Below are 69,700 nucleotides of genomic sequence, written 5' to 3'. Positions count from 1 at the left end.
GCTTCACATCACCAGAATCCTCGGACAACACCGCGGCATAGGACCGATTCGAATTAGCATTCGGTATACCCCCTAAACCCTTCGTCTTCGCTGCGAGAGACACCAAAAATTTCCGTAGTTCATCCACAAAGCAGCGCCAACCCCAACCTTCACGGCCCTCAGGGAGCCAAATCACCCCTTTCCGAACACCATCAGCAAAGACCCCAGCCACTAAGAACCGACCGGCCTTATTGCAGCCCTTATGGATCTTCAAAATCATCTCATCCTCCCGAAATGATTTGGCGAAGAACTCCGACCCTTGAGATTTTAGCGCCTCCGCCACCATGTCCGCCAGCCAATCGGAACATCGGAGGCTCAGAGAAAAAGAGCCAGAGAACCCTTTTCTCTTTTCTTCCAAGCGCAACTCAGGCTTGCCCGCTTTCGCCAAAAAAGAGAACGATTTAGCTTCCACAACAAATCTTCGCTCCATCCTGTCCATTGCAAACGCATCCCACGATCCCGAACCTAGGTCTAGCGGAAACGCGCCTGCACGCGCCTCCGCTAGAGAGGAAATAGAGAAAACTAGGAGAATTCTAGAGTGAGAGTCTCTCGTCTAGAGAGACTAGAGCAGCGAATTTTATTGAAGCCTATTGTCATTTTCTTTTTAATGTAATTTGAACTATTTGTGAAGGCCTCTGATAGAGAGAATACAAAAACAGAGTTATTGTGGCTTATCTTTCTAGTTGGGAGTAAATTATATGTTGAATTTATTTCACACCTATACTGTATATTATCTATACCATAGTGTGATTATCCTTTAAGATAGTGCATGTCATCAGTTGGTTGCTTTTTGTTCTGCACCAATTTTATCCTATTTCTAGCCCTTGTATATTCAGCTTTATGTGGAATGGTGTAAAAGCGTGAAAATGTGGGTCTTAATTTGTGAGGAATATAGGTTACAAATTCTATTACATCATTTTTATTGTGTTGAGAGAGCTTCTGTTCTAGTAATAATTGAAGAAACCTGATGACTTCCATTATTAATCATATCTGTGTTTATGGTACATCTTTCCCCATCAATTACCAGGTGATGATTGGGAGCATGAAGAAATTTTCACTGATGATGATGAAGCCGTTGGTAATAATCCTGAGGAAAGGGAAGAATTGGCCCCAGAAGTTCCTGCTCCTCCAGAAATTAAGCAGGTTTATTTGTGTGTCTTTTTATTTACAGGCCAATTTGGAACAACCCTGCTGGAAAATTATTATAATATTGAATATGTGCTTTGCTAAACATTTACTGGGCCTGAAGCTGATATACCTAATATTCTCAATTTCTGACCTTAGCTATATGCATGTTGGTTGCCATTTACTCTTATAATAATAGGAAGGGAAGAATATATTTTCTTGATAGATAGAGTTTCCAGAAGGCATGTAGCATGGAGACTAGTAAACAAGCTATCAACTAAGGATGGATTTACAACTGAACTAAACTAAGCCTAGATTTTTAACCAAGGATGGATCTCATTCTAAAATATTTTCTGATTTTAGTGCTGCCTATTTATTTGTGGGTGTAGTAAGCAAGGTATAATCTTTGAAGGTTTACTTATCTTTTCTGGTATGTTGGGCTTCTTCACTGAAAGCAATACATGTACTCTTCCACCAACATGTACACTTCTTTTCTGATATATTTTTTTATTGCTATAATATCCAGTTACAATTTGTAGAATAAGTAGAAACTAACTCCCATCGGAATTTTCTTCAAAAAATTATAGGATTATTGCTAACTATCAGCTAATAAATTGGTTGGTGGTATTTTTGAAAATTGATTTGTGAAATTTACATACAGCAACCCAATTAGTAATTTGATGTTAAGCAGCCTATCATTATGCTGCATAGTCAATATGGTCTTGGGTCTAGCATGGCTTTCCTCGTGTAATTTGTGCCTCTAGTACTGCTATACATTCTCAGCCATGATTCATTTGTTCAGGTTTGGCTAATTTATATTTGGTCTTTATAAATGCCATTTCACTGCTTCAATGTTGTGTTTCTGGTGCTAGAGGTAGTACTTGAATCTCATTCTTTGCCCTGTGCGTGTTGATTACTAAAGTTGTGGCTTCTTCATTTTGGACAACAAACAAATTTCCAGAACAACAATGTTTTTACATGTTCTTGCAGGATGAAGATGACGAGGATGAAGATAATGAAGAGGAGGGCGGACTGAGCAAATCTGGAAAAGAGTTGAAGAAGCTGCTTGGGCGAGCCGGTGGCCTTAATGATTCAGATGTTGAGGATGATGACGACGACGACGATGTAAGTTTAGTTTGATGCTTAATTGCAGTACCTTTCTATGTTAACAACTCAACTACATTATTAACGATTTGGTGATAGATGTTGTGGGACTGTAGCAATGAACCATTTAGTGCATTTTTGAACAATGATGAGGCATTTTCTTTCCTTTTTAGTCAAGTGTGAAGTGGTTTTGTACTTGGACATTCATAAGACTTGAGTTTTCCTCTCCACTAATGGAGCTTTTTGTATTGCTTTATCCAGATGGAAGATGAGATTGGCCTTTCTCCTGTGCTAGCTCCAAAGCAGAAGGATGCACCCAAAGAGGAACCTGCTGAAATCAGTCCTGTCAAAACGGTGCCTTCTGGATCCGCTCGGGGAACCCCATCAACCTCTAAGTCTGCAAAGGCAAAGAGAAAATTAAATGGCGAAGATGCAAAAGCATCTAATGGTGCACCTTCAAAGAAGGTGAAGACAGAAAATGTAAGACTCTTTTATGAACGTGCTTTATTTTGCATCAAGTTTTTATTCAAATCATTAATCCCCTATGGTATTCTAGGGCTCCTCTATTTTAGTGGAATTGTCTTTCATTGTAATTTTAATGTGTTTTTTGGAACCAGGAATTAAAACCTTCTTTGAAAGAAGAAACTGTGCCTGCTTCTAAGAGTAGTGTGCCTTCAAAAGGCATACCACCATCATCATCATCATCAGCAAAAACTGTATCAACATCATCTGCTGGGCCTGTCACTGAAGAAGAAATCAGGGCTGTTTTAATGCAAAAGACACCAGTGACGACGCAGGATCTTGTTGCTAATTTTAAGGCTAGACTAAGATCCCCAGAGGTATGCTCTTTCACAGTGTCTTAAAACTTGTACCAAATGGGGTGGTTGAACTGATCAAAGTGGTAACTTCCGCTTTTTCTGGTCTGGGGAACACCCGTAGACCATAACTCGTAGAGCCTGTCTTGGGCCATGTCGATCACTGACTTACGAGTCCATGGACATGTTTTTTATAATAACCCAGTGCCCCAGTCCAACTTAGTTACATCTTTATTTGAAAAATAAAAATAAAAAGAAGTGGTACCAGTTTCAGGTAGTCGAAGTCGAAGCCACTGCACTTTTTATGCAATTTTTTTTTTTTTTTTCTAGAAGTATTGTTTTTGCTATGTTTACTGTGTTTTACCTCTTTTGTCCTGAATTCAACACACTTGGTGTTGGTGGAATATATATGGAGTTCCACTACATTTTGACATAAATATACATTTTGGCATGCCTATTTATTAATATAATTATTTTGCAATCTATTTTTATATCATCACATCTATTTATGTTATCTTGTTTAGTTTTCAAATTAATAATTAAGGTATTCGTGACATTACTCTTTGATCATGATCGACAACCCATTGACCTCTCGCTTTTTCCGGTCTCTAAATGGTACAGTTTTTTTAAAACATTTCTCTTTTATCTTTTACGTCTTTTTGATTCCTTGTTGATGTGACCAGACATCAATATGTGTGTGTCAACGTTCTTATTGAAATGTATTCCCATTTTTTGATCAAATGTCTACTTGCTTATGCGTATTATGCAGAACAAGAAAATGTTTTTCTTGTATACTTCTTGTAAACTTAGGTACCTTTTTTTGTGTTCTAGTGAAATTCACTTATAAAAATATTTATGTATTGTGCAGGACAAGAAAGCCTTTGCAGACATCCTTAGGAAAATTTCTAAGATACAGAGGACGAATGGGTCAAACTATGTTGTTTTGAGGGACAGATGATTGGATCCCAGTACATCTGCTTTTCATTGCAGCTGGTGTCCAACCTCGTAAATTTTTTATTCAAAAAAAAAAAAAAAAAAAAGTACAAAAAAAAAATAGACTTATAGAGTTTGTTTTGTATAACATCTATATTTTCGACTCAGACACTGGATGATTAAGATGGGTTACTTTGTACTGGTTCATGAATTCTCTCAACCATTTTATTGTTTGCAGCTGATAAATGATATATAAAAGGATGTGAAAAGTGCGTTTAAAAAATGTGAAAAAAATTACACTTACAAATTGCAGGTAAGGGAGTGCGCCTTTAAAAAAATGTATAATTTTAAATATTAAACTATAATTTTGCAAAACATTTAATTACATTTTTAAAAGTTGCGTATTTTTAACTTGTTATTTTTTCAAATTGCAAACCTTGAAATTACTAAAGCCAAACGACTTGAAGGCTGTCAAGTGATTCAAGTGAAAGGTAGTAAGAGCGTGTTTGGTCCAGCATTTGCTTTTAAATAAAATTGCAAAAAATATCTTGTTAATGTATTTGAAAAAAAAAAAAAAAGACACATAAAAAGTTTTATGTTTTCAAACTGTAAAAACAAGGGAGTGAGCAGTTTTAAAAGTCAATTTTAACTTAATTTTAATATCTTGTCAAGCGTGACACGTACAAAAACTCTCCCGACTAGAAATTATGGCTTACTAACGTTTTGCAGAATTAATACACCTTATCATTCATAAATTGAAAACAAATCCATGCTACAAAGGCTAATATTTTCATCATTTGTCATCGATAATAAGCAAATCCCACCCAAACTGATAAAAAAGTAGTAACTTTTCAAATTACTGCTAATTTGAAATTACTACATGAGGAATCCACATAACTCCCGAGTCTTGTCATTTTCCCTTCGTCATTTACTACTACCGATCAAACACGTAACACAAAAGGCAAACAGAGACTGCATCTAGACACCTACAATATAGCAAAGGAATCCAATGGCTAACAAGATAAAGCTCCCAATGAGATGGGCCGAACCAGAAGTGGGCCCAGCGGCCACGGCCGAAACGGTGCTCCCTGACCTGGAAACTTTTGGGATTTCAGGTGTACCCTCCGGCTGCACCTCCACGTGTAACTTCAGGCCGTTCTTGCAGCTTTCAAGGTTGCTGCTAGCGAAGTACCGGATCCCTTCCTCGTCCAGCGAAATGGTATCCAAGCCGTCCGTGTACATTTTGATAGGGTTGCTTACATCGCACGACTCGTATTCGTCCTTGCTTTTCAGCTCAGCGATGCTTTCCTGCGCTGCAGAGTACGTGAACCCTGCCAATCGACATAATAAATAAATAAAAGTAGAATAGGGACCAAACTCCAAAGGCCCAAAGCAAAAAGAAAGGAAATACAATAAAATCAATTGAAAAGAAAACCGCCTCACAGAACCTACCGGAACCATATTTGTAGTTCGAAAGCTTAGAGAGAGAGAGAGAAGGGGCTTACAGATTTTGTCTCCGATCCGGAAGATTCTGTCGGAGGGCCAGGAAGAGACGTCGGAAGAACGGTCCCAGCCACGGTCGCCTCCGACCACATGGTGCACTTGGGCTCCAACTCCAACCCATTTACCTCCGAGGCTCACCGAGATGATAACCAGAGCAACGATGGCCATCTTCAATCCCGCCATCATGACTGCAATCCAATAACGGGTCTCGCTCACTCGAGATTTGAAAATGCTCGATCGAGAGAGAAAAAAGAGCGGGGGTTAAGTATAGGCGAAGCGTAAGGGCAACCTCTTTTGGCAGAGCAAGGGAACGCTTTCCAGGCAGCTTCCTTTTCTAACCCCTATATGAAGTAAAATGGGTGGTGAGTGTGAGCCCACACCCCTATATTACTACTCACTCTTTTTGCATTCCTTGGCTTTATGATCGTACGGCTCCAGGTATTCGGTAAAAGTAAATCTATTACTTTAAATAATATTTTGATAATTTCATAGAAACATGACAATTACTGGCATGCCCTCATGAGTCATGAGTCATGAGTATGGTACGGACTAAAATGCGATGAGAATGCAAAGAGAACCCAACCAGTCAACAACCACATAATGAGAGACACCCTCTTGGCTCTTGAACCTACTGACGGATGGTAGTTGTGCACCGCCATACTTTTTTGTACACTAGCTATTGTTTGGCCGATCGAGAACAAGAGCAGTTGGCTCCATTGTGTGGCTTGATCTTTTTTATTTTGTTTATTCAATATGATAGTGATATCTTTTTGCATACCAGCCAGACTGCGCTGTATATATGTATTTAAAAAAAAAAGAAAAAAAAAGGATACAATTAATTGCATGCATAATCAACCTAACTCTCAAGCATTGAATGAAGAATGAATAAGATTGAAAGCTTGTTGGAAATCTCAACAGGGATAACTTCAATGCTTAACTCTTAACTCCCGACGGTGGTTGTAAACTTAATTGTATCCATTATATATATATTGGGTAGCATCTTTTTTTGGATGCATTCTCACTGATTTCCACCTACTTAGACTTTCTTTTGGTGCAGTGAGTCGCAAGTTGTTTATCTAGTTTGGGTGTGCTTGTATTTGATTTTTTTTTTTCTTCTTTTAAGTTAAGAAACGATTGATCAATTTCTATGAATGAGAGCTAGGAGAACTGTAATGGGAATAATAGTATGGGTGTCTCTAGTTATGTATCTGAACAGGTTGTATATATATATATGCTTCCTTTTTATGTGAAGAGCTTGCGAACGATGTACGGTCTTGGCTAAATGTCGTTCTTATAATAGATCATGGTTCTGGGCATGTGTGGCGTCAAATTCGGGTCTCCTAGTGAGGTGTGCTCTTGGCCGGTGTCACCCGCCGAAGGTATATGATCTTGGCCAATTGTGGCGTCGAATTTCTTGCATGTTATCTAATTGCGACTATCATCAGGAGGAGCAGGGGCGGAACTAGAACGTATGTTTGGAGGGGCAAAATTTTTTTAAAAAAATTATTGGGAGGACAAAAATTAATTTTTAAAAGTATATTTAAAAATAAAAAAATTGGGGACCACTCTATGGCTTGGGGGGCTGGCCCCCAAGCCAAGAGGTGGTTCCGCCTTCAATTCACTCATAGGCTATAAGGACAATATTGTTTAGTTTTTGTTGAGAATAATAGAACAAGTAGAAGAAGCAATGATGAGCTATTCTCTGCAAACTAGGGTTGGGTATCGGTCATGTCAGTTCAGTTAATGGGCTTATCGGTCGGTAACCGATAAGCTATCGGTTAACCAAATCCTAACCGATTACCGACCAATAAAAAATGTTACTGAAAATTATTGGTCATATTAGTAATCGGTTAACCGGTCGGTTAAATCGGTTTTTTGTGGGTTTTTTATTGAGCTTGTAACTGGTTGCTAATTGAGCCAAAAATTAATTGTTTTTTAGGCCTAAATACGTTTTGTTGGGCTAAAGCCTAAAATAGCTTATTAAAAATTAGTTATTTTGGGGTATATTTTTGGCTAAAATAGCTTATTGAAGCTTTTTTTTTTTTTTTTAATATTGATCTACTACAATATAAAATAAAAACCAAAACGACGTCGTTTTGGTTTCAATAATAAATATAAAATTAAAAAAAATTAAAAATTAAAAAAACTTATTGGTTATATTCATCATATTGGTTTTTCGATAACAAATTATTAACCAACCGATAAACTTATCGGTATAAAATTTTTAACTGATTACCGACCGATAACTATCGGTTACGGTTACTATCGCTTTGGTTAAATTCGGTAATCGGTAAGCGGTTAATCTGCCTACCCCTACTGCAAACTCATGCTTGTATTTTGAACCTATATTGATCAGGCAGATGATCGATATATCAATATCTATCCACAATATTCATCATACAAGCCAATTAAGAAATGGGAAATTTGTTTCCACCTAATCCATGAAACTTCTCTAATTACAATTAAACCATATGTGGCTTAACCCATGTTACAGATAGACAGAAGTCCGGTAATTAATAATCCAATCTTGATAGTTTTGGCAGATAGAACTGCGAGTAAGAGCAAATTTTAGATGAAGTTATAGCCCGCTCCTTCCCTAGTCAATTTTAGATGAAGCTGCTCTGTCACATGCTTTTCACGTCATCTCCTTCTTTTGTCATCTTTGGGCTGTCTTTATCTTGGAGATCTTTACCCTGCTTACTTAACTATGAAGACTATGACCCCCCAATAAAAAGAAAGAAAAAAAAACTACCAAGGATATGATGTGCTTGTAACCTCGCAGTTTCTAGATATGATCCATTGGTCAGGGTGAGCTAACTAGTAGTAAGATAAAAATGTAGTTTTTAGCATTACTCTTCTAACACTGGTTAAAAGGCACGAATCTTTCATCAAAACCCTATTTTTTAAAGTGTCCAAAAGCCCATTTAACAGTTTTCTGAGTCCCCTTCAAATTTACAACCCCAATTTTCATGAGATGAAACTGAACTATATACACTATAAAAAAATGATTTTTTTCCTGACAGGTAGTTTTTGACGTGTTAGGTGGTCTGACACGTCAGTAAAATTTACTGATGTGTCATTATTGACGTGTGTCAGGCGTTAAATTTTGGGTGTCAAAAACGGAAATTTTTTGACGTGTCACTTTTAACACTTCAATAAGTTTTGAGTGTCAAAAAGTGGCACGTCAAAAAAATTTCCTGACATGTCATTTTCTGACACGTCAAAAAATTTATGACGTATCAGAAAATGACACATCAGAATTTTTTTTTGAAATTTTTGATGTTTCAGATTTAACACGTCAAAAAATTTTCTGACATGTCACTCCTACCACGTTAGAAAATGACACGTCAGGAAATTTTTTTGTCAATGTGCTTTTGTAGTTCAGCAGTAATAGTTGTTAAATAGATAACCATTAATACCATCAATTATTAACTTAATTGCAATCCATCACAAGAATTATCCATTTTCTCTTCTGGATTTAAAGCTATAAGATCCCCGGGAGTTTTGCATGCATGATGCATGAACAATATTTCTTTCTGCTTATTAATTCAGCTTAATTTCTCTTCATGCATGCATGAATTTAAGCGAAGAAAGATACTAAAAATAGAACATGCAGAATCCAAGAAACCCCATTAATTAAAATGAAAGCAAATTAATTAAAGAACTTGATCATGACTTTCCGGCCGCCGGTGAATAAAATATGACGATGTCAGCCTCTTCCGGCAATCTAAACCTCACCTTCTTTTTCGAATAATTCCCAATTTCGCTTCTGCTTATTATTGAAGAAACCACCGGTTCTTCTTCAGCACCTACCCTTTTCTCCAGGGAGAAGCTGTCTCTTGCTTTACAGGATAAAGCTGTATGATTTACACTTTTGTCCATGGAGAAGCTCTGTGAAGCTGTACGGACTCTACTTGAAGATGGGTGCACCCTTTTATATGAAAAGCTCCTGCTTGGAGAAGCCATGAACAGCTGCTCCAGAGTTATAATCTCTCTCACCTTTGCAATCTGCTTGTCTTCTGGTGAGTGAGAGTATTGTTTCTTCTTCATCATCTTCTTTGTCTTCAACCGCTCTGGTTTCATCAACTCAATGATTGATGATCCTGCGCTTCTAATATTACTATCATAAGGCTTTCCCTTTGAGCTAGAACGCCTGAAACTGCTCAACTTGGCGCCCATTGAATCCTCCAAAGGCAAATAATTAATGAAAATTTTAAAAAACCAAGATGAGAAATGGATTGGATGAGAGCTTTGGAGGGGATTATAAATAGGCTTGTAGACGGAGTAGCCTATGGGATCACTATTGTTCACATGAGCACAATGATACCTTTGTTATTATCATGCCTTTTTCTTTTTCTTTTTTTCCTTTTTTTTAAAATAATTTCTTCTACATTTTCCATGCCCTCATGTATTGGAGCAAACTCAATTAAGTAGCTATTTATTTTTCAGATAAACTAAAAAGTAATTAGGCTTGCGTTTTAATTATGTCCCGTGCGCACAAGACGCAATCTATTAATTAGTACCACATAATTAATAATTAAAATTGTGTGTCACTCTCAACTTAATGTGTCTTGTAAAGCCTAATGTATATATATATATATCCAGATAGAAAACGACACAGATTTCTTAATTGGCTCATCCAAAGGGCAAGCCATGCAATATTGCTTATTGCTTAATCAGAAGGTGGACAACAAATGGAGATAAAACCAAAGCTGGTCAGCTAATAATACATGCATCTAAACAAGCAAGGTGATCCTATTTTAGTGCTTTCCTCTTTCGCTTCTGAAAGAGCATAATTCAGAATCTTTGTTGTCATATAGTTGGAAAAGACATTGTGCTTAGGACCTACGCGCAGCTTAGAGCATTTACATTTTTCTATTCTAGTTATTCACTTTTTCGAAAAATCTAGTAATGCATGCAATTTGGTAGTTTATTTCAATAAAGAAACTATTACTGGGATTCTAATTAGACTCAAATTCTAGGATGAAAAATTATGTGTATGGAAAGGTCATGCGGGTGTCATTTGCAATTGGATGATCAATATTAACCTTTGGAATGTTTTAAGTAAAAATTTTAATGCCTCTAGAAAAGGAACTGAATAGATATATTGGCAATCAGAGTTTTTCTATATCATTTGGCCGAGTAATAATTATAGGATTAAGAGCCTGTTTAAGCTTGCTAATATGTATTACACGCTACCACATCAACAGCTAGAAACCTATATTCCAGAGGGAGGTAAACGTTATGTACAAGCTAGGCACATGCATCACCACACATGCACCTATGAACATCAACTACGTACAGATCTGCTGCCATCTCAGCTGCAGAACATTAAACGATTATGTGGTGAAAACAAAAGGCAAAAAAGGATGTATGTTATATATATATATATATATATATATATATATATATATAGAATGTCAGTTAATGTCTTTCAATTCTTATCTATTTATTTATTTATTTTTTGACATGTTCACACAAGGAAATGGGGAGGTAGATTCGAACTAGTGATCGACCTTTACTTCATGAAGCGTAGTTTATAGCCGATTGAGCTACCCCTTTGGGACTAATGTCTTTCTTATTATTGCTTTCTCAAAGCTATATTCTTAAAGATGATTGCAATTGAATTAATGACTGATAATAGGAAAAATACATGCAAGAGAAAGATCGAGTAAGCAATTTACTCATGACTATTCCAAGTCTTCTATAGCTGTAAAGTGAAAACAACTCGATCGGATACCCTTACAATAAAAAATAATTGATATTTTCTGTAAGCAAGCGCCGATATATATAAACATTTATTTGACCGCGCTTTTTTGGGGGTAGTTAACTAAAATTCTAATTGAGGGTTTCTATTTTCTAAGACCATGTATATATGAGGCTAATGCTTGCTCAATGCCCGAAGGTGAAAGAAGTTGGTAACATGATAACAGCGGAGCCAACAAACCCAAGCCTCGGTGAACGGGTAGTACTTACTATAATAGTCTAAAGGTAATAATTGAAATTTCTTGTTGGGTAAGTTTCAATCCTCATGAAAGGTTAAACAATTTGGGCACGGTGTTAAAGAAAGCCTTGGTGATATAAGTACACATGTCTAGTGAAAATGCAGACTATTTGTACGATATAAATTAAGATGTGGACTACCTACCGAAGAAGCTTCATTGTTCTCTCGTATTAACTTTGGGTCTTTCTTGCGCAAACCGAAGAAGCTGGCTTCCTTCCCCATGGGCCTATTCTAACCTTGTGTTGGTACTTATGTACAAGCTTGTATATTCAATTAATATAGCCAAATTTGGCATGGGCCTTATGAATTTTTTCTATGAAAAGAAAAATCTTTTCTTATGAATTTTGTACGGTGGGTATTTCTTCAAGCTTGAAAAAGCATGGTGGTTTTTTCTAACTCGTGGCTGGAACTATATGTTAATTAAACTAGTTATTTTCCAGAGCGTGTTCTGATAGATCATTTTTTGAAGTACATCTACTATATATATAACTTAGCCGTTTGCTTTTGTTATATATATATATATATATAAACAAATTAATAGAGCATACTGTGTAAGACTTGCATGTTTAGCGTTGCATAGATTTCTACGGCTAATGAAGTTGCTCTTAACAAAGTCACATATATACTTTTTGTCGAAAGCACAAGACAATCAAAGGCCTCTTTCGTTGCAGCTTCCCGCAGGTTGTTTCCACCAAATTTCATGCAAACCTTCAAAACATGAAAGGCGACATGATATCTATATATATATACTCTAACAATGTCAGCAAGCTAGTTAGGTTTTTAATTAGGATATACGATCAAACAATGTCACAAACCCTAGCTTTTCTTGGTTTAATTTGTTTCTAAGGACAGCTTGTCCATCGTGCTCATAATTTTTCAAATTTCTATACTTCCGGCTGCATATTGTTATGCCCTTGGCCAAGGCATCAAAGGTCTCATCTGCACTATTTCTATTGCTTGATTGGATTGGAACTTTGAATAATGGGGGTTGTCATGATGATTTCCATAATCTGAATGCATTCTTAATTGTCTTAATGAGTGCAAACCCCCGTTCTCGGGGTCTAGCTATCAAGATCCACACATTAATTAGTAGTTGGGTTGGATTGGGATTTGCTGTAATTTAGTCACTGAATTATAACTAGTCAATTAAGCCAACCTGTTCAAACAGATGATTGAAGACTTGCTTGAACAGGTAAATAATTAGCTTCTTTAACTACTCGAATCGACTGCAATTCGAACGGCTAATTACAAAAGAATCCAAGTCACTAACTAGGAAAGACACTGGTACTGCTGAAATATATTAGGGAATCTGATTAAAAGTGTGGACTTCTACTGCTTTAGGTTCTGAGAGTGCAATTGTGGAAAAGCACCAAATAAAGTTTGAGACATTTAACTATTTAAGCATAAAGGGACTGTATGCAGGTTCTCTCGCAGGATCCTTAATTATCACATTTCCTTGTCATCACAGATTTAAGATGGGATTCTTTTCTCTAATTTTGGTCCATTTTATAGAAGATCATGCATTAATTGACACCAATCGATCTGGTGTGTACCTGTTTTGTTTTGGTCAACACATGATTGCAATTCTATTATTTCTACTTATGGTTTGATGCATGCAAAACCAAATAGCCCTTGACATTTCAAAGGTATCTTTTATCTAATGGAAACTTATAAACACGGTTGATATTTCGATCATTTTTTGTCCACATTGCGACTGCTATGTGTTTCATATGTCACATTAGTCAGTTATGTGATTAAAATATGCAAAATTTTCATCTTCAATAGTCATAACCATATAATACTAGCTAGTAATAATGTAGCGTGCAAACATACATGAGAGAAAAACCGGTAGAGTACTCTTGGAAGGAAAAGATAAATGTATCAATTATTAGGGCTGCTCAAATAGGGCAGTTATAACTGTCCCGCTAACCGCTTATAACCGTTAACCGCTAATCGCTTTGGTAAGCAGTTATTAAAAACCGCTAACCGCTTAGGGTGGTTGTGGTTAGTGGTTTTAGGGGATAAGACAAGGTGGTTTTGGTTTTGGGCCATTTGGCTGTGCTATGCCTCCATTTGGATTTTGTCTTTTTAATTTTTTCATTTGAATTTAGATTAATGGATATGGGCTATTTATGACTATGTATGTGAAATATATAATGTGGTATGTGATGTTTTGGGCTAAACCTTATTCAAAAACATTGGCTGGCACAAAAAATAATAATTTTTTTTCATCTTTTTTGGAACATTTTGGCCATAAACCATCTAAATAAGCTCAAAAAATAGGCCAATCCCATAAAATAAACCCAAAAAAAGGCCAAAAATACTTAAAAAGCCCAAAAATTTATATAAAAAAAACGGTTATAAAACTGCGAGTTATTGAATTGAATAATCGCTAACCGCCTAGGCGGTTGCGGTTATTAAAAATCGATAACCGCCTAAGGCGGTTGCGGTTGCAGTTATAGCCAATAACCGCCGGTTATAACCGTTTGAGTACCCCTACCAACTATGGTTCTATTTGTTTCAACTTAATATATATATATATATATATATATATATATATATATATATATTCAAGAAAAATTATTGTTCCCTCTGGACCCAGAAAAATAATGCTGAAAATATTTCAGTATTTGATTGACATTTGACACCAAGGAGAAATGCTAGTCACTCACTGATACCAATGATTTATGTGCTATCATAATCTCAATCCCTCATTTAAAATAAATGATTTAGATGGAAACAATGACAGTCTCATATAAATTAATACTCCCAAAAGGAGAAAATGATTAGCCTAGCCAATGAGCGATATTCCGTAGGTGCTTCAGGCTTAATCTCCCCCACACACGTGTAACGCCGAAGCCCATTGAGCAATCTCCACGTGCTGTGTCTCTAGCAAATCCATTCTTTACGAGAAACCCCACCGAACCGAAATTTTATTTTCTATTTCATTTTCTTTTTTTCGCATTCCACAAAAGTAGTAACGAGCAGCAGCCTTTGGCTTCGCTTCGCTTCCTTCTATTATTCGTATTCTCTCTCTCTCTCTCTCTCGCTTCACTCTCTGCCAAGCCGAACCAGGTTCCAATCTCTTTCTGTTGCTCTCTTTTATATGTGTGTTTCTGTGTTGTTTTGATATTGCGATTCCTTTATTCAGATTTGGCTTAAGGAGCTGTTTTGATTTCCAGCGTTTTGATTCCGGTGGGATATCAGTTCCGGACTTGGAATGCCTTGTTTTTTGAGATTTGTTTGGTGGATTTTAGTGTTCGTGTGAGTATTTGATTGATTTAAGTTTCTTGGGGGTTTCAAATCCTGAAATATTGTTTCAGTGAGACCAGTGGAACTAAAGGGAGTTTTGATTTTTGTTGTATATTTTGGAGCTAAAATAGTTTGGGAAATGTAATAAAAAATTGAAGTCGGTGGTTTTGTGGGAAATGGGGTGTGATAAGAGTTGGTGTTTGTGTTGTTGAAATTTGTGGTTTGCATGCTCAGGCATTATTTTCTCTTGGAAATGGCATCTTATGCTACACTGGGGATGTGAGAGGTATGCCTGAAATTGTGGAGCTTCAGGTGACCCAGAGCCAGAGGAGGGTTGTGATGTAACTGATATTTTGACCGTTTTGTTTGACCAAAAATCGGATACGTTGCCATAAACATCCAAGAACAGTAGTCCTAGTTGTATGTGGTATAATTTGTCAATTTTTTTTTTGTGAGAAAAAAAACTTTACTCTTCAGCACATGATGTTTACGCCGTCTATATAAGAATGAGGTGGCACCTATTGAAGAAGACATTAGGGAATGTTGGTTAAGATGGTTTGTTCATGTTCATTTGAAGCCAATAGCTAGACTTGACTGTGGTTTAAGGTAACGGACAGTGACAATAGCAGGAAAAATGATGTTGGTTGAGTGAAATACGTGATCATTGCTTGAGATGTTGAGATTTGAGATGTGCATGTTTCGGACCTTTTATGTGGTGGAATAGCAAAACTTAATTTTCACTGAGATTTCTTGTGCTCAATTTCTATCATATTCTCTGGTGAAAGGTGACATTCTCTGTTAATTAGTAGGTCTAGATGATGCACCGCATCAAATTGTAATGACATATTTTGACCAATTAGTGACTTCTATAAGCATAATTTACTAGGGAACCTTTGTCTTGTATGTTAAATGTTTCTGTTAGCTTTGGTGCTGTACGTTTCATTAGAATTCTGCATTTGTTCTTTCATTTTGGTGTAGTCATGCCATGTTTGAGTGGTTACGATGATTCACTCAGTCATTCAAATGGAACTATATTATTCTACCATTCTCAAGTCTATAGAGAGGATTTGCCCTTGGGGTTTTCCATTTTAAGCTGACTGCATTGACAGGTGCATATTTTTCGTTGAAGCTGATGTGGCCTTTGTGCTAAAAGTTTTGTATATGAACTAGTTCACAGAATTTAACATCTAGTGTTATCTTAATTTCTGCTGTTAGTTAACTCTGCTGAATTATTTTTCTTTCTAATAGTGTTTTTTTTAGATATTGCCCCCCTTTCATCTCTGTAAATCTATTTTGCGATCCCCCTCCCCCCCCTTTCTCTTTGCAAGTCTGTTTTGATATTCATTCCCTAACTATTATATTCTGTGTTTGATGTTTCAGGCAACTATTTTTCTGCATTGCAAATATCTCTGTTGTTTTCCCTATAGAGTAAAAATTAATACGAAGAGCCATGCAAAAGGATAATAGTACCGGCACTCCATCAACTCCTTCTGCTCGTGTTCGACATCGTCGACGTTCACATGAGGTTGTTTACATAGTTACTATACATCTGGTCAAAATTGGGTCTTAATATGTGTATGTGTGTGTTAAGGGCTTAACCATTGGATCAAAAGCCGTAGGATAGACTATTGGGTACTAATTTCGTTAAACCCTTAATTCTTAGGATTGTAACATTCCACCATATTTCCAAATCTAACATCCACAACGGTCCATTCTATCGGCACTAACCCGATGGTAACTCTTTCTCTTTTAGTCGCTCCACTCACCTATCGGTATTTAATGACTTAACACTCTTCCCATACATAATATTAAGACATTTTAATCCAACCTATAAGTTGCCTCTTATGTGACTCAAACGTGTGACCTGGTGACTGCTTTGATACCAATTGTTGAGGGCCTAATCATTGATCCAAAGCGCTAGGATTGTTGGATACTAATTTGGTTAAACCCTTAAGATTGTAACAGTGTGTGTGTGTGTGTGTGAGAGAGAGAGAGAGAGAGAGAGAGAGAGAGTTATATTTGCTCTGACAGAATTTGCAGATAGAATGAAATTTTTGTGGTATTACTGATGGAACTATGCCAATATTTAACTTATCTGTTACATGTTATGGGGTCTTTCTGTTTTTTATTTGAATAATTCCCTTGTTTTATAGATACGAGCTTAGTGATGCTATTTTCTCAGTGATCTGTGTAAACAAGATGAATCTTAACATCAATTTCATCCCCTGTGGAATCTGTCACTATTTAGCTGTTTGGAAAACCATTTTTGAAGTTGTATATTAACATGGTCTCTAAGGCAAAGCCTCGCTTAATCGTTCGGAGTTCAATACATATTTGATTCATTGAAGGCATGGGTTTCAAATGTATAATTTGATTTCGTTTTTCCTCTGGGCTGTCAGGTAATAGCAGAGGATGGCAAAGCAAACGGAAATGATTTACTTGTTCATGATAGTAATAAATACAAATCAATGTGGATCCGTGCATACTCATCTATTTGGATGATTGCGGGCTTTGTGTTTATTATCTACACGGGTCATCTTTATATTATGACTATGGTTGTCGTTATCCAAATCTTTATGGCTAGAGAGCTGTTCAATTTACTCAGGAGAACACATGAAGATAAACAGCTCCCAGGATTTAGGCTACTAAATTGGTAAGAATGTTATTTTAGTGTCGCAATGTGAATTTGTTTTCCCCTGAAGGAAATGAACTGATGTTATTTGAAATTAAGATTTTATTTATTACATCTCAACATATTTGTTCATTTTCATTTTCTATGCTCAGGCACTTTTTCTTCACTGCAATGCTATTTGTTTATGGCCGCCTTCTCAGTCAACGGCTTGTCAATACCATAACCTCGGACAGATATTTATATCAGCTTGCGAGCAGCCTTTTCAAGTATCATATGGCTATCTGTTATTTCTTATATATTGCAGGTTGGTTCTACATACATCTTATTTTTGTCCTTTCACGTAATGGCTATGAAGAATCTTGATATCAAATACCCTTTTATATATCTCTGACTCATATTCGAAATGTAATCTGCATTTCATCTCTTTATTAATTTATAATAGTATGTTTTATGTGCATGATGCTTTTCTTGCCGGGTTACTGCTATTTTGCAGTGTTTTTCTTTTGTTATTTTTTTTGTTGTATGGCTGCTGATAACAATTTTTTTTGTGGAATGGGCTCAGGTTTTATGTGGTTCATTCTTACACTAAAGAAGAAGATGTACAAGTATCAGTTTGGCCAGTACGCATGGACACACATGATTCTAATTGTCGTGTTTGCACAGTCTTCCTTCACTGTTGCCAATATTTTTGAAGGAATTTTCTGGTAACTTAACTTTCTTCGAAAAAAATAATAATTGAGATCTTCTTGATGATCTTTAACTTCTAACTTGCAGACTATTTATGCCATTGCTCAACCTTTGTTCCCTTACTTTGGTAGACTGCTTTTGGGCCTTTTTAGTTTCACCTTTTTCTGATACTTGCATTTTTGTACATAGAATATACATAATTGATATTGTGATATGAGGTTTGATAGGCGATATTAATTGGGTTACTTCTTGTGAACTTTAATGAATTCTTTGGAACTTATCCAGAAGGACTAGTGGCGCCCTGCTCTGCATGCATCGATTGTGGATCTTCTGAGAATCCTAACTGCATGTCTATTAGCTGTGCTTGATAAAGCTGTCTTACCCTCGAGGAAGTGGATAATTAACAGGCCAATAGGGAAGCCTATTGAGCCACATGAAACTTTCTTACTTCATCTGTCTCAAAATAGATGATGTGGTTTGAAATGGAAAGATTATTATTAAAAAGTGACAATACAACGATCTTGCCTTATTTTATCTCAGAAGTGGTATGACTTCTATGTTAACTTTTTGAAAAAATCTGAGGTTATTTAGAAAAGTGAACTATGAATTTTTACTTTGGGGAAGTTTCATATATTTTGATCCAACTCATAAAGGAAAGGTTATAAGCTATTTTGAGATGGAGGGAGTAGTTAAGAAGTTCCTATTTTTTACTCTATTCTGGGGATGCTTCTGACCTGGAGAGTGCGTATTCCGAATTTCAGTTCTTTACTTGCCCTTTTTGACATTTCCTCTTGAGGTTTTTATGAATTTATTTATTTATTTTGTCTCGTTGGAGGTAATATCTCCCCCTTATTTGTTTACTATTCCTATCAATTTGATTTAGGACCTCATGAAAATAATAAATCTCATGATACCCAAATCCTTTATAAATAGCATAGATTTTAATATGGACATTATAAAAATACTGAATTAAAATTTTTATTACTTTGATGAGATGCATACAGGGGAGTATCATTTATAGTCCTTTATATGTGCTCGCTATGGAACTCATGCCACATTTTGACCTTTGTATATCATTTTTTGTCATCTATTGCCGATTGAATTTATATCGTGTCCAGACTTCTTTATTCTTTAATTTGGTTCATCTGGTCTATAATCAAGTTTCACATTCTGATATGGTTTTTTTTAAAAAATGGGCTATTTATGTAGGTTTCTTCTTCCAGCAACTCTGATAGTCATCAATGACATTGCTGCTTATTTCTTTGGTTTCTTTTTTGGAAGAACCCCTTTAATCAAGTTATCTCCAAAGAAAACTTGGGAGGGATTCATTGGAGCATCTGTTACTACAATGATCTCTGCGTTTGTGGTAAGCACAGGTTTTTTTCTATGGTTGCTGTAAATACGCTTAAGTTTTATCATGTTTAGTATTGCTTGATGACTAACTTTGAGGAAGCATTCCCTGGGAGTAAGCCTAATGTTTCAGCCAGATGCAGCCATTTATGGTCAAACTACAATTTTATAAGCTTATAAAATTTATGACTAGCACTTTATGTATTAATGCTTACTTTTCGCTGACAATGTTTTCGAAATGGTTACAAGACACACATCATTACTGATTAGTTTCCTTCAATCTTATTTCCTTAATTTTGGATATCTGGTATGTCTAATGCCTTTTATCGTTTGTTTATTTTTCACCCAATAGTAATGCTTGGCAGAATTTTATCTTAACAATGCCATGTTTCTCACAGCTTAACCGCTTTTATTTTTTATATAAAATCTTAAAGTTGCGACTTACTTCTTGGACTGAAATGTTGACGAGGGTTCTCTTCCCTTCATTAAGTACACCTGTCTTCTCTCCCTGAAATATGCATCTGAAAAGCTTCTCATTCTTTTAGCAAGGGTGCAGTAAAACTTTCTGACCATGTTTCTTGAGTTCATGTTTGTTTACCATGAAATTAATTGCGGGTGAGTTCTGGTAATAATCTTTATTTGTTCAATGTCTGGATTTTATTCAAATGGGTATCTATAAACATGGTATTTACACTTATTTATGCAGCTTGCAAACATCATGGGTCGTTTTCCATGGCTAACATGTCCAAGGAAGGTAATTCTTTTGATGGAGTGTAAGTCATTGAGGTTTGAAGAGGCTTAGTAGATCAGTTTTGAAGAAACTTATAGCCTTATTTCTGAGGTTTATATGCAGGATTTATCAAGTGGTTGGCTTAACTGTGATCCTGGTCCATTTTTTAAGCCTGAGCACTTCACTTTACCAGGATGGGTTTCTCAATGGGTGAGTAAAGTGACATTCAATTGAATTTGATTTTATATGAACCAAACTACACAGCATTTATTTATATACTCGGTGCAGAAACCAGAAATTGGTCTCTTAATTTTCTGGGTAGCGTCCTCGGTCATCACAGGCATATGATATGTATAATGTACTTTCACTTTTAAATGTATGAGACTCTAAGAACATCTAAAACAATTTGTTGACTTCATAAAGTTATCAATCCAGAAGCTCTTCAAATGGTGTAGTTACATTCTTCCAAAATATTTGAATTTGACCAGCCCTTAGATACTGGATAAATTTGGTTTTCCTATGACTGAACTAAACGTAAATGCTGGCATCCATTACCTGAGCTGTAGCAGTGGTTGGCTTGCTGTTTATCTAGTCAAGGTTGTTTTTTTCCTTCTTTTTTTTTTTGCAATCTCTTTTCATATTTTCCCCACTGGAAATTCTTTGTAATGCCATTATTTCAGTAGATATCCCCCAAGAGTTCCCACAAGAATAATTTCTTTTTCTCATCTGATAGACATTTTTGTGAACAAACACTTTTAATTGTCAGCCTGGAGATGGTGATGCACCCCTAACTTATTCATTATTTCCATGTTTAGTGTAGATTCAGAAAAAAATACTGTGCTTTGGACTTGATTGTTAAATAGGACTGAAAATAACAGTTATAACTTGTAGGAGTGAAATATATATGCTTTCATATATCTCCTGTTAATAGTTGCATTAATTCTTCTTTTTGGTGGTATCGTACTGAAGTTCTTCATAGAATTATGTAATAGTTTGTCTATACAGTTGGTGAATCAGCTATAATTGTCCGACTATTAAAGGTTGAAAACAGGGCTCTTCTCCACTGTTTTAGCTATTTGGAATTATGGAACTCAAATTATATAAAGCTTTCCAATTATGGAAGTTTTATTGTAGCCAATGAGATGTAGATTTTGAGTCTCTTAAAATTTATGGAACTCAGATTCTAATGCATCCTAAATTATTCTCTTGCACAGTTTCCTTGGAAAGAGGTCTCAATTATGCCTGTTCAATGGCATGCTCTATGCCTTGGCTTGTTTGCATCTATAATAGCACCTTTTGGAGGCTTCTTTGCTAGTGGTTTCAAAAGAGCTTTTAAAATTAAGGTTTGCTCGTGATACTTTCTTAATTTAAGTGATTTCAAACATAAGAGATGGTAAGCTTCCAATATGTTGCACACTATTTGCTATATTTTCTCCCTTTTCCTGCAGGACTTCGGTGATAGTATTCCTGGACATGGTGGAATTACAGATAGAATGGACTGCCAGGTAAGATTTAATGAAGTTTGAATCCACCTGATTATAAGTGTTTCGACTATGGCTTTTCTTTTTTTCTTTTCTTTTTTTTTTCCTGTTTCTAGTAAATTGTTTAATTCTTCAGATAAACTTGATTACCATGCCTGATTAGTCATAATGTATGTATTGAATTTTTATTCCTCTTTAATGCACATTAAGTGGCACCCACCAGAACACCACACCTAGTGCACCAATACTGCTTTGACCATAACATCTGAAAGTTTCAGTTACATGCGCCTGCTTCATGTGCTGAAAGTTCAGCTCTATTTACTAATTAATTTGCTCAGTTTGGGGACTGGTGGCTTCTACACACTGCCCATCTGTCTCTGTTAGTGTGCTTGATGCATGACTCTGCATTCTTTCAAAGTCATGTTGTGCTTGTCATCTCATCTCATAACATATTGAATTGGATTTATGATGCTGCTAGTGAGCATTTCTTGTCTTTCACAGTCTAGAATTTGCAAAACGTTTTTGTTTCGCCTTACCCATACCTGCTGTTTTAAATGTCGTCTGCTTTAACTTGAGGGCTAATTAATTGATTACTCTAACCGAAATTTGTGGAGTTCTGCTAAATAACCATGATACCTGGTTTGTAGAGTTGAAGCATAATTCTATGTTGATTGATCACTTATATAGAAGGCAGCTGTGATGCATTATTCTGTGACTAATGAGGTCTTCAAATGTAGATGGTGATGGCCGTATTTGCTTACATCTATCTTCAGTCATTTGTTGTGCCACAAAGCCTGTCAGTTGAGAGGCTCTTGGACCAGGTACTGTATTTTACATGCTTGTGTATAAAAAATTTCATGTCCATTTAGTTACATGAATGAATACGTAAGAATATGTTAGCTGATGGTGTGACTGTTTTCTAGATATTGATGAACCTCACTTTGGAGGAGCAGCAAGCTCTCTACACAAAGCTTGGGGATATCTTGCAGGAGAGGCTGTTTGGAGAGCCGTAGATCTGCATAACCCGTGTCTTGCCTTGATGTCTTCTTTCTTCCCAGCATGTTATATACATGGTGGCCTAACGGCAAAAAAAAAAAAAAAAGGATAATGTTTTGTATATTGTGGTGTGTTCCATTTTCCTAGTTCCACCCCACTCAAATACTTAGGTGAGTAATTCTTTAGTTGGCATACTCTGTATAGTGTATTTTAGCCATTTAATATTACATGAACTCTCAATAGAGTATGAATTGCTCCTCCCTCTCTCTCTCTCTTTCTCTCTCTCACACACACACGAACTTATTGCCTAGATTTCTTTTGGAAGTTCAAATGAATTAGTATTCTAGTTATGTGCATTATTTATCTGGAAAAAAAAAATAAGGGCTTGAATTAGTTCTCCATGAAGGGAAGAAGTCATCAAAGGCCATGCACTAATTCTAATTCCGATCTTAAATCAATATGGTTTTCCTCCAACTCAGACTATTCAAAGGCTCATCCTCTTTCTCCCAAAAAGCCAAAGCGTAGATTTTGGTATAGGGCATCCTCTTTCTCTTTTAGCTTTACGTTTACACTTGCGCCGAAAAGCAAGTTCTGATGCTACTTCGAGTGTTTTAAGTCTACCTTGCCCATCTACACATTATATGATTCAAAGGCTCATCTTCCATGTATGTGTGTATGTATGTACGTGTGGGAACTTCCACGCATCTTTGATCTATTCATTAATTTGAGGCTTCAATGAGAATCTGTGAAGCTGGATCGAACACCTACATATCTTGTTGGTTGCCTGTGGCTTGTGGATAGATCGGCCTTTATCACTCTTAAGTGAATAACATGGAAACCATAAATAAACAAATAAGAGTTACAATACATCAATCATATAGTCAAGTTTGTCGACATTGATAGTGTAAAAGTTAGAAGCTCCTCAGGGTAAAAGTTTGTAGACTTGCAAGAATTGTGTATCAAGTAATTAAGACGACTCGAATAGCTAACCTCGTGGTATTACACTAGACGAGAGACCATTCGAGCTAACTCTCGCGGGCCATGAAGGATTAAATTTTAACCTGTTCATAATATTAATCTCGAGGCAAAAAAATAAATATCTAAAGATTCCTAAAAAAAATAATAAATAATAAAAAAAGGAAATGGCTTTACTAGGGACAATCCAAATCGAAGAAAAAATTAATTGTCCATCCAAGGCATAAAGCTAACAAAATCAAAAATCATGATTCCCTCAAGAGTTCAATAACAAATCATCACAAGATTATATGTTCTAAAACCAGAAACAGATCCCAGTATCCAGAAACAAGCCATCTGATCTCATCATTACCAACAAAGGCATATAAATATGATACATGTTCTACACCTACAATGAAAAATCTGATGGGATCCCACCTAACCAGTGTAATATGCAATTGACACTTAAAAAAGCAGCTAGAAAAGAAAACAAAACTGGTCACTTGCTCACGTCTGTCACCTTCCAAAACGTTTCAAGAAAGCCTATATTCCATTGCCTTTGTGTTCTTTCATTGGGTTTTTGGTTTTTCGATCTTCACAAATGGAAGAACACCCATAAAATGGACAATTTTTGGGGCCCATCCCCGTTGCTGAGCACGGCAAAACATCAAGAAGGTGTTTGCGAAGTAGGAATTAAAACCCATGAAGACATGCCACAATGCATGACCCTGTGGATTAATTGGCCAACGAGATATCTCCTTGCAGAAAAAACGATCGCAGAGCCAACACAAGCTACCTAGGACAAGGGTGGCCAAATACAGCTTTGCAAGCCGCTTAGCAGAAGCATCTTGTGTGAAAATGTAATACTTGTACATTCGGGGAATGCAGAGGATACACAAGATCCCATAATGCACCTTGAAGCCAATGCCGAAACGGACAATTGCATGACCAATAGCAAAAAAGGCACCATAAAGGAAGACGAAGGTGGGCATTGTGCTGCGGTAGTGCCAATCTGGTGAGTAGAGGATGTACATATAAAGTAGCATCTCCCACACCATTGGAGTTTCATCACTCTGCTGTTGCCTGGAGATAAATGCAGAAAACCTTCTAAGTGTAAATGTTGACAGCAATAATCATCCAAACATAAAGGTATTGTCTAATAGAGTTAACGTTATCCTGACAGACTTCATACCTGATATTAGTTAAAGGCAGAAAAGATTTCCAGGCCTAAAGTGAAGGTGCGCGTGTGAGTGTGCATGTGCAAGATCAAATTTGTCGAAAATAGAACCATAAATTTCTAAGTTAACCCCTCCATATGCCGCTCAAGCATATGCTGCTTGCACTTGAGACAGAATAATAGCATTTTCATTCCACTCCAAAGGAAAACAGCATTTGCATCGAGCTAACCAACTCATTCAACTCAAGCCCTAGCCCCCAACTGCATGAGACAGCCTACATAAATCCTTGCCAGTGACCAAGAAAATAAGGTTTAAATTCCTAATTGTCTTCAGAATATCAGTAAAAAGCACCCCATATAACATAACACGAGACAGTTATACACACTCAAAATTGTTTACTTGCTACATCAGTTAGTAGCTTGTGAGACCCAAAAATTGTTTGCTAGAACACAATGACAAGAAACTAACATGTCCTCAATGATTATGGAATCTCATAAGCTCAAATACATAGTTCTTATCAACACATTCTTCTTTCCATTCCCATTTCATCCCTTCTTATCTCCCTAAATTGAATGATTTCTCTTGAATCTATTCATCAATAAGCCTACCGAAAGATACACAAAATCGTCAAATTCCTCATGATTGCTCAAACTAAAGCTTATATAGCTAGTCATTATTGCAGTAATATGCTTGTGCTGTCAAAAGATTTCAATGTCAAGGCTCGCAAGAATCCATTGTTGAAGCATATACAACACAATAAAACAAAAGGTTAAGAGCGTCATCCTGTTTGAAATTTCTTCATCTCAAGTAAGTTTAATTATCACCGTTCAGGTTGCAAACATCTAATTCAAAGTTTCTTTTATCAACATATCTCATTTGTACTAGTACGAAACCTCAACATCATATGAGACCAACCAATCACACATACATTAAGCTGCAGAACATAGCTGAGAGAATTACTTACACGCTTTGCAACGTGGCATGGTATAACATGCTTCCAATGGCAAGTATCATATTAGATATGTGAAGAACACTAAATCTCTTCTCAAATCGTTGTCTTAAGGCATTGATAAGACCAATGAGGGCCAAAAGAACGGTTGGGATGTTTGAAATGGTGTTGTAAAATTCAGCAATATAAGAAGAGTAAGAATAATTCTTCTCACAACACTCGATACTGGACGTGACAGGACCCCAGAAACTTGATATTCCATCAGCCATTCTTCTTCTCTATATTCTATGAAATATATTCAGGAGAATCCTTTATGTTGACGAGTAGCAGATATCATAAAAGTCACAAACCATGTTCCTGCAGAAAAGAAGCTGATAAGTCAACAATCCAACAATTCATTCATAGAAGAAAATTCACTTACGATGGAAACAAATTGTACAACTCGCATTTATCAAGCCTCTTACACACAAGTCATTGTGCTGTGACAATATAATTAAGAAATGGGTTACATAATAGGAGTGCTTGACAAAGATAATAGAGTGCGTGCCACTGCAATGCAATATGTCCATGAATGTTCCCTTCTTTTGAACCTGGCCAGTGGATCGTTGGTTATATTAATAGGCTCAAAACCATGATAGTGTACGATCACCATGATATAAACCAAAACTAAATCATATATGGCCTCAATTTCAAACATACCCAAGTCAAAGAAGGCTTTAAAATGATGATGTGTCTTGTGTTGACATCCAAATCAATTATTAACAACAGAAAGCGAGGACCCAGATGATAAACTCAAAACTCCCAACAAAGCAAATGTGAATAGAGGAATTGCCAACAAAAACAAAAGAAGAACACCAATTCAGTTAGATTGCAAATCTATTTCCCTCATAAGATGCATCAGAAAAAACATACGTACATGAACAGAAAAAGGCTAAAATTGATGTCCAAACGAGACCCAAATCAACAAAAACATTTCTTTCAGGTAAATTTACAACAAATCACACCAATTGCAACCAAAATGCTTAAAGATCCAATCTTACAGACCAAAATCAAAACATATCGTGCCAAAGAAGAAAAAAAAAAAGTAAAACAGAACCAACAATTTGTGATGCTCAGAACCTTTTCTACATACCCAACAAATCAAACTAAAAACAAAATTGAAATACAAAAAGAAGAAACTTTTAACTCTGGAGAACAAAAGACATTCTCACATATGTTTTATACTTAAAATTATATAACAACAAAACGAACCATTCTCGCTGAATCAGATCTCATTGTTCTTGTACTCAATGGGCTAATCTCCGTCTCCGTAAGCTTAAGCCGAACAAGGGATCACTGTGGGGAAAGAGGCAAGAGATATCACGTTTCGCCGCTCGAGGCAGAGAAGGAGACGGTAGACTAAAAACTAGTTATTGCCCTTTTTTTTTCCTTTCTTTACTGCCACGTCGGCCGAGTGGAAGGATGGGTCCCTTTACTCTCTTCTTTTTTAAAAGGTTTAAATACTTCACCGACATGTTGTTCAATACGAAATCAACTGGACTCCCAGTCCGAGGTAGTTGTACCTTAAACCTTTGAACTTTTTTTTTATTTTTAAAGGAAGTATTTGTGAGCATTTGATTAATGTAATTGGCCCCTTTATCCATGTTTAATCCAATAATTTAATAGTTTGCTACCTCAAACCTTTGAACTTTTTTTTTTTTTTAAAGGAAGTATTTGTGAGCATTTGATTAATGTAATTGGCCCCTTTATCCATGTTTAATCCAATAATTTAATAATTTGCTACCTCAAATCAATTCATAGGGTGGATACAAAATGTAAGGGGATAAAACTAAAACTAAAACTAAAACATTTTAGGAGGATAAAACAAAAATTTAAACTTTAAAGGGCTTATTTCATAAAAACCAATAGTTTTGAGGAGATTTTTAAAATTTAGAGGGTGACATTAGCAACTCCAAGCTAAGTCGTAGGTTTGCCCCCGCCAATTAGAGACTCTTACATGTCTTATATGTCGCATTAATATTATTTAAAAAAATATGGGACGGTCGAAACACCCTTTTGGCCAAATGGGGTTGACCGACTACCCCATGATCTGTTTTTATCTTTCTTTTTTTTGTTTTTAATTTTTTAATTTTTATTGGATACGTTTTAGTGGTCGTTGATTAGTTCGACATTGCACACCGTTAAATTATTGAACAAAACATGAATGAATATGGGCCCGGCCCATTCTAGACTCTGATTGACAGTCCATGCATGAATTGATGGGCTGTGGCTCAAACCTGAAAAGGGCAAAGCTTGTTTTATGGCTTGTGGCCTGATTACATTTCGGGCCTATGTCTGAGTCCAGTTAACAGTCTATAGACTCCATAAATAAATAAATAAAATACCGATTTTATTATAAATTCTTTATAAACTCATATATCAATCCACGTAAGTACCACATGGCATAATTGGGTGAAAAAAAATTAAGTAACAAAATTTGACATATAAATTTAATTGTTTAGTAATTGACGTAGTAATTAAGTGTCACAAACTGTCACGTCAATATGTAAGAGAATTGTAATAAAAGCTATAGTAATTCGAACAACACTCAATTGATAAATGAAATCAATCTCATTATAACAAGGAATTAAAATTTTTAATCTATCCAAAAAAAAGGGATCCAAATCCACAATAATTTTTCTGCCTGAATTGCTATGAATTCGAACACCAAATGAATAGAGCTTTTATGGGCCTAATTTGCCTGAGTAGGTGAGCTAGCTGCACGATATCTACTACCTATGCACAGAGACGGACCCAGGTTTCAATTTGAGAGGGACCAAGGGCCAAAAAAATTTTGGAGAGAGACCAATTAGCAAAAAAACCATTAATCTTTTTTTTTTTTGCCTAATTTTTTTTTTTCTTGTGATTTGGGGGGTCCACTCCCCTGGGTCCGTCATTGTTTATGCATGCAAACCTTATAGAACCTCTTTCATATTTACTGTCTGAATTACTAACAATATATGCAACAAAATCATTGAGATCTTCCGCTCCAAAGAAAGAGGCATAATTATAATTGAGAGGAGGTTATATCAGTCAATTATGAAGATAATGTCATCAAAATAATCAAGTCCGCGGTGACAAGAAAAAGAAGTGTCCAAATGTATGTAGCCCAGAAAGTTGGCTATATGCGAATACCTAAGAAGAGGTGATTACATATTATATTAATATTAAGAAGAAACATGTGCCGTTGAAAAGACATTGACATCTCACTGGCATTTTGTCGAGCATATTCTCCGTGGATGATGATACTCACCCAATACTCGCACGAAGCCTTGTTTTGGGAAGAACATGTTATAGAGTAAGAGTGCCAACAGCTTATGTGCGAATGGCATATACTCTCCAAATGTTATAGGAATATTGAATGGATTTCTTTTATTTCATTCCATACTCTCTAGGCTCTGTTTGCTATTGTGTTTTGAACATGTTTTTTTGTTTTTTATTTGAAAAAATATTTGGAAGTGACATAAAAGTAAAGATAATTTTTGTGTTTTAAGTGTGTTTTGTATTTTGATTGTATCTTAATGTTTTTTAAGAAGATAGAACGAAAGACAAAAAATAATAATAATAATAATAATAACAAATAGACTTTTGTCCCGAAAACAAAATATGTGCTCGTTACATATATGTGCATTTTAAGAGTGAGTTTCGTGCCCATACAATGTATTATGTTTATAAATATTCCACAGTTATTTTACACCTGTTAACGTGACTTATTTTAAATAATTTATCATATCAGTCATTTAAAATACGCAACGTTAGCTAGCTAATGTTAAATGGATGTGATAAGTGTGTATGAAAAATAGTCTTACTCAAAGTCTTAAATAGTAAAGTTTCATATCGTTTTTTGTTCAGGTGCATGTATTTTCGTATATTCATAGAAATGTCTATTTTACTAAGTCTCTATTCGAAATCGTGTCCAAATTGATATGCCATTCTTGCCGGTGCAACTTACCTAGCATGAAATTAAAAATAATAATAATAATAATAAAAAAAAAAATAAAAAATAAAAAATAAACTCTAAAATATTATATGATATTACAAAAGAGTATACACATTATTAATTTATGATATTTTGAAATTCTTACTTGGATATGTTATATATGCTAATTTCCTCTTTCGGCAACTTGTTTGTTTCCTTTTTAGGGGTCAGTTTTGGTGGCTATTGGCAGCACGATATGGTTTACTTCGAGTAATTCTACTCCAATTCAATCAATGAGAGAAAAACAAGAGCCAATGAACCTGGACACATACAAGGTTCATTGAACCTGGACAAACAAAAACACTTCTACGAGACTCTGCGCCTATTTCCCACGTCACACCCAACACAAATCCAAACAAGCCTTGATACAATGACGTGGAAAACCCGACAGAAAAGGGCCAATCGAAAGCAATACTCTCTCCACGTGTAAGTTGGTGCTGAGTGGTTACTGCTCGCGTGGACCACACATGCGTACGGCGCTTATCGCGTGGCTTTTATGATCTCATTGGGTAGAGTCAGCAAGTCCAAGCGATAACTATAGCCGCCGTTTGAACGGCGTCAACTGGAACCAGTTCCAGTGTAAGGCATCACACAGATCGATACGTGTGCAATTCCCAATGACCGCCCATCCCTGCCTCACTGCTGTGATAAACAGGTGATTACTAGAGTATATTGATCAAGATGTGCCCAAAACTAGTAAATTACTAAATTCTTTTCATCTTTTTTTTTTTTTTTTTTCCATATTGATGTGACAGGATTTTCATTGTATAAATTATATAAGTAGACCAATTAAGCTCATAACTATAAAAGGCAAAAAAATAAATAAATAAAGGGTTTTGTTTTGTGTGTATTTTATTTGGTCATAAGGTATAGTGGGATCCTAATCCCACTTATCAAAACCCATTGGGTCCACTCAATTCATGATTGAATTAAATTAATAACTTTGATTAATCTTCTTCAGCACGACTAATCATATTAAATTATTATTTATTTCAAAAGCTTAAGTTAATAGAATGATATAATTTTAATATCTTGATACAGCACATTCATTTCATAGCTAATAAAATATAAACCATTAATTATTTGATTTGTAAAATTTAATGTAAATCATAAAATGATTTATCTCTATTTGGCTTGAAATTAAAAAGATTCTGATTGATCTTAGCCTTATACATAGGCACAAGTATCTTCATCTATAAATCAAGAGTAATGCAATAAATAATCACACTTTTATTTCATCATTATTTCATGTGGTTTGCCAATTATAAACCCTTAGATCAATTTTTATTAAAAAAATTAAAAATTAAAAATTGTTCAGCTTAATTATCACGTCAGCAAAATATAATAGTAGCGAGATAAAAGCGTGCCAGTGCGCCACCTAGCATTACCCATAAATCAAAGCTAAAAACTTGAACCTGGACGTCAAACCAGCCATGTTCATTAAGAAAAGTATAATTAAGCCTACATACATGCTTAGTTAAATTTTCAAAACACACACACACTTCCACCGTTCCACGCCCACGTTTCTCTCTCCCTCCCTCTATATATATAACGCCGTTAACATTCCATTACTACTCTTATCTCTTCATTCCAAGGCATTGTTTTTATGTAAACATCATTTCGCCACAATAACGACATCCCCACACCATTCTTTCTTCCAAAAGCCACTTCTCTCTCTCTCTCTCTGAGTCTATGATATATTACCCAGTAGCCCTCTCTATCTCCTTCACATCATTCTCTCCCAAAAGGTGAAGATCACCATACAAAAGCGGAAAAAAGAAAACATATAGATATTTTGGGAAGAAATTAAGGGTATTAGGAAGAAGATCAATAACAATGGCTAGAGTTCCGGTGAGGTTTGAGAGGTTAGCGGAGGCGTTTCAGGACGTGTCATGGGTGCGTCTGGGCGAGAGCAGCGGGAGCGAGCACTCGCCTTTCACCGATTTATCGGATCTTGTGAACTCTTTCATTGAAAGAGACGGTGGAGCATTTGATAGAGATCACGACAAAGAGGTTGTGGACCATGAGAAGGAGCAGAACCATGCAGAGTCGTCGGATTGTTCCGACTCCGAGACCAAGGATATGCTAAAGAACCTGTTTGGTTGCGAAGACGATGATGGTGATCGTGATCAGATTCGTGCTGCAACAGAGCTTGCAAGCAAAGGGCTGATCGGCGACAGGTCGTCTCCGGGGTTTAAACGACAACTGATGGCTCGTCTACGTGACAGGGGTTTCGATGCCGGTTAGTGACTTATCGTTTTTTACTTTTCACATAATTAGGAACCGTCAAATCCGGGTTCTTATTTAGGTAATTTACGTATATATATATATATATATATAAACGTATACTAATTAGATGAGTTGTCAGTAATTAATCATGTGTCTCACTTTATATCCGCCGTACGTGAAAAGAATTATTGAATTCATTAATTTTATAGCCTTATTGAGTAGCAACAATAAATTCAAATTATCAATGTCATTAAGCATGGTTATTAAACATTGTTTCTTATTAGATAAATTACTTCATCAACAAGATTTGGCTCCGCTACGTAGAAATGTTTCCAATTTTAGCTAGAACTAGAACCATTAGAATTTTTTTTTTTTTTTTTTTTTTTGAAATATAGAACCATTAGAATTGGAACATGTATTATGGGTCTGATTATTAGACTCGAGCCAAAACCCACTAACTAATTCGTTATTTGTGTAGCGTTGTCTAATATAGATTTTCAACAATTTTGTTATTCAAATCGCTAGCAATTTGAAAAGTAAATGTGAGATAGCTTTTATTTATTCTAATTATATGAACCATATTTGTGCAGGCCTTTGCAAATCCAAGTGGGAGAAAAACGGACGATTCCCATCTGGAAATTACGAATACATTGATGTAAATGTCTCTGGGAACCGATACATCATTGAAGTTTTGCTTGCCAGAGAATTTGAAATTGCTCGTCCAACCGATAAGTACACGTTATTATTGGATGTTTTCCCGCTGATATTTGTGGTTAAAGTGGAAGATTTGAAGCAGGTGGTGAGGCAGATGTGCAAGGCCATTAAAGAGTCCATGAAAAGCATGGGCATGCATGTACCGCCATGGAGAAGAAGCGGTTACATGAACTCCAAGTGGTTTAGTTCTTACAAGCGGACAACCAATGAAGTTCCAACAGGAAAAGCACAATCTGATGAGGCTTTCGCCGGAAAACGAGCAGTTGGGTTTGAGGCATTGCCTGCGATATCCCACTATTGCAGAGATAATTGTGCAAGGAAGGTTGGTTTAAGAGTTGGGAATTTGGTTGCTGTGCTGAATGGCAATGGCAGCATGGGCATGAATTACTTGTAGAGTTATATTGCTTGGTAGTTCCATGTAAAGAAAAATTGCTAGGATTGGTATATTATTTGGTGGCTGGGGGAAGGGTGTTTACAGTTTTGAGTAGTGATTGGATTGGGTGTGAAAGAATGTTAGTGGGATTTGTAGCATAGTCAATTTGGGTTTTATGTTCATAGGCATGCAATAGTAGCTATTTTGAATCTTGTAGAGAAATAAAATATGCATTCTTTGCCTTTTTGATTGGATTCAAATCTTGTGCAATTCAAATCTTGTAGATACGCACTTTGTCATAAAAGTTTCGAGAATAACTTTTAGAAAGACCAACCACATTAGACACCATAACGAATAAGCCCCTCTACCCTAAATGTAGACTTTCTAAGAGCATTCATAGTACCTCCCCTATATGTGGTTTCCTTCATTAAGTTTAAGAAAAATGACAAAAAAGTCACAAAAAGCCACCCACAGCAAATTCTACATATCACTTCTAAATATTAGGATCGCTACAATACAACCCTATATATACATAGGATTGTACTATAACAATCATTGTGCTTATTAAAAAAAAAAAAAACTCATTTTCTCCTTAATCATTAAAAAGCGAAGAAAAAAAAAAAAATAAAGAAGTGATAATTAATTAGTATAGGGAACAATAAAAGGGAGCTTTTGTGGAGTGTGACAAGAAGGTGGGAATGCTCAAACCTTCATCTTTTCCCTTGTCTTTCACTTAACGCCTCTCTTCCCTTGTCTTTCACGTAACGACTCTCCTCACCAAACGCTCAGCTACCAACGATGCCCTCACTACTTTCGGACAAAAATGACCCCTCCACCTCCTCGTAGATGTCTATGTTCAGAAGGAAAAATTGTGTGAATCTGAATCGAACAAGGTGGTTTCAGATCCTTCTTTTCTCTTCTTAATTTCACTTTGGCTTTAATAATATCATCCTCAAAATCGAAATCTCTCCCCTTTTTCTGAAATATTTTTCTGCAATTTGTTCAGATTATAATACCCTTTTCAACAATGAAATCATCGTCCTCGAGAATTTTCACCGACTTTATTTTGCTTCTTTTTCTTTTTGGGTCCTTCAGGAATGATGATTTGTAGTTCTGTTGGTTGATGGATTCATTAATCTTTGACCCTTTTCCTCTCCAATCTCGAACAATGGATATTGTGAAGCCTTATTGCACAACAAACAAGCCCACCAATTGCAAATAATGTGAGCAAAGTTCAAAAAAGTTTATAAAAAATGCTTTCGAAAACGTTAAAATCATGAAAATGTCTAAAATTGTGTGTATTTGTAGGCACCGATAGACGCCAACTGCTGGGAAATCAAAGCAGCTAGCCTGGAAGGTGACCCCTTTTAACGGTTGATGTTTTGAGAAGGGTCTCTAAAAAGGCTAAACCCTATGCCATTTCCCTCTTCTCTCCCTTCTCATTACCCCCAAAAAAACCCAACAACAACAAAATCAATGCAATCGACAAAGAGAATATATAAGAAGTTCGGTAAGCAGATTAGTCGACAGAGATCGGAAAGATCTCACGACAACCGGCCAGTAAACTTCTCTCCGATGTTCGATTTGGCTACAGCCACTTTGGCAAATCAAGATCAAGGGTACTGAATCGAAGATGACACCCTTCCCTTGGTACATGTAGCCTCACCCAATAAATCAATGGGTTAGAACAACAAGAATCTAATGAAAAAAGAGAGAGCGGCGACGATTACTCTAGGAAGAGAGAAATAGAAATGCGAATGAAAGAGGTATGAAACTAAAACCCTAGCTGCTGGTTTTATATATAAAGTTGGGTGGGCAGGGAAGATCTCAGCCACTCATCTCGGACGATAGGGATTCTATCATATTAGTATAAAATTTACTAAAAAATACAATAAACATAAACATAAAATAAATAAATAAATAAAATCACAAGATTTGAACTCTTTTTTTTTTTTTTTCTTCTAATTGAAAAGGTGGAAAGGGGCGACCAGTGTAATTTTTCCTCTTAGGCGTTACTATCGGGGTTCCCACCCGCTATGGAATGTCCGGTTTAAGCCATAGCTACTGCCTGGGAAAGCGAGCCCGTCACCACAACCCCACAAAGGTGTGAGCCAGTAAAACCCCTTCAAAGTAGCAACTGTTTAATAATAAAGAATTGCAATTCTTTAAATATTTAGAATTGTTGAGAAGAAAAAAAAATAATAATAAAATAACTGAAGTTCTCCTCTGGCTCCAATCATCCCATAGCCACTGTTTATTTTTTCACAGAAAATCTTCAATAATTTTATCACTAGAGGCAAGCCAAACTCAAAAGCATGAACCCATATTTGTTTTACTGCTCAACATTGTTCTTCTTTGAATTCCCTTTTTTTTTCAAATATATTTTATCATGAAAATTGGAGAAAAATATTATTACCTGAGTATTGATATATTATAATATTTTAAAAACGATAAATAGAATACTTAGAAATTCTGAAGGATCTTGATCTTTGTTTTGTTTTTTGATCCATCCCAATATTTGTATCAAAGCCTCAAACTGTAAAATGATAAAATCAATGGCTCTCCTTCAAGTTAAAAGTAGAAACCAGTGAATTAACTTGGAAAAGGTTCAAGTTACAATAATGATTAACTGTAGAAAATTTTAAGGACGCATTTCATTAATCTTTTTAGGAAAAAAAAAATTGGTGTTGGCGTGGACACCATCATACATAAGATGAAAAATTAACTGGAACAGTATATAAATTGTAACCTTATTTTATGACAATGTTGAACAATGTAAGTTCTATGTGTATATTTTGTTCTCTCCTTTTTCACTAAAATAAAATGCAGTCTTGACAATTCCCAACGGGCCAACAACATTTGTGCAGAAATTCACGTAAGTCGAGCTTGCAAACACCATGATATTTTTGAGTAAATGTTACTCTTTAGTCTTCGCACCCATTTATTACACTCATGTCATATCGGCTAGCGTAATACATTGTAAGCCACTTAAAACATGACACGTCAACCAATACGATATGAGTGTGAAAAATGGATACGAAGAGTAGCATTACTCATGATATTTATACAATCATCTTCAAAGACGAGATGAGCCAAAAAAAAAAAAAATTCTAAGTTCGAACTCAAATGCCAGTCATAAAAATCCGCCTGTTGCACATACAACAATGGTCTAACAACGTAACAAAACTCAAGTTCAAGGCAATTCAGTCATACATAGTGGAACAAAAACCATGTTACTTAAAATGGTTACCCTCTTCTTGCTTTTTCTTTTTCTTCCTTTCCCTTTTTCCCCCTTAATCAGCTGGGTATGAGTATTTTTTCTCAATTTTGGGTATAAAAATGTATTCAAGAATGTTAGTATTATATTGAGTCTTGGCAAAACTGATAGAGAAAACCTAAGCCCTACAAAAAGCAGAAATTGCTGATGTTTGGTTCTGCTACCTAAACTCACTTGGGTTTTCTTTGCTCTGGATGAGAGGAACACTATCTTCCCTCCAAATGATCCGCTCTTCGCACAATGCTTCTGTCACCTTCACATAAAGCCCATGCTCCTAAGTTGAAAAAATAAACAATAAAGATGTGACAGAAAGGAATTCAACCGAGTGGAAAGTTTATGCACAAGAATCCTGTAATTTTATCATCCAAGAGGGTACTTCTCCTCCTTCCAAAGACACAGGTCTGGGATTCAGACAATCATGTATGGAGGATCAGTGAATTTAGCGGTATTCTATCATTTGGCACCAAAAGACATAAAATCATTCAATAGGAACCAGCTAGAACTTGACGTTACTATTGTCCCAAAGTTAAAACTGTTGACAAATGACTAATGATTCAGGTTTTCTCAATTTTATTGCACAGGAAAAACCTAACTCTCCCTCAAAAGAGAGAAAGTTTGAAGGAAAATTATGATACACCCAGTGTTAAAATCTCATTACCTCCCGAAGAACTCGTGCTGCCAGCTCCTCTGCAGTGTCGTTAGCAAGCACAGGGACAACACTTTGGGCAAGGATACGCCCAGTGTCGTAGTGTTCATCAACAAAATGAATTGTTGGACCTGTGTATCTAACCAAGCACAAAGGAACAAAAACATAATATTCGGACTGACTTCATATAAACTATAATATAATGGAAATAAAAAGTTGGAAAAAAATGAGCAAATCCCTTATGCTTGGTCAGGAAACAATATTTGTTTAGATATATGACATCAAATGCTGCAACCTACCTTGCTCCAGAAGCAATGACTGCCTTATGCACCTTCATACCATAATAGCCTTTGCCTCCAAAAGCTGGAAGGAGTGATGGATGGATGTTTACTATGGATCTGGGATAAGCTCGGATCAGCTCCACTGGTATAAGTTTTAAGTATCCCGCTAGGAGTATAAAGTCAACCTCAAATCTCCTGATTATGATACCATGACAAATGTTAATATATTTTTGTACCATTTCAACACATCAATCTTTCCTTGGCTTATGAAATTAAAGAAATCACTTCCTAGAATCAGGTATATTTTAACTACAAGTATTGAAGAAGAAGGCTATCACAGCCATCTTATATAGACTGTTCTTCCCTAATGTGATTTTGATACATTTTTCTTTTGACCTTCGCATATTTAAACCACTAGCACAAGAACCGGACTTAAGGCTCTATATGTTTCAGCTTAAAATATTTTCCAGAATTTTTCTTTTCCATATGTTCCTGTATTTGGTCCATGAAGAGTTGTACCCAAAGAAACAGAAAAAGACCCAAGCTCATCCATGTTGGTGACACGGCTTGCGAACTTCAGTTTCACTGTGGCAAAGTTCAAATTCACCATTGCTGACCTAGATGAGCTGCCTTCTCAACTTGTGGGCTTTGGTATTATTGATTTTTATAAATTTCAACGTACAGAATTTTGGTGCAACCAAACACTAGGAAATTATTTTAGGATCTCAACCAAATAATAGAAAACATATTACTTTCCCTGAAAGTGTTGTCACTAGGGAAATGTTTAACAGAACCCAAGTATTGTACATTATTGGTACAACACAGAGTACATCCTGGAATCTGCTTATGATATGAGTGGATCTCATCAAGTACTTGGCAGGGGTTACATAAAAGAACAATTCTTCTAAGTAACAGGCAGAAGTACAAGTCCTCTAGGATAAGCCTAAATGAGATCTGCTACCCTAAGAAAGTATATATTGCGTTTAAACTGTTATTTGGATAATGAATGACCTTTAGACAACAGACATCAAATGAACCAAGGACAACCAGAAAAAAGAAAAGCAACTTAGGAATCTAATGAAAAAGCCAACTGTAGCAGACAAAAGTAAAGCCAGAAGAAAAAACAGTATGTAAGCACACATAGTCGACAGTGCCTAGAGAAAACGATTTAGATAGGTATGATCAAGCTATATAGTGGCAGCACAGAAAGGATGCACAGTTGACAAGTTACATTAAGTACTCAAAATCCATAGGATGCATCTCAAGGATTGGCTACAAGGAACATCTTCGTTAATGATTGATCTAACAGACTTCCTTCACATAACAAAAATTAGACTAAATTGTATTCTCCTTTATTGAATAGTTTTTCGACAATTTCTTAATATTTCCTGACTGCCTGTGGCAGAGAATATAAGAGATTTTATAGCAATAATTAATCTAATTTGGGTTTATGCGTACAAACTTCTTGCTGAGCAAAAATCAAGAACCTTCTTACTAGTGAATCTACCACGAATATGGTTCAACATTAACGAAATCCAAATAAAAAAACGAAAGGCAGACCTAAATGTTTCATTTTTGGGAGAAGAGCCTGACCTAAGCACAGATACGAGGTCGCTTGGGGAGAGCCCGTCAGGTTCCTCCTTTGTTTTGGGGAACAAAACAACTGGGATGCCCTTATCTCTTGCGTACTCTGCACCTCCACAGCCTGCCATACAGAGGAAAATAACACACATGAATAGGTATGCTCCAAAGTAAAGGTTTATGCATTATAGTGCCACAGTCCCGAAGTTACTAATTATGTTCTAATCTTATCACCATAAGTTAGCGGGCAGTGCACATCTTCCTTCTATAAAAATGAGCTGTAAAGGTCCAAAATCTCTATCCAAAGCCTACCAAGTTGATGGAAGTATATATCCAAGAAAACTTTCCCAGCTACCTGTCAAGGCAAACCAATAGCTACCATTTGTAGCTAGTCTCAGATTTCAGTATCAGGGCTGCTTGTTTTGAAAAAAGAGCACCGCACATTAAAATCAAACAGAAATCACTCTGTGAAGTGTTAACATGTCCACCTACGAGATAGAAAACTTCCTCATGCTAGCTAAAACTAGGTAGGACAATTTTAAAAAGCACAAGGCTCAGTTGCACCTCTGGCATCTGATACTTTCCTTCAACGATGCCACATAGGGAATTGGAATAAGGTACCACAAGAAACCATCCTCCAACCAATGGCCTACCCCATGTCTAGTCCATATCGTGCGACTCTGATTGGGACCCATCAGTATAGAAAGCAAATATGAATGCTGCTTTGGGATTCAACTATGATTTTCCTAACGCTCACAAATCACAGAACTTGATTTACCAAGAAAATTGCTGAGACAGCAGTTCAAAAAAATTATAACTTTATTGAATAACATAAAATTTCCACTATTTTACAGTTCGTAAGGAATTAAAAATAACGACTTTCAAGCCCAAGAGGACAATCAAAATAACAAAATCAGAATTATATAAAGATAGAGAGAAAACCGCGTTTATTTGTGACCAAAACAACGATGTCTCCATGAACTGATCCTTGAAGAGAAGCTTCATGAATGGACCTGAAGTTCGACCCACCACCGGAGACGAAAACCGCTAGCTTTTTCCTTCTAACCCCATTTTTCAAATCCTTTCCATGAGAAATAGCATCATCCTCCACATTTTCTACACCGTTTTTACACTTCAATCTCTGCTTAGACCCCACCCTTTGCGGAACAAAATGACAGGTTCTATACGAGACCCATTTGCGGGGTTGATAGAAAGATGCTGAAGAAGTAGGCGGTGACGCCACAAAGAAAGGCTTTTTGGTGTTTCGGACGGGTGGGATCGTTGGGTTTGAGCAAAACCCAGAAAGCAATCTCTGGGTTTCCATTGAAATACCGGATAAAATAGAGTTCAGCAGGGTTTTATTTGGTGGAAGAGATAAAATAGGGAAAGGAATTGATGATAATTTGACAGTGGCTTTTTTGTGGGTTTTCTCTTCCGCGTTCAACCGCGAAGCTTGAAACAAAAGCGGCAGAAGAGTGAGGCAAACGAAGGAAAGAGGTGTAGCCACTGGGGAGCGGGCAGGGTACCAAACGATGTCGTGGTGAAGGACATAAATTTCATTAAAACTGGGTTTAGGCGCAATTGACATGTGTATTTCAACCACATGTTTTTTTTTTTGTTTTTTTTTTTAATTACATGTTTTATTTTTATGATTAAATACTAAATACTCCCATCAAGTTTCATTACTTTTTTTTTTTCTTCCTAAGGTTTGATTTTTATTATAGGAGGTCTCTATGATTTTGATAATAGACCAAATTAGTCCTTCTGTCAGTTGATCGTTAGTTGACTTAACAAAAATTCACGTGGACCAATCAAATGTTGACACGTGGCACTTACTTAATTTTTTTTAATTAAAAAAAATTGAGGGTGGCTCGGCCACCCCCTTGGCTCCAAGGGGGTGGCTGAAACCACCCCCAACCACCATTGGGGGTGGTCGAAACCACCCCCTAGGCTCCATAGGGGTGGCCGAGCCACCCCCAATACCCACCGGGGGTAGTATCGGCCATCCCCTTGGGCACCACTTGGCCACGAGCCACCCCCAATTTTTTTTCTTTTTTCTTTCTTTCTTTTTTTTAAAAAAAAGAAAAAATTAAGTGCCACATGTCAACATTTGATTGGTCCATGTGGATTTCCGTTAAGTCAACTAACAGTCTACTGACAAAAAAAACTAATTTGGTCTATTATCAAAACCACATGGACCTCCTGTGATAAAAATCAAATCCTAGGGGGGGAAAAAATAAAGTAATGAAATCCCATGGGGTATTTAGTATTTAACCCTTATTTTTAATGCAAGATGTAGCTTAATCAACTGGGACCACACCTAATGAAGCGGAAGTCACTAGTTCGAATTTCTCTCCCCTCTCTTGTGCCGACATGTAAAAAAAAAAAAAAGTATTTATCACTAGTACAAAATACAGGAAATGATAGATGAGCTCGTTTAGAGAGAGATTGAGTTTTCTTCTAAACTGGGTTAGAAAAATTTCTTCAAACTAAGTTTATAAAAATAACATATGTTCGTTAAGCAGGTGGAAATCACATATTTTTTTTAATAGCATGGACAAAATTATAATAAATTTTATAAAAAAATTATGTGCATCATATACTATTAAGAAAATAGACACATGATATTTTTATAGATTTTCTTCAAACTCAATTTGAAAGAAAACTTTGACATACTTTATTATACATTACATTGTTATTTGGTCTAACAACATATATTATATTAGACTCCAATCCAATTTGAAGAATAATTGGGTTTGAACAATTTTCTACCCTGTGAAACACAAGATTTTAAGTCTCGTGCAACTACCATTTCAAGTGTAAACATTTTATATTGAGATATCTATCTAGCATGAGAACATGACCAACTAATTGCTTCTATTGTGAAAGTAGATGTTTTAAATGTTTATTGGTTAAGAAATTTTACTGTAAAAAGGGTAAGCAAGAGTCTCATTGACATATATGATCCATAGACCGTAGTAGGAATTAATAGCTCTCCTAAGAACAAAGAATCCCTCATATAGGATTAATGGGAAAGAGGACAAAGTTGGCCATCGGGAATAGTTTGATGCACTTTCTCATTTCAACCCTTCGATTGGGAACTGTTTGATGCACTATCTTATTTCAACTCTTCGAGCGAAACGCAATAAAAAGAATAAAAATTTATAGACAAATTCTACCGTTCCCTCGCTATAGGGACATTGATTACTCCAATGACGCTTTTACATACGACCATAACACCATGTTCAATAAGTGAAATATGGACCTCAAAACATTTCAAATTGAACTACGCCAAGAGTATACCTCAAACAGATTTTCTTATTTCAATATTTCCCCCAAAAAAAAAAAAAAATTGCCATATATATTAACCTATATAGCCCAACCAAATCACACAACTAGTTGACTCACATGTAGGAAGTCTCCTTCCAAATTCACCCACACTACAAAAACAAACAACTCATACTATTCCATCAATCATTTGCAAAATAAGAATGTCAAACACATACACAAAAGGCTATAATCCTATTTGGGAAAGGAGTCCATGTTTTGGACGGCCACGATTGGCCAAAACATTAACTACCCACTCACGGAACCACCCAATCCCAGCCAAACTTGGAAAACCATAAAAAGGCCGAAAGCAAAAGCCAGCTGTATATGTTTTGAGATAGAGAGAAAGAAAAATAAAAGTAATAATAATATTTTTTTTGAGGGATCGGAGGCCGAGTCGGAACCGATTCAGATCGGGGAAACATGGAGGGAGTTGGGGCCCGACTCGGGCGGTCCTCGACGCGGTACGGGCCGGCCACGGTGTTCAGTGGGCCGGTGAGGAAGTGGAAGAAGAAGTGGGTCCACGTAGCGCCATCGACCAGTAGTGCTGCCTCTAACCACAGCAACAGTCACTCTCATCAGATTCACAGCCACAACACCACCACCAATGGGACGACTAACGGTAATAACGGCTCACATCTCTTGCTTTACAAGTGGACCCCAATCACCCAGAGCCAGAACAGCAATAACAACAACAGTAACGTGAATGACGGTAACGGGGACAAGAGTTCCGGCAGGGATGACGTGGCGGGTACCCTGGAGGAGCCTCCTCGTCGTAAATTCAAATACATTCCGGTAATTTTTTGTGAATATAGTAATTGATTTCTTGTTTCTTGGGGTCTTTTTTTGTTAATTTTTAAATTTGGGTTCGAGTTTTTGGATTTGGTTATGTGTGTGTTTGTTGGATTTTATTTTGGGGAAAGAATTGTGTGTGGGCCATTAGAAAGATTGGATTTATTTAATTTTGATATGTGATCTGGGTTTTTGGGATTTGTTGAGAATAGCGGGTTTGATGGACTGGGGAGACTGATATGTGATCTGGTTATTTTGGGTTAGTATCGATTGATCAAGGGTTTTGGCTTATGGGTTGGAAGAATTGTTTGGAGGAGTTGGGATTTTTATTTGAGTTTTCGTAGGGTTGCAATGTAAAGGTGAAATCTTGTGATGTTTGGTGGATAATGATATAGTGGCAAAGACGTGGGGATGAGGAAGAGGGAAACAAAAGCTTGAAATGAGTGGGGATTGATTTGGTTGTACTTGACTATGGTAGAATGTTTTGAATTGTTAGTTATAAGTCGTTGTAAAGGACCTTTGAGGTGGTACTATGTAGATTTGGAGGTTATATTGAGTTGAAACTTTAGTTTTGGTAGTACTCCATGTGGACATGTTGATATGCCATGTGGACAAGTGTACTTGGGCATATCTAGTTGGAAAGGTTTTGAATAATGTTTGCTGGATACGACTCCATGTATATGTTTGTGTGTACATAATTTATTATGCGTGTGTGCTTGTTTGATGTCATCATAAAAAGATGTAGCTAATTATGCCAACTTGGAACTTTGTACTTGATCTAAAAGGCTGACAGTTTGTGGAATTGGAATATATCTAGATTTGTATGCCTTTACTTTTTCTTTTGTCTAAATTGTTTTCCATTTTTTGTAATAAAAAAAGGAATAACTCAATCATAAAAATATTATTAATTGTCTAAATCCAGTTGCTCAATAACCTAACATATAGCCATTCTTTTTTGGAGTGGGTGGAGGGGAGTCATTTATCTTTTTGATGTTTTAGTAATGATCTAAGGTCAGCTATTTATAAAAGTTATGCTTGGATGATACAAATCTTTAAGTACAAAGATAAATTTTGTCATTCTTTATATGGTAAAATCTTGGTTATGGAGAGACTTGAAGTCTTGGTAGACCATAGGTAAAATCTTACGTTTTATGATCATAGCACTGGTACTATAATAATATTTCTTTGTTGATTGGTTCACACGATGAGCATTTTTATGCAAGGGACTTTTTTGGGTTGATTTCTTTGATCGGTTCGTAGATGTTGTGATAACGATCTATTATGGATTTTGACCATTACACTTATTTATTTGAGAGAAATAGATATGGTATCATATGATTATACATTTAACTCACTTCCTACCTATCAAGCATCATATAGAAAATTATAATGATGTCTGTTTCACTTAAAAGACACAATTAGTGATGTGCTTATCAACCATGGCTTTATGTTGTGTAGGTTTAATTGAGTAGAGCCAATAAAATGGTAAACAAGGAAAATTTGTCTCATATACTGGAGAAACCAGAGGAGGTGGTGGTGGTGCCAATTGGAAATTGGCTTTGTGCCTACTAATGGCATATGATGTAGTCAGATATTCTTTCATATTTGAGAATCAAATTTAATTAGAGTCTTATAAAGTTTCTGCTTATTCTCTCTCTCTTACTCTCTCAAATTACATATATTTTGTGACCTAGAAGCTAATACTTGCTTATTTTTTCTTCTGTTTTTTGGCTGACAATATGTACTGTTTGGGGCCATTATCCAACTTTGGTGTTCTTTTTATGAGGTTTTCTTTTCATGTTATAGTAAACTGTTGGCTTGTATTTTAACATGTTAATTTAAAAGTTAGAAGTTTGTCAAACCCATAGATTTGGCAATTCAACAATGACAGATTTGGAAATACATGATGTTTTATATGAACAGTACACTCTTTTTAGGCATGATGGTAAGTTGAACTTCTGTAATGCATATTGACACAGTTGTAAAACAAGATTGATCTTTTTCCTTTTCTTTCCTTCTATTATTTGGAGTTCTGAGCTATATCCATATGAGAAACCAGGTGGAGGAGTTTGGTCTCAATCTCTTCATGTAATTCATCCGCATGACATATCTCATTAATGGAATGGAATTCATTTCCCATAGTTATGAACTTAAGGATTAAAGAGATGATATGCAATGGACTGTTTTAGTGTTGTTTGTTTTGGTGCATTTGGACAATGAATTATATAAAGACTTTAAATGCAGAGGCTATACAAATATTTTAAAGACTGCTGTAGGTTTTAAGGATGCCAGATTAGCCAGTATAAAAGATGAGTCTTCAGTTCATTAATGCCTTTGAAGTTTGTGGGCATCTCTCATTATCGTCGATCCTGCATTAGTTCAGAAATGCATTTTTCTCACTAGTAACATGGAAATTTATGGGATTGTCACATGATTTGTGCCTGTTGTCTATGATTGGCATTTGTGCCTGTAGTCTATGATTGTAAATCCCGGATAACCTAGGAACACAATCTTTGGTCTGTCCTGTTCCTGCACTTTGGCTTCCAATTGCTGATGCCTGGGACAGTTTTTGAGTTGCTTGAATGCTGGAATGGAAGTTTGTACATTCCAGTAATAGTGGGAGTTGGAATGAAGTCACATTATGCCTTAGGTGGTGTTGGGCTCTCCAGGAGTAAGCTCAAGCTCATTTTTGTGAGCTCGCTTTTTGATTGAATGAAAGCTTTGGGTGGATTAATCTTTTCTGGATTGTAGCTTCTCAGGATTTCTTTTTTTTGTACTCCCTCTGTGCTGGAGAATTAAGCCTTTTCTATTTTCTTTTTTGTTTCATCTTTTCCTACTAAGAAAATCTCTTATTAGGTACTTATACCACCATTAGAACACAAATGGATGAAAGAAAAGGAAAAGGGAATGTGGTATTCGAGTTTGTGTTTGTAACGTTGGAAATAAGCATTTATGCTGGGGAGAGTATAACATTTCAAACAACTGCTTTATGTGTTTTCGAGTAATTGTTTTATATGTAGCCTAACAATTTTTCCTAAAATAACAATCCATCATTAAATCTAAATTGACGCCCTTGGAATGAGGCAGTGAAGACATTTGTCTTATTATCTCTATGTTCTATTTGTTTTACTGGCCTTGTGGATGCATGATCATTTTGGATATTTGGCTGTGCAGATTGCTGTTCTAGAGGAGCAGAAGAATGAGGATGCAGAAAACGAGGCTGCAGAAAATGATGATGCTAAATCAATTGATATTGACCCTAGTGCAACAGAGTCCACTCCCAAGGGTGAGGCTTTGGACGAGAAACCTGACATTAATGATGTGCCAATGGAGGAAAGTCAGGTGAAACGGTTACACATCTCATTCTTGTTTTGTATTTCATTGCTTCTGATCTAAATTCTTGGTGAAAATATCATCTATGATGGAGAAAACTTCTGGACAAAAAGCTAGTCTGGACTGATGGATTGGGACACTACTGCAATTAGTTTAGATAATGATAATAAAAGAAAGGAAAATGAGAATGATGAAAGGTCATGCACAGGATTGCTAGTTACCTAGCTATTTGTTCCATATTAGAATCTAAGAAAAGCAAAGTACTTCATTTTGAAAGTCTGGCAAGATAGTTATAAAAAAAATATCCGTCTGGTTTAAGATGGAGTGTCTAATTTCAAGCTGCAATCCCAATGATTGGTGAAGGAAATTTTCTAGTTTTAAAAATGTATGCTTCTGTTAGTGGCATGAGATCAACCCTACATAGCTATTGAACTATCTGCTTATGTCTTATTGAAAGATTACATGTAATGCTGAATTAGATTTTTATTGTGTCACAGGACAAAAACCAGTTAATATGCCAAGATCTGAATGAAAGCACTTTGGATTTGAGTTTAGGCTTGAAGGCGCATGATGATGACCATGGTCATGACTCAAAAACTGATCAGACTAGAGGTGGCCAGTAGGAAAGAGAAGGCAAGTAGTGTTGAGACATGATTGAAGGCTGCCTTGGGGTTTTGGGATGCTGAGGACATTAGAATCTGCAACCTACTTGTTTGTGCCTGATTATAAACTGCAATTTTTTTTAATTTTTAATTTTTTTTTGTATTCTTGTTGAACCACTGGCTGTCTTAGGCAAGTGTATTCCAGTGGCATATGCATGTACTTTAGTCTTCATTTTATGCTCCCTTGCTGAGCTGATTGCAGTTTGGCTTTAGGGGGCATGCAATACCTTTTTCCCTCCTCATTGGACAATTGATTTTTTTTTAAATCTTTCCAGCTTTGTCTGACAACTTCTGAGCTTGGACATGCTGGACTTACAAATTGAAAGGAAATCGAATGAATCATCTAGTTTTCAATGTGATAATTGTATTGATGTTCTAGTATTACTTTGCATCATGTTGATTGGACTGTCAATATGTAATTGCTCATCAAGATGGTACTAGGTGAAGTGCCTTATGACTAGGACATAGTGTTGAAGGATCTATAATGAGTTCAGAGTACGGCTTTAGGTTAAGAGTTATGTTAGAAATTATATTTTTATCTCATATTTATTCTATAACGCTGGACATGGTAAAACCAACTATTTTTATTTTTATTTTTTATTTTAAATTATTTTTTTTATTTTTTTATTTTTAAATAAGGACTATTTCAAGGATTGAGAGATTTTAAAATGTAGTTAATGAAAAATAATTTTTAGAAACACAAATATACATTTGGTAAAAGTATGGTTCCGCTTTTGAAATCACAGTTTATTCTTTAAAAGCAAGCATTTTTTAAAATGCATCCATTACATGTGATTTTAAAATATAGAATTTTATGTCTCCAAATTGGCATTTTTTTTTAACACACTTTTGGCCTACAAAATCGCAAGGCCAAAACGCACTGTTAAGTCTTAATTGAGATCTACCGGTTTTGGTTTTAGAGCTGCAAATCAATATCATTTCCATTCATGGATCTCTCAAATTTAACGCATGGTTTTGCATTCAAGACCTTTATAACTTTACAACTTATTTAGCGCTATTCTTTAGATATCTGGTTTAGTAATTTTAAAAGTCCCTCAAGTGTTCATCTCGAGTCCCTCTAAGAATGATGTAGATATTAAAATTACCATTTGATCAAATCTAATAATAATTAATCACAAGCTCAATGGTGATTTTAATAGTCATATCATTCTTGGAGGAACTATAAAAAAATACAGAAGGGACTTTAACATTACTCTGTTTGGTTGGTAATCAATATGTTCTAGCAAGAGCCTTGCGATGAGGGTTACGCTAGTTTTACTAGCTAGACTTATTTTTCACATCAAGTTTTATTTTTTATTTATTTATTTATTTTTCATTGCATGGTATCATGTCTTTATGTCTTTTAAAATTTTAAATGACATAGTAACATATAAACCATTAGATATGTGAAAAAATGATCTGGCCCATAAAATAAACCCCTCTTCACTTAAGTGTGAAATCTAACATGGACAATGAATCTCCAATTCAAGTAAAATGGAGAGCATCCTGAACTGGCTCCTCCACGACACAGCAAAAAATTTAAGTCCCAAGAGTAATATAATTATGAAGAAATTAATCAATACCTCAATTCTCTACCATTTTAAATCCTAGTTCTACATAGCCAGTCCCAATTTTAAGAGGTGAACGTGGACTGCAAAAGGTTACAATGAAGATATTGCAAAACAAAAACATGTGATTTATGGAAATATTAACAAAATTTTATCATTGAATTTGGGAACCTTGGCTGTTCAAGTGTTCAATTATTTCCAGTTGGTTTACTAGTACAGTGCCAATCATTAAAGCTACAAATACACACTTCATGACATAAATGAACCATCCAATGCAAAAAAAGACAAGCATGATTATTGAAGAACTTTAATGAACTGCAAGACAAGGAGGCAATATTGAGCCTCCAACCAAGCGACATAAAAAGAAGTTGAGAACTTTTCGTCATCATTCTTTTGCTACAGCTGCTTCTTCCTCTGAGAAATAATCTTGCCTGGAAATGTAAAAGAAGGAAAAAAGAAAGAAGAGTCATGAAGATCCCACCTTCAATGGAAATGGCATTCATGCAAACCATGGAGAATATTACAGAGAAGAAATCTAAGATATTTCCAACCAGACTTTCCAGCAAGTGTCAAAAAATCTTTTAAAATCCAATTTAAACAATTAAGACATTTCTTCTTCTCTTTTTCACCACCTTTTATTGTGCAAATGATGAGCAAAGTTACAGAAAACTGACCACCTACTGCTTTTTTTTTTGGTAATAAGATGTGTCTCATGTCCATTTCCTTTCTATAAGGATTAAAAAATTGCGACAGATCAATATTAATTTGATCCAACTAACCGTATTTTGCGTGAAAGTTGGTAGATTCCTGTCCCTGCCATTGCAACATTTACACTAAAAAGGTTCCAGTTCTTCTGCAGGTCAAAATAAAAGACAACCAAGAATTAGAATTATGAACAAGCCTCCATCCCAGACAAATGCCATTGAGCAATACCAAGAAGTGAAACAAAAGAACATTCTTCATAAGATACCACAAAGAAATTAGGAATAGCAAACAAGTGCTCTTCTTTTTCCCTTGGAAATGAATTACTCTCCGTGCAGTCAAGGCCATGTTCACATTCTCGTTGCTTTTTTCTCATTTTTGTTTCATGGGGTGCAAAGAGGGAGGGGGAGGGGAGTATCATCTTCATTGAGGACCTTACACACTAAAAGGTGGGATATATATCATTCCAGAATCATTGAATAAAAGATCAGACCGTTGCATAAACCCACACCTCAGATTGTTCTTAGGCCCCGTTTGGTTCGCGGATTAGACCCTTGGATTGGACTAGCTAACACTAGGTATAGCTAATCCTTTGTTTGGTAACACTCTATCCCTGGGAATAGTCTATTCCCATGGGATCACTAATCCTATACACACAGTGTTAGCTAAGCCACTCAAAAACGAGTGGCTTAGCTAATCATTTCCTATGGGATTAAAATTATCGTGTAAATTGCCAACAACAACCCCACCCTTTTAGCACCAACGTCTCTCAAAGAGACTCTGCAAAACGATCTCCATCTCTCAAAGAGCAACGATCTCTCTTCTCTTCGATTTTTCTTCTTTGTTTCTTGGTTATTTTATTCTCTCTCTGTTTCTTGGATTTTTTTTTTTTCTCTGTATTGTTTCTTAGTTTTTATTTTATTTTATTTTATTTTTTATTCTCTGTATCGTTTTTCTTTGATTCTATTTAGGGTTTATTTTTTTATTTTTTTTATTCTGTTTCTCTCAATCTTTCTCTATACTTTCTCAGTTTGATTTTTAATTCAGTTATATATATATAACATGTGTTCATAATATATATATATATACGCTTGAACACTTGAACACAGGTTTCAAGCGTACAACCTGTGTTCAAGCGTGTATATATATTTGTAGCGTAATTGTTTAAAAAAACAAAAAAACAAAAAATCACATACATGACATAACTAATAAAAAAAAAAAAAAAAAAATTATAGTAAAGTTGTTTATGTTTCAAAAAAAAGAAAAGAATGAAAGTCCTTAATAATATAAATTGTATTTATATTATAAGGGTATTTTAGGAAATAAGATCACAATACGATTCCATTCACCAACATATTGCATTGTACCAAACGAAAGAATAGGATTAGGTAGTCTATTCCAGCGTTACAACCAAACAAAGGAATAGGACTAGCTAATCTATTCCCAGTGATAGTTAATCCCAGTGGTAGCTAATCCTTTTCCAATGGAATAGACAATCCGCGAACCAAACGAGGCCTTAGTATTTTAAACTTCACTCTTTCTAGGGATGCACACGGTGGTGGAATTAAAGCAAAACGTTATTTTGGAAAAAGCTGGAGAGCAAGTGGTAGGGCACCTTTAACTTGAAGCTTTGATCAGATCCGACTGGATCTGATCCATTCAGATTCCACAGATTCAGCCGATTTACTCTTAAGAGTGGATTACTATGCAATTCCCTATTTGGGTTTTGGGAGATGAGAAAACTAGAAATAAGGCAGGAACAAGAGATAAGGCACAGTCCATTCCCTCCAAATTCCAGCCCCCCCACCAAAAAGGGGGGTGAAAATTTCGATGGAAGTCATGATACCACCATTACCAGGGGCGAAACTAAAATTTCAGGTGTGAGGGCACAACGGGGTGGGGGTGGGGTGTAAAAATTAATTTAGGAGGGTTTATTTCATGAAATTTAGAGGAGGTCTTAAAATTTTGGAAGCAACAAGGTGGTTCCACCCCTGACTATTACAATCCAGAATGCGAACCATTCAAACCTTAGATACGATAGCCTGATTGAAAGATTATGGTTCATACAACTCAAATCTGGACAAGGTATGTACGCGTGGAGTAAAGAAAATAAGGAAGTGTCTATGTTATATCTGTGCAATGAAGCTATACAACACTGTCGGAGGTATACCATCATTATCTCTAACTTCTGAAAGCAGGAAATCTTCTCAAAATTCAGACTTACCGGAGTGATTACTGTGCTATATCGTGTCCAGATAAGTCCAGTGCATGTAACCGCTGCATCACAATAGAGAGCGTGAGAAAAAAATATAATGCTAGTGTAAATTAATGCAAGAGAAAGAATGCTTAAACTACTAATAGAATACTGACTTGTTCTTGAATACATGGCAGTACGTGGATAAAGGTTTCAGATAGTGTGTGTGCACATGTATTCGTGTATATACCTATTTGCTGAGGATACGAAAGCTTTTCAGGTGGTTTGGAGAAGTCAGCAATGTTGGCTATGCTGATGCCCCATTTGAAAGTCGGTGCCCAAAAGTGAACTGCGACAACAAGAAAGCAAACTTATGCATACTGTAATTACTGACAAATGAAAAACATTCATTCAACCATTGGCGATTAAGAATCGACTCAACACATGTATTATGTACCCACAGGTGTTATATTGGATTTGAATCAGATTCGAAATCGATTCTGTTAAATTCACAATTATCCTAAAAGCTTAAGCCGATAGGAAATTGTGAATTTAATCATTTAACTAATACTTGAATACTATAACAATCCTCTCATGTATGAGCCCAACACCTGAAATCAAGTAAACTTTGAAGTCAAGGTTCCATGACCTCTACTCTAATACAATAACCGGTTCAGTACACTTATCATGACAAAGAAAAATATATGTATATATATATATATAAACTCATGGAGCAGTATAAAATAATAAACTTGTCAAAGTCATTCTACAGAGAACGATGTTTGGGGCCTCAAAAGGGCAATAGGATTAGTTACACATTAAATCCAAAATAAAACAATTCTCATAAGGCAGATATCACTGAGACCAAACTAGCACATTAATACCAAAAAAAAAAAAAAAAAAACCTTAGAAATCTAATGTCCCTTAAGTGATTCCATCAACAATATAACTTACTAATTATGGTCTCAATCAGCTATCCGATTTACACAGTAAAGTCCCAAAACAATAATATAATTAACTCTAAAATGTCTATCTGATGTCAGCCACAGAAACAGTAATTAACCCTTCTGCTATAGCAAAGGTCAATTTTTTTCTGTTTTTTTTTTTTCAAATCTTGAGCCTCAATCTCGTGGATCTAATCTCTGTGAAAGTGATTCGTACGGAAACGCGACGAGACGAGCGAAGAAAATCCGAAGCAAAGTATCAAAATCGAGCAAAATAAAGCAAACAAACAAACAAAGCACATATTTTTAATTTGCAAATTACAATCAGACAAACGACAGAGCAACGATTTTTATAAAAAATAGAACGATAGCCAAGTTGACTCACTCGTTTTGGGTCCGGCTGGGTGGTTCCAGAGCGCTTGAAGCTTCGATGTCGCCATGGAGCTCTCTCTCTCTCTCTCTCTCTCTCTTTTCGAGACAAAGAAAGGGTTGAGTACGGGGGCTTGGTTCCTAGTCCAAAGCTCAATAGCTGATTGGTGTTGGCACGCGCTCGCCAGCGTTTGGTCAATCATACCATGCCACGTTGCAATTCAATTGGTCAAAGACCTTCGAAGAAGAACGGTAAATGTTGCACTGATAAAAGTGAACAAATTGGGGAAAAAAAAAAAATCTTTAATTGCTGTTAATTATTCTTTCGCGTTTTGTTCTTCAAATTAGCCAAAGGTATAAATTTGGAAAGAATCATAAATATTCGATTGATAAAAATGAAAAATGGATAAAATCTTTAAATAATAATCGAATTAAAAGGAATTAGATTTATATATATATATATATATATATAATATCTTAGGTTAGGATGTTATGATCTTATGATTAGGATATATGTAGATGTCTACAAATAATCTTCTGATAAAATATTTTAAAATTTAAGTAATTTTTTCTAATTAAATAGTTAGATTTTTTCATTTTCATCCTCACAATTTTTTTTTTTTTTTTTTTAAATTCTTGTTAATTAGAAATAATAAATTTATGTAAAAGAAATTAAATAATTCATATTTATTCTTATCCACATTTATATCTTTCTAATAATAAGTATTCTCTCCTTCTTAAAAGGATATGGGTAACTATTCAAATTAATTCTATTAATTATATGTTGTTGGGAAAATTGATAATTAATTGGTAACAAATTTTTCACCTGACTTTTATGCAAAAGACAAGTTTTGAAAGAAAACATACGAGAACGGGGCGTGATCCGGTTTCTTTCTTTACTATTAGAAAATATTGAGTATGATGGTACAAACCTGAACCGTTCAAGTTTAATATCCCAAACCCAAGCCCTTAACTCCTTGTACACCCCACTCAACTGACCCTCTCAAATGCCTAGTAAAGAAAACTACACTTTGTAAATGCCACAAAGTACTCTCACCAATTTGAATTTTTCGGATGATCTCAACTAAGGACATGTTACAAAGTGCTCTCACCAATTTGAATTTTTTGGATTATCTCAATCTAGGACTACATGTCTTTTTATAGAGGCTTAATCATGAAAAATAGGTTTAATCAAATTGTTGTTGGGAAAACGAATCATCATGAATACAAAGTATTTTTCATGATGAAGATAAACATTGTAGCCCACATACTTACCCACACATTTTTTTTATTTATTTTTTTTTTTTCAGAAATCCAATTCTAAGTTGTTTTTTGACTCCTTTTAAAACTAACCTTATCCTCTTATAAATAAATAAGACTTGAGCCCACCAACTTGAATATTTATATTTTTCAGCAATTATATTCATACTTGTTGACAATTTGAGCCATTATCAACATATCAAGATTTTCTAGGATTTTTCCACAAATATTAATTTTTATTTTCAAATTAAATAGTTAAAATTTAAAAAAGATTTAAAATTACTCCATATGTTTAACACAATTTATAATCTCTCTAGAAAAATAAAAAAAATTAAAAAAAGAAAAGAAAAGAAAAGAATCACTACTTACGTTTTCAATACTTTACACATATATCACATTAACACGCCATACCCAATATTAGTGTGAATTTTTAACTACATCTTAAAAATAAAAATACCAAAATTTTTGCCATAGAACATTTTTTTCCGCATTACTTACAAATAAAAGTTAAAAATGTTGACGTGACACTAACGATATTCAAAATTGAGTTCATGTCCGTTAATGGCCTAATCTCAACAAGTCTAATTACAACCGCAATTTGATTTTTTAAAAAAAGTCAAGGTAGTAATTTTAAATTACATTAAAATCCAAAAATTGCTTTAAATTTTCACTTAAATGAATGATAAATCTTTAAATAAACACACCGTTTGTGATCACTTCCTCAATTTTTGAAAATTCACTTTGAGAACTTAATTTTTTTCCGGATTTAAAATAGATCATTTCATATGTTTCAGTTTGAATTTGTAACATCTGTCGGTGTCTCATCCTTAAAAATAAAGTTTTTAAAGAAATTATTGTAATGTGATGCTATAAAAACGTTGACCTCTGTTTCATGAAGCGTAGTTCAAAGCCAATTAAACTACTCATCGGAGACATTAAAAAATTTTGTATACTATACATTTACCCTAAATTTTCTAAAACATTTATGATTTTGCTCGGTTCATTTATTTACTGCAATTTTGCTAATAGTCCAATATCGGATCGGGCTTGTCTGCGGTGGTTTGGTCTACTGGCTAATCTGCGTGAATTAAAAAAAAAAAAATGTTTGGCCGTGAACTCCCGTTAATTCTGTCGTTTTTTTTTTTTTTTTCTTCTCTCTTTTGGCCGTGCGCACAGTGGGTCATGCACGCTGGCCTTGAATGCCTTCAGCGCTTGGATCTCTGATAGAGCCTCGGCACAGATCAAGACGGCGTCGTTGAGGAACGGCACCGCAGGTAAGCCCAATCCTCCAAAATCAACGGCACGGCACGCCCGAATCCAAAGCTCCATTTTTTTTTTTCTTTCCAAAAGTTACAAAGAGACCGTTATTCCCGCCACCGGTCGTTACCGCCGACCATAGCTGGACGTCGACGACCCCATCGCCACAGTTGACCGTCGGATTCGTTGAAATATCGCCGGATCGCTGGGAACTCGTTGTAAGTATTTTGTTTTTCTTAAAATTTTCGTTTTTTGTTTGAATTTCCTTCGATTTTTTCCTTGTGTTGGGCATTGTTTAATGGCTTATTGGCCTTGTTTGGTTGTTTTATAATGCTCGGTAGAGGAGCTACATGGATTCACCGAGCCAAAATACTTCGTTGCAACGGCTTCAAAATGTGGAGAAGGTATATAATAATTATATAACTCAACCCCTTATTTGCAAAACCCTTAGGTTTCTATTAGAAAGCCTAAAAGTGGTTTTTTTTTTTTTTTTTTTGCTTTGTTTTTTGATGGATTGGTGCTGTAATAGCGGGTAGTTAGGGTTTTGGAGCTGGCAGGAGGGGTTATGGATGAGCTGGCCAGCCCAACTGGACCCAGAAAGGACTTCATCAACAACCACTGCCTCGAGTTCATGCAATTGATCAAGGTCCAGCTCTTCCTTAGCACAAATTTCATGTGTTTTATGGGCATATGAATTGTGAATGGTCATTGGGATTTGTTGTTTAGTGACTGAGAAACCTTGGTTCTGGTTCTGGTTCTGCTTTTTGGTTACGTGGTCTAGTTCTAAAAAAATTGAGTATTTGTGGAATTTGAATTTGAATTTGAATTATGGGGATTGAATTGGATGAAAAGTTGGATAATTGTTTGTTAACTAAATTCAAGATGTCATGCCAAAGAAGTTAAAATTAAGAGGGAGAACCATTTCTGACTTTCTTAATAGTAATTTTATATCGGCAGGAAATTTTATTGAGTAATTTGTGTGCATGGTTGAAATTTGGGCGAATGATTGGAAAAGAATATATTATTTTCATAATTTGAACTTGGGTTTTTAAATGCACTTTGGAAATGGAATATAGATAATGCATAATGCATGCTTTTATGTTTTTCATTCAACCACTTGATATGGTTTACACAAGAGGGCATCAGAACTGTATTTTGGTTTCTTTGTTGCTTTATGGGCTAATTGTATGTCAATCTGAAGCGAGGGCCATTAGTTTTATGCTATAGTTTATGCCACGTAAAATTGATGACGGAAATATTTTGTTCTGGCCTGTGGTTATGCTAGGGAATACCAACTTTTCACAATGTTTATGAATGTGGAATAAATGATAAGATGATAAGATGACGCAGATTTGTTGTGGACACAACAAATTTATTTATTAGATGTGGTCTTTTTGGACAATAACACAATGTTTCTTGATTCGTTAAGACTTTTGCCTAGGATCTTAGATGTGTGTCATTTGTACTTTTTATATGATGAGAACTTTATTCATCTGATTGAATGCTTGCTAGCTAGCATTGCAACTTTAACTCTGCACCCTTGCATACTCTTAATCAAACAAAAATGAAATTTCTGTCCTCAGCTTGATTGTTTGTCATGTGATCATTCAATTGTCTCTAGACAATTTTACGAGATAGAAGATGTTAGAAAGTGAAATACTTTGTGAAGAATGAAGTAATTTTAGGGGCAATTGCACCTAGAGATAATTTTGATATTTGATTGAGGGATAAAAAATTCTCCTTTTACTATAGGATGTGGAATAGTGGTTAATAATGCATAAAGATTTGTTTGCCTGTGGTTGTTGCATGTTTGTATGTTTTTGTATGGATGAGAGTGAGAATGATTAGTAAGTGGCTTTGCTCAGGTCAAGTGTGACATTTTGGTTATGATTAGTGCACTTGAAGCTACAATTTTGGCTGATCACTTGAAAATTTCAGCTATTTTAAACCCTTTGAAATGGATTTCTTAATCATCATCAAATTCCATTGAAGGTGAGTATTAAAATATGTAATTTTTGCTGTCACTTTCTAATTCAGGACATCCAAGTCACACTGCGTGATGAAATCAAAAGTGCATGCGAATACCGTCCATTTGAGAAGTGTGATTACAGTTCAAGAATTGCTAATGAGATCTGTTGCAAGAAACTGGAATACGTCATTTCCCAGATGGATGGAATGAAACAGATTGTTGATGACTACCATGGTCCAGTTTGAAGATGCAGATACAGGATTTGTAGCTAATTGGCAGTATGCGACTGTATTCCTCCTTTTATATCACACTTCCCATAGTATAATGGGTCTCTAGGAATTTATTTAAACCCAACTTTTACATTTAGATTGATTGTACATAATTTATGGTTTATTTGATGTTCACTCTACAGGATTTGTAGAAGGAATGAGGAAAATCTGGACTGGAGCTTGGTGGCTTAGAACTTAGAAGCATTAAGAATATGGGGATGTTTCCCTTGATCTTTGTCAAACTTTTTTAGGGGATTGGAGGAGCACGTGAAATATATTCATGTGATTATTCTGTATTTGGTTAGATCACTTCAGAAGTGTAGGAGGGAACTGTAATTTTATCTTCAAGAGATTCTTGGTTAGCAAAATCTTCTTATGTTGCTGTATCTTGATGTTCAGTGCTATATCACATCCATGTCTAATATATTCATGGTCAGTTATCGTTGCTAGAAGGATGCATGTTTGTCTGAACTTTTAAGTCATTTTTTCAAGGGACTAATGCTGAATCTGTTTCATCCAATTCAGTCTATTAAACTAATATATAATGTGTCCAAAAATGAAGTGCATTGGTAATGTTATGCTGAAATGAAAAAAATATAACATGCCTTTTTTCCTCTCCCTCACCATACAAAAACCAGACACAGAAACCAAGCAAGATCCTGAGATCCATACACAGCAAAGAACGAGAGAAAGAGAGATAGAAGATAGAAGATAGAAGATAGAAAATAACGTATAAATCTTTCTGCAATACATTTTATTTTATTTTTTCTGATTGTAATACATTTTATTAGAAGTATATATATATATAGTCTGCAGAATGGGGAGAAGCTGCAGGGATTATTATTGTCTCTCTTTAACTAGCTGCCCGTTGGTTTCTGTTTATATATAGGCGGGGAACCCCTGCACTTTGTTTCCTTTTCACAGCCTCTGGTATAAGGGTTGGCCGGCGGAGGCAGACAGTTCCCCGGCCCGCCCTTCTTGCATTCCGGGTGCTTGCCATTGCCACTCCTTATAGGTGCATATTTTAAAACTCTACCATTTGCAGCTTCAAAGAACATAAAGCAACCCAAGAGAGCACAAAGGCAGATAATTAGCAATGCTTTGGGGGTTGCCATCATCTCCTTTGAGGCTAGCAAATGTGGGGAAGACCTTATGGACGGAGGCATTTATATATAAAATAAGATCAAGTATGGAGATCGGGAAGTTTCACTTTCATATATTTATTTTAGGAAATTAAGATGTTAATTTGTTTTAACTGATCAACTAGTAACAAATTTGCAACTAAGTGCTTAATATTAATCAACTATTGAATTCCTAGCTGACAAACAGTGTTCGACTACTTGGTTAGACGAATACCATTCAAAATATTAGTAAATACAACTCAAAGTTAATTCATGTTGTTATAAAGTTTGAAAAAAAAAAAAAAGATCATGGGTTTTAAACAAATAAAATATGAAAAAATGGGAAATTTTAATATTCAAATATTGGACATTCACAATTAGTCATTCAAATCTACATATGCGGTTTTGGTTTAGTTTTTCATTATTATTACTATTGTTAGGCTGGTTTAACCCGAGTTCGATTAATCTAGGACATCTCAATATATGCGAATCGTTTATGCATAGTTTGCTATTCCGCAGCATTACTCTGGGTACTTTGTGAACCCAAACTCCTATTTATCACCTTTGAGCCTAAAAAAAATATGGATCATCTTTATTTCATTTGATATGGAGAGGATCCTTATTTGCCTAAAAACATTGTGAGTGTTTTGACTTTGAAATGAGTAAGGCTAGTGGCAATCAACCCTTCATTTTTTTTTTTTTTGGTTTTTTTTTTTTAATAAAGGATAATTTAAGAATTTATTGGTACTATCATATCGGCAAAGGAAAACAGTGATATAATGTAGAAAATTACATTTTCATTCCACCATTATTTTCACTATACTGTTGTAATACTATCAATCTACTCTTGAATGGCCCTTATTATAAAATTAAAAAAAAAATCAAAAAAAAAAATCAAAAATCAAAAGTGAATTGATAGAGAGAAAGAGTAAAATACATGCATTGGAGCCAGAACCAAGACTCTTAATTCCGTCAATGCTTTAATGGCATGGCAGTGCTTTTACTTCTAAAGATAGCTACTATATTGAAACTCATGGGAACTGTTTGTTGCTTTTGATGGCCTATATCTATACAAGAAACCTTTTGTTAATATTCTACGTAGTATGCAGTTTCTTTCTTTAGGGCATATGTACTTCTCATTCAACTGCAATTTTATTATCATCATGGGTGGTGGTTTAATGGCTCAACGAAATTTTCAAGTGATTAGGTAAGTACTAGGGTGTGGGTTCGAATCTCTGCAACGGAGAATCTCCATGCCTGATTAGTATAAACCACCTTAGTTCCCATTGATGCTCTAATGTGGTGGGCGGTTAAACTATGGCTCGGCTGGTCTTGAGAGTGCGCCTGCGGTGTTCACTATTTAGGCCCCTCCTGAGTAGTTCCCTAAGCATTGGTGCTATTATGGTCACGCCCAAGTAGAACAGCCACAATTGGTCTCCGCCTCCAACCTTTTTGCTTAAAAAAAAAAAAAAAAACTGTAATTTTATTGACCTTCCTCTCTCTCTCTCTCTCTCACACACACACACACACAAGTTACACTGAAGGAGAAATGGTAAAAAGATATATAATAATGGAAAAACTTTCTCTAATTTATTTCATGAAAATGAATATCATCATATATATGGAGATTGAAGAAATATTGAAAAACATTTCCGCAAGCAGTGTACTGGGGAATAATTTAATTATTGTTTTATTTAGCTGCATCAAAGCATCATCAATTTAATGATCATCAAAGTAGTCTTACTTTTCAAGTGCGCGCAACCATGGATGGTGGTGTTGAACCCCTGCACCTCTGGCCTTTTTGACAACCCCTTCCATAAGGGTTGGCCGGTGGAGGCAAACAGCTCGGATTACCCTTACAAGGGTTTCCCGTGCCGCCTCTAATAGGCCCATGTCCAATACTTTTACCTTCAACAAACACAACTGAGCAAATCAAGAGAGCGACAAGGCAAATAACCAATGCTTTAATGTCGCCATGTCTTTCAACCAAATCTGTTGTAGAAAATAATACTACGTCGTACTTTAACCTTAATATATATATATGTGTGTGTGTGTGTGTGTGTGTGAAGCAAATGATGTGTTAAGGGTAAACCCAAATTCGATAATTTCGTGTCAAATTCGTGGGTTATGTCAAAATTGCCAGCCCTAATTAAGATCCTCTAGAATTCTCTCCTTGTATTCTATTAGATTTTCTAAAATCTCAACAATTATTTTCAAATTAAATGATTAAGAGACTATGGGATTACACCCAGCTAGACGCGATGAGTTTAATTAATGTTGATTAACTAATTAAGTGTAAAATTACAGCTTGCATAATTAGTAAGAGTGTTGTTAGGGGTATTATAATTTTTACAACGCATTCTTTTACAAAATGATGTGATAGTACGTACTTCATAATTGGTTAGATAGTATTTAAGCAAACAAAATCTAGGAATATGATCATCTCAATTTCAAGTGAAAATTGAGATGAACCATTCTATGGACAAGATTTCATTTCACAAACGTGATAAATATGTTTTCATGTTCAACAAAATAAAATCTTGATCATGAAATGACTCATCTTAACAATCAAACACACGCAGGAATCATGTATAAACTTATTTATTTGGTGAGAGTACAGTAATTTTGTTTGATCTCTTTAATTAGCTCTGTTTGGTTTATCTCCCTTAAAAAAAGCTTCTTCTTCTTCTTCTTCTTCTTCTTCTTGTTTAATTAGGTGCAGGCAGTACTCCCCTGCACCTCTGTTCTCTTTCGCAGCCTCTGCTGTAATGGTTGGCCGGTGGAGGCAGGCACTGCCCCCTCTTGCATTTGAGGAATCCGTCTTTTTTTATAGGCTCATACCCTATGAATCTAGCATTTGCAGCTTCAGTGAAAAGCAAGCAACCCAAGAAAGTCGCAATGCAGATAAGCAATAATAATGCTTTGGAGGTTGCCATCATGTCTTTGAAGCTAACTAGGAAGCAAGCAAATGTGGGAAGACCTTATGCATAAAGAGGCATTTAAATAAGATCAAGTATGGAGGAGGTGCAGTGGTGCTGATGCTTTTGAGGAAGCTGAAATAAACTGCTTAAGTTTGATGTTGCAGGACAAACTTTCACAATGAGGCCTATAAATAAGGAGAGATGAAGGAATTAGTGGCGACAAAAGTGGAAACGATGCGTTTGATGAATCTGGAATTTAATAGAGGATCGAGCATCCACCGTGCATGCACGTATTACAAAAACGGATCCGGCTTGTATGCTGTAGTTAAAACTACAGCATACATGCTGTTAAAAGATTGAAGGGTGAAGATTTAATTAAAGTAATTGAAGGGTTTAGATCTATCATAATAAATACCAATAAATAGATGAAGTGATGGATGAAAGAAAAAATTAGTATTTATTATGACAGATCTGTGCCCTTCAATTAATTTAGTTAAATCATCACCCTTCAATTTTTTAACAGCATGTATGCTGTAGTTTTAATTACAGCATACAAGCCAGATCCTACAAAAACTAAAGTCTACAAATTAATCAGTGTTTTTTGTTAGGTTAATTACTATAATTAATTACTTTTACTACAAATATTTATTATCATTAACCAATAATGTCAAATTTTGTTACCATATATATATACTAATAAGTCAATTCCTTGTCTAATAAAGGATGTGAAGATTGATCAACGTACAAGGGGCATTTGTGATTAAGATCCTCTATAATTCTCTCCCTGTATTCTATTAGATTTTCTAAAATCTCAACAATTATTTTCAAATTAAATGATTAAGAGACTATGCGATTACACCTAGCCAAACGCGATGAGTTTAATTAATGTTGATAAACATATTTGTTTCACATGAGTAATGCTAGGTATCATCTTTTTATCCTCTTAAATCTAATGTGACTTTCAAAATCACCATTGGATTAAAATTCAAGTATGATTCATCTAAAATTTAATGGTGATTTTAAAAGCCACATCAGCTTTAGGAAGATTTTAGGAGGATAAAAAGATGGTACCTAACATTATTCGTTTCCTGTTATAATATATGGTGATCTTAAAAAATTAAATAAAATTTAAAAGGAAAAATGTTGCCATAATTAGTAAGAGTGTTGTTAGGGGTATTATAATTTTTACAACACATTCTTTTACAAAATGATGTGATAGTACGTACTTCATAATTTGTTAGATAGTATTTAAGCAAACAAAATTTAGTAATATGATCATCATCTCGATTTCAAATGAAAATAGAGATGAACCATTCTCTCTTAATTAAGATTCATTTCACAAACATGATGAATATGTTTCCACTTTCAAGTTTAAATGGTGTGCTATCATGTATATACTTACCATACGCTAGATTCAACAAAATAAAATCTTGACCATGAACTGACTCATCTTTACAATCAAACACAGGAAGTATAAACTTATTCATTTGGTGAGATTACAGTAATTTTGTTTGATCTCTTTAATTAGCTCTGTTTGGCTTGTCTCCCTTAAAAAAATCTTCTTGTTGTTGTTTAATTAGGTGTAGGCAGTACACCCCTACACCTCTGTTCTTTTTCACAGCCTCTGTTGTAACGGTTGACTGGTGGAGGCAAGCATTGCCCCCTCTTGCATTTGAGGAATCTGTCTTCTTCTATAGGCTTATATCCAATGAATCTAGCATTTGCAGCTTCAATGAACAGCAAGCAACCCAAGAGAGTCGCAATGCAGATAAGCAATAATAATGCTTGGGAGATTGCCATCATGTACGTCTTTGAAGTTAGGAAGCAAGCAAATGTGGGAAGACCTTATGCATAAAGAGGCATATAAATAAGATCAAGTATGGAGGAGGTGGTGGCCAGAGGCCAGAGCAGTGGTGCTGATGCGTTTGAGGAAGCTGAAATAACTTGCGGAAGTTTGATATATATCTATTTTCGGGAATTAATTAATTAATAAGTTAATTTGTTAGAACTGAACTAGTAATTAATCTGCATTGATACTTATTTTCAAGCACATGTTTCCACTTCTGTCGCCAACAACTCCTTCACCTCTTCTTATTTATAGGCCTCATTGTGAAAGCTCGTCTAGCAAGACATCATTTGCTTCAAAGACATAAAGTGCAACGTAGTATTTCTACAAAGACATGGCGACATCTAAAGTAATATTGGTTATATGCCTTGCCGCTCTCTTGGTTTGCTCAGTTGTGTTTGTTGAAGGTAAAAGTATTGGATATGGGCCTATTAGAAGCGGCACGGTAGACCCTTGTAAGGGTAATCCGAGCAGTCTATCTCCACCGGCCAACCCTTATGAAAGGGGTTGTGAAAAACACCTGAGGTGCAGGGGTTCACCACCACCATCCATGGCGGCGCGCACTTGGAAAGGAAGACTACTTTAATGATCATTACATTATGATGCTTTGATATTCATTTTCATTAAATAAATTAGAGAAAGTTTTTACATTATTATATATCTTTTTACCATTTATCCCAGCTCTATGTAAGTGTGTGTTCATTCTCTGTATTGCCTTTTCGGTTAGGGTTTTGACGTTGGGGAGTCCACCCCATTTTGTTTGTTTTTTCCCTTGTAACCCTAGCTTGTTCCACTATTGAAAAAAAAAAAAAAAAAAAAAGGGGCATGTTCTGAGTAGTACTCCAGTATATGCATGGGTGCCTTGACAAACAAGTGCATATATAAATTTCTTGTATCACAAAATGGTAAGTAATTAATGAGGAAGCCTGTTGGGGCAAAAAGCCATGGTCCTGTAGGAGTAATTCTAGAGGTCCCTCTTGTGTTCCTCCAAAAATGAGATGACTCTTAAAATCTCAATTTCATCGAAATCCAATAATGATCAATCACAAGTTCAATTGTGATTTTAAAAGTCACATCATCTTTGAAGGGACACAAGAGTGACACAAGAGAAATTTGTAGCATTACTTGGTCATGTAGTAATGATGAAACAACACATGCATGCTTTAGGTCTTGAGAGCCTTTGAGCGTATTTGAGATTGCGTTAGATAGCTTAAAAAATACTTTTAGAATCTAAAAAGTTGTTCTAAACAAAATCTAACATATTTAGCAAGAAAATTCTAAAAGTATTTTTTTGACTTTTTAATTATAAATATGGATAAAACACATTTTTGGTAAAAATTTAAAAATGAAACTTTTGCCAAAAAAATGATTTTTGACTTAAAAACTCTATTTCTCAAACACAATCTCAAACGTATTCTTAGATACGTTTGAGATTGTGATTTCACTAGAATAAGCAGAGTTTTTAGAAGATATCGTCAAACGTAAGACGTTTGGCATTGCAATTTGAAAAACACTTAATTTAAAATAAGAAAAAAATCTGCGATTTCTATAAGCATGATAGGGGTGCTTATTTGAAAAAAAATGCGAATTTAAACCAAAATCACGATTTCCCATAACAAATATTTGATAAAAAAAAAAACAACTTTTTTTAATATGTTTAACCAAACGCCTTTGCGATTTTAAAAAGTATCGATTTAAAAAAACGCAAATTTTAAATCACACTTATTGAAACCACAATCCCAAACGGACCATTAGGGTGCATTTGAGAAGAATAATCTATTTTTTTAAAGGATATCGCAAAACGTAAGGGGTTTGACATTGTGATTTAAAAAGTACTTAATCTAAAATAGGAAACGAATCTACGATTTCTATAAGCAGGATATGGGATGCTTATTTAAAAAAACGTGAATTTAAACTAAAATCATGATTTTGCATAACAAATATTTGATAAAAAAATATTTTTTAACATGTTTTACCAAACGCCTTTGTGATTTTAAAAAGTAGCGATTTCAAAAACACAATTTTTTTTTATAATCTCAATTATTGAAATCGCAATTCCAAATAAACCCTTAGCCCTAGAGAAATTTAGCTTATAAATTCCTCTTAATTATTTCACTGTTTATAAATTACCATATCAGTTTGTAAATTATGTTGTAATAAAAGTTTTAGGATGTAGCATTACTCAAGTTGTAGTGCCCAATCATTTACCCTAAATAAATTGTCAAGTCATATTTTTTGCTCAATTATTTCATTAATTATGGGCTGCCATGTCAAAAAAAAAAAAAAAAACTAGACCTACATCTTCTTTACAACTCTTTTGCAATCTGCTCATGTATAAGTATCAACGGATGATTGAAGGGTATAAAAAAAAATGGGAAAAGTCTACATACCCCCCTCAAATTACCACCTAATTGACAATGTCCCCTCAAACTTTCAATTGTGACAATATCTCCTCAAACTTTCAATTGTGACAATGTCTCCCCAAACTACAAAAATATTGTCAATATCCCCCCAATGACGAAACTACCCTTAGTAAATTTTTTAAAAAATACTAAAACTTCTAAAAATAAACTAAAAGTAAAATTTTAAAAAATAAAATAAAAAAATCCAAGGAGTGACCATTCCTTTTAATAAGAAAAAAAAATTAAAAAAATTTGATTTTTATAAAAATTGAAAATGTTCGTTTTTATTTTTGTTTTGTAATTTTTAAAATAAAAACTTCCGTTTTTTTAAAAATAAAAATTTATGTTTAAAAAAATTAAAAATTTTCTATTTTTAAACCAGAATTTTTTTAAAAAAATTTAAATAAAAATTTCCGTTTTAAAATAAAAAAAATTAAAAAAATTTTCGTTTAAAAAAATTAAAATAAAAAATCGTTTTTTTAAAATAAATATATATTTTTTAATTAATTAATTTTTTTAATTTATAAGGGTATTTTTGTGTTATTGGGAAAGAGATAGGGACATTTTTATATTTTTGCTAGCCTTGGGGGAATATTGATAATGTTTTGGTAGTTTAGGGGGAACATTGTCACAATTGAAAGTTTTGGGAAGACATTATTAATTGAGTGGTTGTTTAAAGGGGTATGTGAACTTCACCAAAAAAAAAAAAAATTGTAACTGACGTGGCTTCAATCACAAATTAATATCAATAAGCAAATTGGGAAATAGTTATTTTTGTTGGATAACTACAAATCAGTAAGTTTTATTTGTTAATTTTTAACTTTTTTAAATACATTTTCATTGTTAAGTGGTGATTGTACTCTCTTTAACCAAACAAAATAGAGATGCAAAAGCAATAATAATGCTTTGGAGGTTGCCATCATGTACGTCTTTGAACCTAGGAAGCAAGCAAATGTGGGAAGACCTTATGCATAAAGAGGCATATAAATAAGATCAAGTATGGAGGAGGTGGTGGCCAGAGGCCAGAGCAGTGGTGCTGATGCGTTTGAGGAAGCTGAAATAACCTGCGGAAGTTTGATATATATCTACTTTCGGGAATTAATTAATTAATAAGTTAATTTGTTAGAACTGAACTAGTAATTAATTTGCATTAATACTTATTTTCAAGCGCATGTTTCCACTTCTCTCACCACTAACTCCTTTTTTTTTTTTTTTTTGAGCAAGTACAAACATAAGGGAAGGGTTACGGGGATCCTTCCCACTATTAATTCTAATGGAATAGGAATTGGGAATGCTACCAAACACAAGGTTGGTAGCAGCCCACTTGGCGAGGTGGTGCGCACGAAAGTTTGTACTTTTAAAAACTTTTGTAGCATTCCAAACTTGAAATTGTTGAAGTTTCAACTGAATGTCGGCGATGATTGGAGCTATGGTCCATTCGGTGAAGAGATTCTGATTGTTAATAGCTAAGATGGAAACCAAAGAGTCACCCTCAATCAACAAATTGTTGCAACCTTGTAAGATAGCAAGATCAATCCCTGTAAGAGCAGCCATGGATTCTCCCTTGTTTACGTCAGTGGAAAGCATTTTTTTGGTGAATGCTGAGATGATGTCACCTGAAGAGTTGCTTAGGACGGCAGCAGTGACTGAAAAATAAGCATTAGTAGCAACATCAAAGTTAATCTTCATAGAACCTGTAGGAGGAGGATGCCAAATAGATTGAACAAATGAAGATGTTTTCCAAGCCTGGAGATGCGTCTGGATGACATTAGAGATGGACTTCAAAGTGTTGGAGATAATTGGAGTGATATTTTTGTGAATCAATTGGTTACGGGCAAACCAAATCTGGTCTAGAACAATTACTGTAGTCAATTGGAATTCAAAAACTTCCTCAAAGGGGATGCCAAACATAGAGTGTGGCCTAAGCAAAATTCTAATCCAAGAGGGAATAGAAATATTGCTAAAGGCAGAAGTATCCAAGGGCCATTTTTGGTTTCTCCAAATAATCTTGGCAAAGGGACAATCCAAGAAAAGATGGTATTGAGATTCCACATTACTATGGCAGATAGGGCATTCTCACACCTCCGGATCTGAATGAGAGACAAATCTCCCAATGTTTTCTCTAACATAAAGGGCACTCCAACTCAGTTTCCATAGGAAGTGTTTGTGTCTATGTTGGAGTTTTAGGCTCCAAAGAAGGTTCCAATCATCATTGTCTAGGGGAGGAATTCTGGAATTTTGTGAATGAATAAGCAATTCATGGGCTGATTTGACAGAGAACTTTGCTGTGGGGGAAGGAGCCCAAATTAATTTGTCATTTCTAATGGAAAGTGGGAGATGGATGTTGAGAATTTGGGAGGCTGATAATGGTTCGAAAAGGTCATGGATAACTCCTTCACCTCTTCTTATTTATAGGCCTCATTGTGAAAGTTCGTCCAGCAACACGTCATTTGCTTCAAAGACATAAAGTACGATGTAGTATTTCTACAAAGACATGGCAACATCTAAAGCAATATTGGTTATATGCCTTGCCGCTCTCTTGGTTTGCTCAGTTGTGTTTGTTGAAGGTAAAAGTATTGGATATGGGCCTATTAGAAGCGGCATGATAAACCCTTGTAAGGGTAATTCGAGCTGTCTGCCTCCACCGGCCAACCCTTTCGAAAGGAGTTGTGAAAAAGGCCTGAGGTGTAGGGGTTCACCACCACCATCCATGGCAGCGCGTACTTGAAAAGAAAGACTACTTTGATGATTAACGATGCTTTGATATTCATTTTCATTAAATAAATTGGAGAAAGTTTTTCCATTTTTATATATCTTTTTACCATTTATCCCAGCTCTGTGTAAGTGTGTATTTATTCTCTGTATTGTGTTTTTCGTTTAGGTTTTGTCATTAGGGAGCCCACCTCATTTTGTTTGTTTTTTCTACTATAACCCTTGTCCCATTATTAAAAAAAAAAGAAAAAAAAAAAGGGTGTGTGTTCTGAGTAGTACTCCAGTATATGCATGGCTGCTTGACAAACAAGTGGATATATAAATTTCTTGCATGACAAGATGTTAAGTAATTAATGACGAAGCCTGTCGGGGCAAAAAGCCATGGTGTTGTAGTACTAATAAAACGATGCATGCCTGCTTCATGTCTTGGGAGCTTAGAACTAAATTGAGATTGCGTTAGAGACATTAAAAAATACTTTTAGAATTTAAAAAGTTGTGCTAAACAAAAGTTAACATGTTTGAAAAAAAAAATTTAAAAGTATTTTTTTTGGCTTTTTTATTATAAAAATAGCAAAAACGCACTTTTGGTAAAAATTTAAAAATGAAGCTAATGCCAAAAAGCGATTTTTGAGTTAAAAGCTCTATTTCTCAAACATACTGTTAGCACAGGAGAAACTTGGCTTATAAATTTCTCTTAATTATTTCACTATTTATAAATTACCATAACAGTTTGTAAATTATTTTGTAGTAAAAATTTAGAATGTAGCATTACTCAAGTTGTAGTGCCCAATCATTTACCCCAAATAAATTGTCAAATCATATTTTTTGCTCAATTATTTCATTAATTATGGGCTGCCACGTCAAAAAAGAAAAAGAAAAAAAATTAAAATCTAAACTTACAACTTATTTACAACTCTTTTGCAATTTGCTGTATGTATAAATATAAACATACGATTGAAGGCTGTAAAGACATTTGTGATTGATGTGACTTCAATTACAAATTAACATCGTTTAACAAATTGTAAAATAGTTATTTTCGTTGGATAACTACAAATCAGTAGGTTTTATTTGTTAATTTTTAACCTTTTGAAATACCTTTCCATTGTTAAGTGATGATTGTACTCCTTTTTTTTTTTTTTTTTTTTTAAACGAAAGGAGTAGGTTGAAAAGACCAATTATAACTATTTTACCTAAATATGAC

At 35.2% G+C, this 69,700-nt stretch overlaps 9 protein-coding genes and 1 non-coding gene across 12 annotated transcripts in view; 5 read left to right on the top strand and 5 right to left on the bottom strand.

Moving 5' to 3' along the window:
* Window positions 1-4,221, top strand: part of LOC132172806 (transcription initiation factor IIF subunit alpha-like) — an 11,602-nt gene extending 7,381 nt beyond the window's left edge. The window contains exons 5-9 of the mRNA XM_059584377.1: window positions 1,067-1,182; window positions 2,155-2,289; window positions 2,530-2,748; window positions 2,886-3,107; window positions 3,952-4,221. Coding sequence (XP_059440360.1) covers window positions 1,067-1,182; window positions 2,155-2,289; window positions 2,530-2,748; window positions 2,886-3,107; window positions 3,952-4,041 — 782 coding nt within the window. The 3' untranslated portion in view covers window positions 4,042-4,221. The remainder of the gene's footprint in view (window positions 1-1,066; window positions 1,183-2,154; window positions 2,290-2,529; window positions 2,749-2,885; window positions 3,108-3,951) is intronic.
* A 565-nt stretch (window positions 4,222-4,786) lies between these two features.
* On the bottom strand, window positions 4,787-5,868 carry LOC132168506 (uclacyanin 1-like). The gene is made up of 2 exons (XM_059579495.1): window positions 5,522-5,868; window positions 4,787-5,347 (listed from the first exon to the last, which is right to left on the bottom strand). The coding sequence occupies exons 1-2, from the start codon at window positions 5,703-5,705 to the stop codon at window positions 4,995-4,997; spliced, it is 537 nt and encodes a 178-aa protein (XP_059435478.1). The 5' UTR covers window positions 5,706-5,868; the 3' UTR covers window positions 4,787-4,994.
* Window positions 5,869-14,481: 8,613 nt separating this feature from the next.
* On the top strand, window positions 14,482-22,913 carry LOC132171085 (phosphatidate cytidylyltransferase 2-like). The gene is made up of 12 exons (XM_059582304.1): window positions 14,482-14,598; window positions 16,156-16,300; window positions 17,175-17,428; window positions 17,560-17,711; window positions 17,970-18,111; window positions 19,304-19,460; window positions 20,151-20,198; window positions 20,298-20,384; window positions 21,389-21,517; window positions 21,623-21,679; window positions 22,393-22,476; window positions 22,579-22,913. The coding sequence occupies exons 2-12, from the start codon at window positions 16,226-16,228 to the stop codon at window positions 22,666-22,668; spliced, it is 1,275 nt and encodes a 424-aa protein (XP_059438287.1). The 5' UTR covers window positions 14,482-14,598; window positions 16,156-16,225; the 3' UTR covers window positions 22,669-22,913.
* Window positions 22,914-23,856: 943 nt separating this feature from the next.
* On the bottom strand, window positions 23,857-27,158 carry LOC132170666 (alkaline ceramidase). The gene is made up of 3 exons (XM_059581731.1): window positions 26,984-27,158; window positions 25,748-26,089; window positions 23,857-24,688 (listed from the first exon to the last, which is right to left on the bottom strand). Exons 2-3 carry the CDS (start codon window positions 25,999-26,001, stop codon window positions 24,175-24,177), a joined length of 768 nt encoding a protein of 255 aa, XP_059437714.1. The 5' UTR covers window positions 26,002-26,089; window positions 26,984-27,158; the 3' UTR covers window positions 23,857-24,174.
* A 4,249-nt stretch (window positions 27,159-31,407) lies between these two features.
* On the top strand, window positions 31,408-33,313 carry LOC132172546 (uncharacterized). Its single transcript, XM_059584060.1, has 2 exons — window positions 31,408-31,992; window positions 32,570-33,313. Exons 1-2 carry the CDS (start codon window positions 31,587-31,589, stop codon window positions 33,085-33,087), a joined length of 924 nt encoding a protein of 307 aa, XP_059440043.1. The 5' UTR covers window positions 31,408-31,586; the 3' UTR covers window positions 33,088-33,313.
* Window positions 33,314-34,560: 1,247 nt separating this feature from the next.
* Window positions 34,561-34,663, bottom strand: LOC132173193 (small nucleolar RNA snoR109). The gene has a single exon (XR_009439284.1). It is a non-coding gene; the product is annotated as a small nucleolar RNA snoR109 (small nucleolar RNA).
* A 1,501-nt stretch (window positions 34,664-36,164) lies between these two features.
* Window positions 36,165-40,381, bottom strand: LOC132172941 (phosphoribosylglycinamide formyltransferase, chloroplastic-like). Of its 2 annotated transcripts, none has more exons than XM_059584504.1 (5): window positions 39,794-40,381; window positions 38,864-38,975; window positions 37,289-37,465; window positions 37,002-37,128; window positions 36,165-36,596 (listed from the first exon to the last, which is right to left on the bottom strand). In XM_059584504.1, the coding sequence occupies exons 1-5, from the start codon at window positions 40,173-40,175 to the stop codon at window positions 36,504-36,506; spliced, it is 891 nt and encodes a 296-aa protein (XP_059440487.1). In that variant the 5' UTR covers window positions 40,176-40,381; the 3' UTR covers window positions 36,165-36,503. The 2 variants fall into 2 exon arrangements, with proteins under 2 accessions (XP_059440487.1, XP_059440486.1); XM_059584503.1 differs by having other exon boundaries at window positions 36,165-36,617; window positions 39,794-40,378.
* A 2,122-nt stretch (window positions 40,382-42,503) lies between these two features.
* Window positions 42,504-47,234, top strand: LOC132171313 (uncharacterized). Its single transcript, XM_059582600.1, has 3 exons — window positions 42,504-42,973; window positions 46,145-46,312; window positions 46,801-47,234. The coding sequence occupies exons 1-3, from the start codon at window positions 42,602-42,604 to the stop codon at window positions 46,924-46,926; spliced, it is 666 nt and encodes a 221-aa protein (XP_059438583.1). The 5' UTR covers window positions 42,504-42,601; the 3' UTR covers window positions 46,927-47,234.
* Window positions 47,235-48,658: 1,424 nt separating this feature from the next.
* Window positions 48,659-52,878, bottom strand: LOC132171226 (mitochondrial pyruvate carrier 4). The gene is made up of 5 exons (XM_059582491.1): window positions 52,759-52,878; window positions 51,680-51,778; window positions 51,460-51,512; window positions 49,313-49,386; window positions 48,659-48,964 (listed from the first exon to the last, which is right to left on the bottom strand). The coding sequence occupies exons 1-5, from the start codon at window positions 52,811-52,813 to the stop codon at window positions 48,919-48,921; spliced, it is 327 nt and encodes a 108-aa protein (XP_059438474.1). The 5' UTR covers window positions 52,814-52,878; the 3' UTR covers window positions 48,659-48,918.
* A 2,265-nt stretch (window positions 52,879-55,143) lies between these two features.
* Window positions 55,144-57,949, top strand: LOC132170739 (mediator of RNA polymerase II transcription subunit 11). Of its 2 annotated transcripts, none has more exons than XM_059581827.1 (5): window positions 55,144-55,477; window positions 55,601-55,663; window positions 55,789-55,905; window positions 57,297-57,516; window positions 57,641-57,949. In XM_059581827.1, the coding sequence occupies exons 2-4, from the start codon at window positions 55,610-55,612 to the stop codon at window positions 57,471-57,473; spliced, it is 348 nt and encodes a 115-aa protein (XP_059437810.1). In that variant the 5' UTR covers window positions 55,144-55,477; window positions 55,601-55,609; the 3' UTR covers window positions 57,474-57,516; window positions 57,641-57,949. The 2 variants fall into 2 exon arrangements, with proteins under 2 accessions (XP_059437810.1, XP_059437808.1); XM_059581825.1 differs by having other exon boundaries at window positions 55,145-55,477; window positions 57,297-57,506.
* Window positions 57,950-69,700: the final 11,751 nt, after the last annotated feature.

Source organism: Corylus avellana, chromosome ca2 (assembly GCF_901000735.1).
Source record: "Corylus avellana chromosome ca2, CavTom2PMs-1.0".
In the NCBI taxonomy this organism is placed as follows: Eukaryota; Viridiplantae; Streptophyta; class Magnoliopsida; order Fagales; family Betulaceae; genus Corylus; species Corylus avellana.
The sequence above is the reverse complement of the archived record's forward strand: the minus strand, read 5'-3'. Positions and strand labels throughout refer to the sequence as shown.

Coding starts and splice junctions, on each gene's coding strand:
- LOC132168506 (XM_059579495.1), bottom strand. CDS start 5,705: ATGATGGCGGGATTGAAGATGGCCATCGTTGCTCTGGTTATCATCTCG. Junction 5,348..5,521: donor CCGGATCGGAGACAAAATCT/GTAAGCCCCTTC, acceptor GTCGATTGGCAG/GGTTCACGTACTCTGCAGCG.
- LOC132171085 (XM_059582304.1), top strand. CDS start 16,226: ATGCAAAAGGATAATAGTACCGGCACTCCATCAACTCCTTCTGCTCGT. Junction 21,518..21,622: donor AAAGAGCTTTTAAAATTAAG/GTTTGCTCGTGA, acceptor CTTTTCCTGCAG/GACTTCGGTGATAGTATTCC. Junction 21,680..22,392: donor CAGATAGAATGGACTGCCAG/GTAAGATTTAAT, acceptor CTTCAAATGTAG/ATGGTGATGGCCGTATTTGC.
- LOC132170666 (XM_059581731.1), bottom strand. CDS start 26,001: ATGGCTGATGGAATATCAAGTTTCTGGGGTCCTGTCACGTCCAGTATC. Junction 24,689..25,747: donor CATGCCACGTTGCAAAGCGT/GTAAGTAATTCT, acceptor ATTTATCTCCAG/GCAACAGCAGAGTGATGAAA.
- LOC132172546 (XM_059584060.1), top strand. CDS start 31,587: ATGGCTAGAGTTCCGGTGAGGTTTGAGAGGTTAGCGGAGGCGTTTCAG. Junction 31,993..32,569: donor TGACAGGGGTTTCGATGCCG/GTTAGTGACTTA, acceptor ATATTTGTGCAG/GCCTTTGCAAATCCAAGTGG.
- LOC132172941 (XM_059584503.1), bottom strand. CDS start 40,175: ATGGAAACCCAGAGATTGCTTTCTGGGTTTTGCTCAAACCCAACGATC. Junction 37,129..37,288: donor GTCATTGCTTCTGGAGCAAG/GTAGGTTGCAGC, acceptor GTGCTTGGTTAG/ATACACAGGTCCAACAATTC. Junction 36,618..37,001: donor CAGCACGAGTTCTTCGGGAG/GTAATGAGATTT, acceptor TTTTCAACTTAG/GAGCATGGGCTTTATGTGAA.
- LOC132171313 (XM_059582600.1), top strand. CDS start 42,602: ATGGAGGGAGTTGGGGCCCGACTCGGGCGGTCCTCGACGCGGTACGGG. Junction 42,974..46,144: donor GTAAATTCAAATACATTCCG/GTAATTTTTTGT, acceptor TTGGCTGTGCAG/ATTGCTGTTCTAGAGGAGCA. Junction 46,313..46,800: donor TGCCAATGGAGGAAAGTCAG/GTGAAACGGTTA, acceptor ATTGTGTCACAG/GACAAAAACCAGTTAATATG.
- LOC132171226 (XM_059582491.1), bottom strand. CDS start 52,813: ATGGCGACATCGAAGCTTCAAGCGCTCTGGAACCACCCAGCCGGACCC. Junction 51,513..51,679: donor TTCGTATCCTCAGCAAATAG/GTATATACACGA, acceptor ATTGTGATGCAG/CGGTTACATGCACTGGACTT. Junction 48,965..49,312: donor CAACTTTCACGCAAAATACG/GTTAGTTGGATC, acceptor TTACATTTCCAG/GCAAGATTATTTCTCAGAGG.
- LOC132170739 (XM_059581827.1), top strand. CDS start 55,610: ATGGATTCACCGAGCCAAAATACTTCGTTGCAACGGCTTCAAAATGTG. Junction 55,664..55,788: donor GGCTTCAAAATGTGGAGAAG/GTATATAATAAT, acceptor GTGCTGTAATAG/CGGGTAGTTAGGGTTTTGGA. Junction 55,906..57,296: donor AGTTCATGCAATTGATCAAG/GTCCAGCTCTTC, acceptor TTTCTAATTCAG/GACATCCAAGTCACACTGCG.